At 44.8% G+C, this 69471-nt stretch overlaps 1 protein-coding gene across 2 annotated transcripts; it reads right to left on the bottom strand.

Moving 5' to 3' along the window:
- Positions 1–16579: 16579 nt before the first annotated feature.
- Positions 16580–63560, bottom strand: KLHDC4 (kelch domain containing 4). Of its 2 annotated transcripts, none has more exons than XM_003418140.4 (12): positions 63394–63560; positions 60495–60586; positions 57023–57101; positions 56021–56119; positions 48290–48426; positions 39274–39366; positions 35697–35856; positions 32871–32946; positions 31826–32034; positions 30496–30898; positions 29472–29588; positions 16580–21666 (listed from the first exon to the last, which is right to left on the bottom strand). In XM_003418140.4, the coding sequence occupies exons 1-12, from the start codon at positions 63490–63492 to the stop codon at positions 21464–21466; spliced, it is 1767 nt and encodes a 588-aa protein (XP_003418188.1). In that variant the 5' UTR covers positions 63493–63560; the 3' UTR covers positions 16580–21463. The 2 variants fall into 2 exon arrangements, with proteins under 2 accessions (XP_003418188.1, XP_023413855.1); XM_023558087.2 differs by having other exon boundaries at positions 60495–60582; positions 63394–63502.
- Positions 63561–69471: the final 5911 nt, after the last annotated feature.

Below are 69471 nucleotides of genomic sequence, written 5' to 3'. Positions count from 1 at the left end.
GTACTGAGGTCTAGCCCTTGTCATGTCTGAGACGGTCCACGACGATTCTATTTCCATCAGTACTGAGTGCTAGTCCTTGATGTGCCCAAGACAGTCCATGAGACCTTCTATTCCCATCAGTACCGATTCTCCAGTCCTTGACATGACCAAGATGATCCATGAGAATTCTAGTTTCATCAATAAGAAGGTCCAGCCTTGACGTACCCCAAGACAGTCTACAAGAACTTCTATTTCCATCATTACTGAGCTTCAGTCCTTGAGGTGCCCAAGATAGTCCATGAGGATTCTATTTCTACCAGTACCGAGGTCTAGCACTTGCCATGACCCGAAAGGGTCCATGAGAACTTCTATTCCCATAAGTATTGAGGTCCAATCCTTGATGTGCCTGAGATGGTTCATGTTGTTGTTGTTGTTAGGTGCTGTTGAGTCGTTTCCGACTCATAGCAACCCTATGCACAACAGAACGAAACACTGCCCGGTCCTGAGCCATCCTTACAATCGTTGCTATGCTTGAGCTCATTGTTGCAGCCATTGTGTCAATCCACCTCGTTGAGGGTCTTCCTCTTTTCTGCTGACCCTGTACTCTGCCAAGCCTGGTGTCCTTCTCCAGGGACTGATCCATCCTAACAACACGTCCAAAGTATGTAAGACGCAGTCTTGCCATTCTTGCCTCTAAGGAGCATTCTGGCTGTACTTCTAAGACAGATTTGTTCGTTCTTTTGGCAGTCCATGGTATATTCAGTATTCTTCGCCAGCACCACAATTCAAAGACATCAATTCTTCTTCGGCCTTCCTTATTCATTGTCCAGCTTTCACACGCATATGATGCGATTGAAAATACCATGGCTTGGGTCAGGCGCACCTTAGTCTTCAAGGTGACATCTTTGCTCTTCAACACCTTAAAGTGGTCCTTTGCAGCAGATTTGCCCAATGCAATGTGTCTTTTGATTTCTTAACTGCTGCTTCCATGGCCATTGATTGTAGATCCAAGTAAAATGAAATCCTTGACAACTTCAATCTTTTCTCCGTTTATCATGATGTTGCTCATTGGTCCAGTTGTGAGGATTTTTGTTTTCTTTATGTTGAGGTGCAATCCATACTGAAGGCTGTGGTCTTTGATCTTCATTAGTAAGTGCTTGAAGTCCTCTTCATTTTCAGCAAGCAAGGTTGTGTCGTCTGCATAGTGCAGGTTGTTAATAAGTCTTCCTCCAATCCTGATGTCCCGTTTTTCTTCATACAGTCCAGCTTCTCATATTATCTGCTCAGCATACAGATTAAATAGGCCTGGTGAAAGAATACAACCCTGATGCATGCCTTTCCTGACTTTAAACCAATCAATATCCCCGTGTTCTGTCCGAACAACTGCCTCTTGATCTATGTAAAGGTTCCTCATGAGCACAATTAAGTGTTCTGGAATTCCCATTCTTCGCAATGTTATCTATAATTTGTTATGATCCATACACTCGAAGGCCTTTGCATAGTCAATAAAACACAGGTAGACATCCTTCTGGTATTCTCTGCTTTCAGCCAGGACCCATCTGACATCAGCAGTGATATCCCTAGTTCCACATTCTCTTCTGAAAGCGGCCGGAATTTCTGGCAGTTCCTGTCGATATGCTGCTGCAGCCATTTCTGAATGATCTTCAGCAAAATTTTGCTTGTGTATGATATTAATGATATTGTTCTATAATTTCCACATTCAGCTGGATCACCCTCTTGGGAATAGGCATAAATATTCAAATTTACACACCAACCAGTAGGGCCAAAGATGAAGAAATAGACGATTTTTATCAACTGCTGCAGTCTGAAATTGATCGAACATGCAATGAAGATGCATTGATAATTACTGGCAATTGGAATGCAAAAGTTGGAAACAAAGGAGAAGGATCGGTAGTTGGAAAATATGGCCTTGGTGACAGAAACAATGCCGGAAACTGAATGATAGAATTTTGCAAGACCAACAACTTCTTCATTGCAAATACCTTCTTTCACCAACATAAATGGTGACTATACACATGGACCTCACCAGATGGAACACACAGAAATCAAATTGACTACATCTGTGGAAAGAGACGATGGAAAAGCTCAGTATCATCAGTCAGAACAAGGACAGGGGCCGACTGTGGAACAGACCATCAATTGCTCATATGCAAGTTCAAGCTGAAACTGAAGAAAATCAGAGCAAGTCCACGAGAGCCAAAACATGACTTTGAATACATCCCACCTGAATTTAGAGACCATCTGAAGAACAGATTTGATGCATTGAACACTAGTGACTGAAGACCAGACGAGTTGTGGAATGACATCAAGGACATCATCCATGAAGAAAGCAAGAGGTCCATGAAAAAACAGGAAAGAAAGAAAAGACCAAGATGGATGTCAGAGGAGACTCTGAAACTTGCTGTTGAACGTAGAGCAGCTAAAGCAAAAGGAAGAATTGATGAAGTAAAAGAACTGAACAAGATTTCAAAGGGCTGCTCGAGAAGACAAAGTAAAGTATTATAATGACATGTGTGCAAAGAACTGGAGATGGAAAACCTAAAGGGAAGAACACGCTCAGCATTTCTCAAACTGAAAGAACTGAAGAAAAAATTCAACGTCGAGTTTCAATAGTGAAGGATTCTCTGGGAAAAATATTAAATGACGTAGGAAGCATCAAAAGAAGATGGAAGGAATACACAGAGTCATTATACCAAAAAGAATTAGTCGATGTTCAACCATTTCAAGAGGTCGCATATGATCAGGAACCGATGGTACTGAAGGAAGAAGTCCAAGCTTCTCTGAAGGCACTGGCGAAAAACAAGGCTCCGGGAATTGGTGGAATATCAATTGAGATGTCTCAACAAACAGATACAGCGCTGGAGGTGCTCACTCATCTATGCCAAGAAATATGGAAGACCGCTTCCTGGCCAGCTGACTGGAAGAGATCCATGAGATGGTTCATAAGACCTTCTATTCCCATTAGTAGCGAGGTCTAGCCCTTGTCATGTCTGAGATGGTCCATGAGGATTCTATTTCCATCAGTACCAAGCATTAGTCCTTGACGTGCCCAAGACAGTCCATGAGACCTTCTATTCCCATCAGTACTGATCTCCAGTCCTCGATGTGCCTAAAACAGTCCATGAGTATTCTAGTTTCATCAATAAGAAGGTCCAGCCCTTGCCGTGCCTGAGACAGTACACAAGAACTTCTATTCCATCAGTACTGAGCTCCAGTCCTTGATGTGCCTGAGATGGTCCATGAGAATTCTATTCCCTCCAGTACTGAGGTCTAGTTCTTGTCATGCCTGAGATGGTCCACGAGGATTCTATTCCCATCAGTACTGAGGCCCAGCCCTTGACATGACCAAGCATCTATTCCCATCATATCATGGGATCATACAGCTTTCATATTGTTTTTCCAGCTTGAGGACACATGGAGTAAACGGAACGTTTTTACATTGGATACTGTGTTCAACCTTGACCAATAATGGAACTGATACAAGCTAAAGGTCCTCACCCCCCAAAATAAGTCCATTAAAAACTATGGCAGGTGTGTTATCCAGCTAGTTAGTCTTCAATAAATGACTCTCCTATACCACAGTGATTTTCACCAGCTAATTTTTTCAGAAGACCACCAAATCCTTCTTCCTAGTCTGGAAGCTCAACTAAAACACTGTCTGATATACTGCCAGAAGATGAGCCCCTCAGGTTGGAAGGCACTCAAAATGCAACTGGGAAAGAGCCACCTCCTGAAAGTACAGTTAACTTTCATGACATGGATGGAGTCAAGCTTTGAGGACCTTCATTTCCTGATGTGGCACAAATCAAATGAGGAGAAACAGCTGCAAACAATCATGAATAACAGGAACGTGGAATGCACAAAGTATGAGTCCAGAAAAATTGGAAAATGTCAAAAAATGAAATGGAACACAAAAACATCAATATCCTAGGTATTAGTAAGCTGAAATGGACTGGTACTGGCCATTTTGAATCAGACGATCATATGGTCTACTATGCTGGGAATGATAAATTGAAAAGGAATGGCATCACATTCATTGTCCAAAAGAACATTTCAAGATCTATGCTGAAGTACAACACTGTCAGTGACAGGATTAATACCCATACACCTATAAGAAGGACCAATTAATATGACTATTATTCAAATTCACACGCCAATTACTACAGCCAAAGATGAAGAAATTGATTTTTACCAACTTCTGCAGTTTGAAATTGATCAAACGTTCAATCAAGATGCATTGATAACTACTGGCAATTGGAATGCAAAAGTTGGAAACAAAGAAGGATCGGTAGTTGGAAAATATGGCCCTGGTGATAGAAACGATACTAGAGATCACATGACAGAATTTTCCAAGACCAATGACTTCTTCTTTGCAAATACCTTTTTCAGCAACAGAAACAGCAACTATACATGTAGACCTCGCCAGATAGAATACACAGTGATCAAACTGACTATATCTGTGGAAACAGAAGACGGACAAGCTCAATATCATCAGTCAGAACAAGGCCAGGGGCCGACTACGGAACACACCATCAAGTCCTCATATGCAAGTTTAAATCGGAAGTTGAAGAAAATTAGAACAAGTCCACGAGAGCTAAAATATGACCTTGAGTATACGCCATCTGAACTTAAAGACCATCTCAAGAATAGATTTGACACATTTAACACTAATGACCGAAGACCAGATGAGTTGTGTGGAATGACATCATGAAGAAACCAAGAGGTCATTAAAAAGACAGGGAAGAAAGAAAAGACCTAAATGGATGTCAGAAGTGACTCTGAAACTTGCTTTTCAACGCAGAATAGCTAAAGTGAAAGAAAGACATAAAGTAAAAGAGCTGAACAGAAGGTTTCAAAGGGTGGCTTGAGAAGACAAAGTAAAACATAATGAAACGTGCAAAGAACTGGAGATAGAAAACCAAAAAGGCAGAACACGCTTGGCATTTTTCAAGCTGAAAGAACTGAAAGAAAAATTCAAGTCTTGAGTTGTAATACTGAAGGATTCTGCAGGCAAAATATGAAACAATGCAGGAAGCATCAAAAGAAGACGGAAGGAATACACAGTTACTGTACCAAAAAGAATTGATAGACATTCAACCATTTCAAGAGGTAGCGTATGATAAAGAACTGATGGTACTGAAGGAAGAGGTCCAAGCTACACTGAAGGCACTGGCGAAAAACAAGGCTCCAGGAATTGACGGGATGCCAACTGAGATGTTTCGACAAACAGATGTGGCGCTAGAAATGCTCACTCATCTATGCCAAGACGTTTGGAAGACAGCTACCTGGCCAACTGACTGGAAGAGATCCATATTTGTAACTATTCTAAAGAAAGATGATCCAACAGAATGTGGTAATTACCAATTTCATTAATATCACACACAAGTAAAATTTTGCTGAAGATCATTCAAAAGTGGTTGCAGCAGTACACTGACAGGAAATTGACAGAAATTCAAGCTGGATTCAGAAAAGGATGTGGAAGAAGGGATATCATTGCTGATGTCAGATGGATATTGGCTGAAAGCAGAAAATACCAGAAAGATATTTACCTGTGTTTTACTGACTATACAAAAGCATTGGACTGTGTGAATCATAAAAATTATGGATAACACTGTAAAGAAGTGAAACTCCAGAACACTTAATTGTGCTCCTGAGGAACTTGTACTTAGACTAAGAGGTAGTTGTTTGAACAGAACAAGGGGATACTGCATGGGTTAAAGTCAGGAAAGGTATGTGTCAGGGTTGTATCCTTTCACCATACTTCTTCACTCTGTATACTGAGCAGATAATCTGAGAAGCTGGACTATATGAAGAAGAACTCTGCATCAGGATTGGTTGAAGACGCAGTAACAACCTGCGACATGCAGATGACACAACCTTGCTAGCTGAAAGTGAAGACTTGAAGTACTTACTGATGAAGATCATAGACTACAGCCTGCGGTATGGATTACACCTCAACATAAAGACAACAAAAACTCTCACAACTGGACCAATAAGCCACGTCATGATAAATGGAGAAAATTTCAAAGTTGTAAAGGATTTCATTATATTTGGATCCACAATCAAAGGCCATGGAAGCAGCAGTCAAGAAACCAAATGACGTATTGCATTGGGCAAATCCGCTGCAAAAGATCTCTTTAAAGTGTTAAAAAAGCAAAGCTGTCACTTTAAGGACTAAGGTGCGCCTGACCCAAGCCATGGTGTTTTCAATAGCCTCATATGCATGTGAAAGCTAGACAGTGAATAAGGGAGACTGAATCGATTGCCTCTGAATTACGGTGATGGTGAAGAACATTGAATATACTGTGGCCTGCCAGAAGAATGAACCAATCTGTCTTGGAAGAACAGCCAGAATGCTCCTTAGAAGTGAGGATGGCGAGTCTTTGTCTCACATACTTTGGACATGTTATCAGGAGGGACCAGTCCCTGGAGCAGGACGTCATCCTTGGTAGTGTAGAGGGTCAGTAAAAAGAGAAAGACCTTCACCGAGAAGGACTGACACAATGGCTACAACAATGGGCTCAAGCACAACAGTGATTGTGAGAACGGCGCAGGTCTGGCCAGCGTTTCGTTCTGTTGTATGTAGGGTCTCTATGAGTTGGAATCAACTCAATGGCACCTAACGACAACAACATACCATGCTGAGTGTAAAAAGGTAGAAAACTAGTTAGGAAGGATGTCAATTCTCCAAATACCCGGTATAGTTTTCCAAATACGTGACTAGGCTTAAGAAGACAGGTGTGAAGGCACAGGAGGAGACGTGTGGTGGGGCCATCTGCAGGCGGGGCCTGCTGCAGGCCTTCTCCAGGACCCCACCAGGGCACTCCCCCCCTCCACCCCCACGGGAGCACACCTGATGGCTGACCCTTCAAGTCCAGCTTGGGAACCTCAGCCTTTCTTCTCGGGGGCTCTGAAGGCAGACCAGTCACTGCCACAGTCAGCAGAGCTGGAACTTAGACTTTTACCCCCGGGCCCTGAGGGCGATCGGGCCCAAGGCTGCAGAATTGAGCAGACAGGCATCTCCTAGTTTACCCTGTGGCGCAGCTCCTCCCCCACGCATGCAGGCTGTCCTACCCCGTCAATGTTGCACCTGTGACACCTAACCTGCCGGCGCCCTCCCGCACACTGAGCTAGACTGAACTTCTAAGTTACCTAGACTTTACTTATTTGCACCATTCATCCATTTCCAAAGAAGCACCACCCAATGTAGCCTGACTGAAGTAAACAAAAACCCAACACAACCCCTCGCCATTTGGGTGAGCATCATGTGAAAACTTGCCCTCGCTCTAGACACGAAACCACTAGCCCTGATGCCTATGCGTTCTCGTGCATTCTAAGGTAAAATGGTCTCCATCTGCGTTTTCTTTTATCACTTTTTTTCTTGATGAATGTGAACTGTTTGCTGATATGGCACAATTATTTTGTGCATTGGCAAAAAAGGGAATGTTGACTATAATCTGGCTTTCCTTATTAATGAAGTGGCTAAAAAAGTGACATTGGCCTTTTTCCTTTAGCTTGGAAATAATTTTCTTTAGTGAATGTTAAAATCATACCATCACTATGTATTTCACTACTGAAAGTAAGAGATTCAAGAAAAATCTTGCTCACCTTAGTAATAAACAACCTTATTTAAAACTTTGGAAAACTTGTGTCACCTCATTACAAATCTGTTTGTTTACCAGAAGTTCCTTACATCGCCAAAATCGTGAGATGGAGAAAGACAAAATCCTTTTTAAGGAACTGAATTGATGTCACCTAACAGTGACTCTGTAGTGTCTGGAGGGTCTTACTGACTTTTGAGGACACGCACCAAGAACACAATTCAGAAATACGCCCACCACCTCCCCATGCCAGTGTTTCCCATAATTAGCTTTTTCTCTCGCCAGGTGGTGACTATAACTCCTTCTTGGGGCCTCTGGTTCCTCACCTATAAGCAGACGATGGTGGGTGAGGGTGGACAAGGCCTAGCGTGTCCTCTCCAGCACTGACATGCAGCATAGCCACAGTTTTCACGGTCCGCAGTGAGCTGACAGAGGACACAAAGGATGAACCTCACTTACAGGCTCTGCCCTCAAGTGCCTCATTATACAGTGTTTTTTTTTTAAACCTCTTTTCACTTTTGGAGGAACGCTGGTGGCACAGTGGGTTAGTGCTTGGGTGCTAACTGAAAGGTTGGTGGTTCGAACCCACCAGCTGCTCCAGGGAGAAAGATGTGGCAGTCTGCTTCTGCTACTCTGCCCTACAGGGTCACTCTGAGTCGGGAATCGACTAGACGGCGGTGGGTTTGATTTTTTTTTCTGGTTTTTACTTTTGTAAGCTTCTGTATTTGTTTTTCAGGGGGTGATCATTCAACATCTTTCTTCCCGATACATCTTTTTAAATGTGTTCCTCCTGCCTGAGCAGCTCTCCCTGACACAGACCCTGCTCTCTCCAAGTCCCACCTCCACAGAAGAGCTTCCAAACACCCGTCCCTAACCCCTCTGCGCCAAGCCCTTACCCAAGATGCTGGCCCTGGCGCTACTCGGGAAAGACCACAGCCCCCAGTCTGCTCCCACCCTGGGTGCCAGACCCACCAGCTGCCACCTCGCAGTGGCCTCTTGAGCACCTGGTGGCTTGCACCCAGACAGCTATTGCAATTCAGACACGGAAACATCGGCTTGAACCCTTGGGGCCAGCATCTGTGGCCACTGCCATGCAGGTTGGTCCTGGTGGTAGCCTGTGGGCCTTGGGGACAGCTGGTGCAGATCTGAGTGACCAGGCTCAGTCTGGGCCAGAATGGCACTGCCGAGATGCTTCGTAAAACAGAAATGAAAACGACTGCCATCTATAAGCAGGGCTACCAGGGCCAACACAGCTTTGCTGCCTGATTTTACATCCGTAATAATTAGAGCACTCTGGCAGTGCGCACAGAACCAGGAGATGGGGCCAGGTCAACGTCAGCAAGTCAGGCTGCAGCCTGGCCACTTCTTTCCCACTGGAAGCAATGGTCACCCCCTAGATATCCTCCTCTGATTAGAGCTGCCAGCCTAACACTGTGTTCCTCGTCCTCCTCTCAACACCCCTAAGCAGTGCTGTCCAAGCCTGACTCTCCTGTCATGTTCACAGACTCCTGGTCACAAGTGGGAAGGCTCAGGAAGACCCTCTCCAGCCCCAGATGGGAATACGTTAATGAGGAGATCATCCCTCATGGCCAGGAGTTCTCTGGCCCCTTCTTCTTAGTATTTGGTCCCTAAACCTATTCCTAGTCGTCACCTAGTCACTGACCTCCTGCTTATACCAATTCAATCAAAAAATCTGAAGATGTCCAACTGCAATAAACACCATCATCACCTATAAAAAGTAACAAAAACAAAAGAGCCAATCATGCTGAATGATGGTGATTCCCAAGCTTAACTGGTACCGGTGGCTCCCTTGATTTTTACTTACTTCAACCCAGCCCCCAAAACATCAGTGCTTACAGACAACCCCTTAGCGTGCACCTTAATACCACGTGGCTGACCTACTGGGCTCAGCTGCTCTCGAGAGGTGGGGGTAACGAACTACATCAGTCATAAGGTCTCATGTCACCCTCCAAGGGGCTGTGGGTCTGTGGACAAATGAGCAGCTGTGTCTGTCTCTACTCGCCCAGCCCTGGTGGAGTTTCCTCAGGGTGTGATGTGGCCAATTTATAAGTGCCACGAAGAGAAAGGGCAGAACCTGTTGAATGGGCTGGAGATAGGGGCGGGCTTAACATGTACAACTCAACAAACCCAGGACCTAGGCAGGACCATGACATCCAAGAGCATGCGTCCCGATGCTAGACATAGCCACTTCCCAGCTGGCCTCCAGCTTCTTGCTGTCCCTCATTCCCATGGTGACCACCTGGGTGTCAAGCGCACTCACCAGCACCCAGTCCCAGAAGAGAAGCAGCAGCGTGCTCTGCCGCTTCCCAGCAGGGCACCGCCACAGCTATTCTTAAGACTCCCAGTCCTACATCATATATTTTTTCTTTTATTTATTGTGCTTTAGGTAAAGTTTACAGCTCAATTTCTCATACAAAAATTTATACACATATTGTTATGTGACTTTTGCTGCAATCCCTATAATGCGACAGCACACTCCCCCCTTCCACCCTGTGTTTCCCATGTTCATTCAACCAGCTCCTGTCCCTTCCTGCCTTCTCATCCTGCCTCCAGGTACGAGCTGCCATTTAGTCTGTGTATCTGCTTGAACTAAGAAGCACAGTCTTCAAGAGTATTATTTTGTGTTTTATAGTCCACTCTAATCTTTGAAGAGTTGGCTTCAGGAACGGTTTTAGTTCTGGGTTGACTGAGATTACAGGGACCACGCACGTCTTCTGAGGTTCCTCCAGTCTCAGACCATTAAGTATGGTCTTTTTACGTGAATTTGAGTTCTGCACCACGCTTTTCTCCTGCTCCATCAGGGTCTCTCTACTGTGTTTCCCCGTGAGGTCCGTTATTGGTGGTTGCCAGGCACAATCTAGTTCTTTTGGTCTCAGGCTGATGGAGTCTCCGGTTTATGTGGCCCTTTTGCCTCTTCAGTTAATATTTTTCTTGTGTCTTTGGGTGGTCTTCATTCTCCTTTGTTCCAGGTGGGTTGGGACCAATTGATGCGTCTTAAATGGCCACTTGCAAGCTTTTAAGATCCCAGATGCCACTCACCAAAGTGGGATGCAGAACATTTTCTTAATGGACTGTTATGCCAATTGATCCAGATGCCCCCTGAAACCATGGTCCCCAGACCACAGCCCCTGCTATGCTGATCGTCAAAGTGTTTGGTAGTGTTCAGGAAACTTCTTTTGGTTTAGTTCAGATGTGCTGACTTCCCCTGTATTGTGTGCTGTCCTTCTTTTCACCTAAGATATTGTCTACTATCTAGTTATCAAACGCCCCACTCCCTTCCTCCCCACCCTTGTAACCATGAAAGAATATTTTCTTCTGTGTTTAAACCTTTTCTTGAGTTCTTATAATAGTGGTCTCAGACAATATTTGTTCTTTTCCAACTAATTTCACTCAGCATAATGCCTTCCAGATTCACCCATGTTGTGAGATGTTTCACGGATTCATCATTGTTCTTTACGGTTGAGTAGTATTACATTGTATATATATACATATATATATACCACAATTTGTTTATCCATTGGTCTGTTGATGAACACCTAGGTTGTTTCCATCTTTTTGACATTGTGAACAGTGATGCAATGAACACTGGTGTTCATCTATCTATTCGTGTGACAGCTCTTATTTCTCTAGGATATATTCCAAGGAGTGAGACTGCTGGATCGTATGGCACTTCTATTTCTAGCTTTTTAAGGAAGCGCCCAAATTGATTTCTAAAGTGGTTGCACCATTTTACATACCCACCAGTGGTGTATAAGTGTTCCAGTCTCTCCACAACCTCTCCAACATTTATTATTTTGCGTTTTTGCATTAGTGCTAATCTTGTTGGGGTGAGATGATATCTCATTGTAGTTTTAAATTGCATTTCTCTAATGGCTAGTGATCGTGAGCATTCCCTCATATATGTTAGTCACCTGAATGTCTTCTTTGGTGAAGTGCCTGTTCATATTCTTTGCCCATTTTTTAAATTGCGTTTTATCTTTTTGTTGTTGAGGTTTTGCACTATCTTGTAGAATTTAGAGATCAGACCCTGATTGGATATGTCATAACCAATAATTTTTTCCCGGTACGCAGGTTGTCTTTTTACTCCTTTGTTGAAGTCTTTAGATGAGCGTAATTGTTTGATTTTTAGGAGCTCCCAGTTATCTAGTTTCTCTTCTGGTGTTTGTGCATTGTTAGTTATGTTTCGTATTGTGTTTATGGTCTGTATTAGGGCTCCTAGCATTGTTCCTATTTTTTCTTCCATGATCTTTTATTGTTTTAGATTTTATATTTAGGTCTTTGATCCATTTTGAGTTAGATTTTGTGCATGGTGTGAGGTATGGGTCTTGTTTCATTTTTTTGCAGATGGATTTCCAGTTATGCCAGCACCATTTGTTAAAAAGACTGTCTTTTCCCCATTTAACTGACTTTGGGCCTTTGTCAAGTTATCAGCTGCTCATTCATGAATGAATTTGCATGTAGATTCTCAATTCTGTTCTACTGGTTTATGTATCTATTGTTGTACCAATATCAGGCTGTTTTGACTACTGTGGCAGTACAATAGTTTCTAAAATCAGGTAGTGTGAGGTCTCCCACTTTGTTCTTCTTCAGTAATGCTTTACTTATCTGGGTCCTCTTCCCTTTTTATATGAAGTTGATTTGTTTCTCCATCTCATTAAAAAACGTCATTGGAATTTGGATCAGGATTGCATTGTATCTGTAGATCGCTTTGGGTAGAACAGACATTTTCACAATGTTGAGTCTTCCTGTCCATGAGCAAGGTATGTTTTTCCACTTATGTAGGTCTCTTCCGGTTTCTTGCAGTAATGTCTTGTAGTTTTCATTATATAGTTCTTTTACATCTCTGGTTAGATATATTCCTAAGTATTTTATGTCCTTGAGGGCTACTGTAAATGGTACTGATTTGATTTCCTCTTCAATGTTCTCTGTTGGTATAGAGGAATCCAACTGATTTTTGTATGATTATCTTGTACCTGATACTTCACTGGAAACTTCTATTAGTTCCAGTAGTTTTCTTGCAGATTCTTCAAGGTTTTCTGTGTATAAGATCATATCATCTGCAAATAGGGATACTTTTACTTCTTCCTTACCAACTTGGATGCCCTTTCTTTTTCTTGCCTTATTGCTCTGGCTAGGACCTCCAACACAATGTTCAATAAAAGTGGTAATAAAGGGCCTCCTTGTCTGGTTCCCATTCTCAAGAGGAATGCTTTTGGGTTCTCTTCAATTAGGATGATGTTGGCTGTTGGCTGTTGGCTTTGTGTAAATGCCCTTTATTATGTTTAGGAATTTCCCTTTTATTCCCATTTTGCTGAGAGTTTTTATTATGAATGGGTGTTGGACTTTGTCAAATGCCTTTTTTGCATCAATTGATAACATCATGTGGTTCTTGTCTTTTTTTTTTTTTTTTTTACTGTTTTTCTAATGTTGAACCATCCCTGCATACTTGGTACGAATCTCACTTGGTCATGGTGAATTATTTTTTTGATGTGTTGTCGAATTCTATTGGCTAGAATTTTGTTGAGGATTTTTGTGTCTATGTTCATGAGGGATATTGGTCTAAAATTCTCCTTGTGGTGTCTTTACCAGGTTTTGGTATCAAGGTTATGCTGGCTTCACAGAATTCGGGAGTATTCTATCCTTTTCTATGCTCTGAAATACCTTTAGTAGTACTGGTGTTAACTCATCTCTGAAAGTTTGGTAGAATTCTCCAGTGAAGCCGTCAGAGGCAGTTTTTTTTTTGTTTGTTTGTTTCTTTGCTTGGGAGTTTTTTTTTTTTTTTTTTAATTACCTCTTCAATCTCTTCTTTTGTTACAGGTTTACTTAGTTTTTCTACCTCAGTTTGTGTTAATTTAGGTAGGTAGTGTTTCTAGAAATTTGTTTCCCATAGGTTTTGAAATTTGTTGGAGTACAATTTTTCACGGTATTCTGTTATGATTCTTTTAATTTCAGTTGGGTCTGTTGTGCTATCACCCATTTCATTTCTTAGGTGGGTTACTTGCTTCCTCTCCTATTTTTGTCAGTTTGGCCAGTGGTTTATTGATGTTGTTGATCTTTTCAAAGAACCACTTTTAGTATTGTTAACTCTCTTGTTTTTCTAGTCTCTATTTCATTTGCTTTCTTCATGTATGATGTGCTTCCACAACTTGTCTGGTCTTCTGTCATTAGCATTCAACACATCAAATCTGTTCTTGAGATGGTCTCTAAATTCAGATGGAATATACTCAAGGTCGTATTTTGGCTCTCGTGGACTTGCTCTGATTTTCTTCAGTTTCAGAACTTGCGTATGAGCAATTGATGGTCTGTTCCATGGTTGGCTGCTGGCCTTGTTCTGACTGAGGATACTGAGCTTTTCCATTGTCTCTTTCCACAGATGTAGTCAATTTGATTCCTGTGTATTACATCTGGCAAGGTCCATGTGTACAGTCACCATTTATGTTGGTGAAAAAAGATTTAGAATGAAGAAATCGTTGGTTTTGCAAAATTCTATCATTCTATCTCCACCATTGTTTCTGTCACCAAGACCGTATTTTCCAACTACCGATCCTCCTTCTTTGTTTTCGACTTTTGCGTTCCAATCACCAGTAATTATCAATGCCTCCTGATTGCATGTTTGATCAATTTCAGGCTGCAGGAGCTGATAAAAATCTTCAGTTTCTTCATCTTTGGCCTTAGTGGTTAGTGTGTAAATTTGAGTGATACTCGTATTAACTGGTCTTCCTTGTAGGCATATAAAAAAAAAAAAAAAAAGGTATTATCATATCACTGACAACACTGCACTGCAGGATAGATCTTGAGATGTTCTTTTTGAGGATGAATGCAACACTATTCCTCTTCAAGCTGTCATTTCTGGCATAGCAGACTATATGATTGTATGACTCAAAATGACCAATACCAGTCCATTTGAGCCCACTAATGCCTAGGATATCAATGTTTGTGTCCCATTTCATTTTTGCTGATTTCCAATTTTCATAGATTCATACTTCATACATTCCAGGTTCCAATTATTAACGGATGTTTGCAACTATTTCTTCTCATTTTGAGTCATGTCACATCAGCAAATGAAGGTCCTGGAAGCTTTACTCCATCCACGTCATTAGGGTCGACTCTACTTTGAGAAGGAAGCTCTTCTCCAGTTCTCTGGAGTACCTTCCAACCTGGGGGACTCATCTTCTGGCACTGTATCAGACATGTTCCGCTGCTATTCATAAGGTTTTCACTGGCTAATTCTTTTCAGAAGTAGACTGTGAGGTCCTTCTTCCTAGTCTGTCTTAGTCTGGAAGCTCAGCTGAAACCTGTCCTCCATGGGTGACCCTGCCGGTATCTGAATACCGGTGGCATAGCTTCCAGCATCACAGCAACATGCAAGCCCCCACAGTATGACAAACTGTCACCTTGAAGACTAAGGTGCGTCTGACTCAAACCATAGTATTTTCAATCACTTCATATGCTGGACAATGAATAAGGAAGACCAAAGAATTGATGGCTTTGAATTGTGGTGTTGGCGAAGAATGTTGACTATAGTGTGGACTGCCAGAAGAACAAACAAATCTGTCTTGGAAGAAGTACAACCAGAATGCTCTTCAGAGGCAAGGATGGTGAGACTGTGTCTTACATACTTTGGATGTGTTGTCAGGAGGAATCAGTTCCTGGAGAAAAACATCATGCTTGGTAGAGTACAGGGTCAGTGGAAAAGAGGAAGACCCTCAAGGAGATGGACTAATACAGTGGCTGCAACAATGGGCTCAAGCATAATGATTGCAAGGATGGTGCAGTACCAGCCAGTGTTTCATTTTGTTGTGCATAAGGTCACTATGAGTCAGAACCAACTCAACAGCACCTAACATTGCATTTAATTCTGCTCTAATTTTTAGTATTTCCTTTCTTCTCGTGCCCTTGGGCTCCTTTTGCTGCTCTCTATTTGTTTGAGTTGTAGTGTTAATGTTTTGATTTTGGCTCTTTTTTGTTTTTGGATGTGTGCATTTATTGCTATAAATTGACTTCTAAGCACTGCTTTTGCTGTGTCCCAAAGGTTCTGGTAGGATGTGTTTTCATTCTCACTTGATTCTGTGAATTTCTTTATTCCATCCTTGATTTCTTCAATAATCCAGTAGTTTTTAAGCAAGGTGTTGTTCAGTTTCCATGTATTTGAGTTTTTTTCCTTGATTTTTCTGTTATTGTTTTCTACTTTTATGGCTTTATGGTCAGAAAAGACGCTTTGTAATATTTTGATGTTTTGGATTCTGTTAAGGCTTGCTTTGTGACCTAATATGTGGTCTATTCTAGAGAATGTTCCATGTGCACTGGAAAAGAAAGTATACTTGGCTGCTGTTGGGTGGAATACTCTGTATATGAGATCAAGTTGGCTGATTGTGACATTTACATCTTCCAGGCCTCTATGGAGCTTCGTTTTGGATGTTCTGTCCTTCACTGAAAGTGGTGTGTTGAAGTCTCCCACTATTATTGTGGAGCTATTTCTCTTTTCAAAGGTTTTAGAGTTCGTTTTATGTATCTTGCAGCTGTGTTGCTGGGTGCATAAATATTTATTATGGTTATGTCCTCCTAGTGTATTGACCCTTTAATCATTATATACAGTCCCTCCTTATCCTTTGTGGTGGATTTTGCTCTAAAGTCTATTTTGTCAAGGATTAATATTGTCACTCCTGCTCTTTTTTGATTGTTAGTTGATTGATATATTTTTTTTCCAGACTTTGAGTTTTAGTTTGTTTCTTTGAGTCCAAGGTGTATCTCTCATAGGTGGCATATAGACTGATTTTTTTTAATCCATTCTGCCACTCTCGTCTCTTTATTGGTGCATTTAGTCCATTTACATTCAGCATAATTATTGATAGATATGAGTTTTTTTATGAGTTTAGTGCTGTTATTTTGATGTATTTTTTCTGTGTGTGTTGTTGACAGTTTCTTCGGTCCACTTAATTTTCTGTGCCGAGTACGTATTTATGTATTTTTCTTTATGTATTTTCTTTACTTTTTTTTTCATTGTTGTTGATTTCATAATTGCTGAGTCTTTGTTTTTCTTGCTTTTTATTTTGATGTGCAGGATTATTAGTTTCCTTTGTGGTTACATTAGTAATTACCTGTTTTTCTAAATTTATGCCAATCTTTTATTTCTTGATATTGCCTTGACTTCCTCTCCATACGAAAGTTCTATGACTACATTATTTAGTCCTTTTTTTGTTTTAATGTTGTCATCTTTTACAAATTGATGTCTGTTTCCCTATTTTCAGTGTTTAGCTTTGATTTATTTCTGTGACTTTCCTATCTGGGTTGATACCTGGTTGTTCTGTCCTGTGTTTTAGTCTTGGGTTGTTGTCTGATGTTATTCTCTAACCGGAGAACTCCCTTTAGTATTTCTTGTAATTTTGCTTTTGTTTTTACAAATTCCCTAAACTTGTGTTTGCCTGTAAATGCCCTAATTTCATCATCATTTGAGAGACAGTTTTGCTGGATATATAATTCCTGGGTGGCAATTTTGTTTTCCTTCAATGCTTTATACATGTCATCCCATTGCCTTCTTGCCTACATGATTTCTGCCAAGTAGTCAAAGCTTAGTCTTACTGACTCTCCTTTGTAGATGGCTTGTTTATTCTTAGCTGCTCTCAAAATTCTGTCATTATCTTTGGTTTTGGCAAGTTTGTCTTTGTGACTTTCTTTTGAGATGTACCCTGTGTGGGGTTCGATGAGCATCTTGGATAGGTATCTTCTCATCTTTCACAATTATCACAGAAGTTTTCTGCCAACAAATCTTCAACAACTCTCTCTGTATTTTCTGTTATTCCCCGCCCTGCCCCGCCATCCTGGTACTCCAGTCACTTGTAGATTATTTCTCTTGATAGAGTCCCACATAATTCTTAGAGTTTCTTCACTTTTTAAAATTCTTTCATCTGATTTTTCCTCAAATAAATTGTTGTCAAGCGCTTTATCTTCAATCTCACTGATTGACTTCCATTGCCTCAATTCTGCTTCTATAAGTTTCTACTAATTCTGAAATTTTATTTTCTTTTAGATTTCTATTTGCTGTCTCTCTATGGATTTTTGCAGCCTGTTAAATCTGTCATACTCTCGTATAGTCTTCCTAAGTTCCCCTGTTGCTTTGTCTGTGTGTTCCTTGGCCTGGTCTGCATTTTGCCTGATCGCCTTCCTGATCTCTTGAAGAGCTCTGTATATTAATCTTCTGAATTCTACCTCCAGTAACTCCAAGATCTTATCTTCCTCTGGGAGGTTTCTCAGTTGTTTTAGTCACTTGCTGGAGGCATCCTGGTTGGCCTCTTGATGTGATTTGATACTGACTATTGTCTCCAAGCCATCAGTAAGTTATATTTATTTATGTTTGCTTACTGAGTCTTGGAAACCCTGGTGGTGTAGTGGTTAAGTTCTACAGCTGCTAACCAAAGGGTTGGCAGTTCAAACCCGCCAGGCGCTCCTTGGAAACCCTACGGGGCAGTTCTACTCTGTCCTATAGGGTCGCTATGAGTCAGAATCAACTCGACAGCACTGGGTTTGGTTTGGGTTTTTGGGTACTCTTAGCTTTTTGTTTTGTTCTGATATGCCCAAATAGACTGGTCATGTGAGCTACTCTGATTATTGGTGTCTTTGAAGTTCTTACATCCTGTCACCAGGTGGTTAAAGCTGCTACTAGGTATGAGTACAGGAGTCCATTTAATTTTCTTGTGTGGATTCACCTCAGGTGTTCAGGTCATGAGTCACTGAATGTGTGGTGTAGGCTCTCACCTACAGTCCTAGATGGGCAGGGCTATGTAGGGGTGATTGAAGCAGGCAAAGGTATCTGGCTGCAGTAGTGGGTTATGTGCTAAGGTAGGGGGCTGATAGCTGCCCCTGAGTGCTTAGGTAGAAGGTGTGTCCCTGTTCCCTAAAGCACACAGGTGACTGGGTTTTGCAGTGAAACTTTGAGCACCCCATGCTGTTGGTTATAAGGACTGGGAAGCACCACCTATTCTCAGATCCCTGCCTTGGGTGGCTCGGTGAAGTGGGTAGAGACCCTAGTCCTTAGGCCTCTGATGTGGGAGGGTGAGGACCCTGCTTAATGTGTAGGGCGATGTCAAATGTCACGAATCTGCCAATCTCCCTTAGCTGCTGCAGCTGAAAATAGGCTTCAGGTATGTACCCTGTTGTACTGTGGTAATGAGGGCCTACCCTGTTGAAACGGGCCCACACAGGTCTACGCAATTATGAAAGGCATTCAAAGTCTGCTGACCCGTTATGATTGTGCCTAGGCAAAGGGGCTGTGCCTGCTCTTAGCTCTTGGTTTAGGGGAGCCAGCAAATCATTTTTTTCTGTTTGCTATTTCTATGTTGTTCCCTCTCCAAAGCTGGGAGAATGGCTTGGGGCACATGACAGATTCCACTTCTGGCCCAGGGGGCGTGGCGATCACCGAAGCCCGACCAGGACTGCAGCAGAGCAGGTAGGGGGTGGCTCAATGGGAGAAAGGTACTTCTCAGAGAGGGAAGGGTTTTTTTGATCCCATGTGGTAGGTTAGATGCTTGTACTTAATTTTCACAGATCTAGTGCTGCTGTACCCTGGTTCTGAAAGGCCTGTGTAGACTTTCCATCGCTCAGTTTCTCCTGGTGTGGAAAACGCATCCTGAGTGAAACTGCTTGTCTCAGTCCGTGAGCGCTGGCCAATCCAGCCTGCAGGGCGTTGGCCAGGTCAAGTCTGGCAAGTCCTCGCTGTTTCTGCACTGTTTCTCTCTCCCCCTACTGCTCAGTCCAACTCAACTTTGTCTTTGATGTTCAGGACTCCAAGATTGTCACATATATTCATTTTTTTTTTTTTTTTTGAGTCTTTGTTCTAAGAGGGACCACATGAAACATGTGACTACTCTGCCATCTTGGCCCTGCCTCCTTCCCTACATCATTATTTTTACTTCTCCTCTGCTGTTCTGCACTGAAGGTATGCCTTTACTGGTGGTGTCATCACAGAAATTAAATAGCAGAGGTGGCTCATGTTCCAGAAACCTGTTCATTTAATCTTCACTGGTTCTGATTGGCCTCCTTCGCGCAAATGGGATCTTTACCACCAGCCTGTGGTCATGGCAGTGAAGCTCAGAGGCTTGTCTGTTACTTGGGTTTTTTAAAAAAGTCTTTCAACTTGGTTGAGTCAAAACTATCTTCTCCCTCAAATCACATCCAGTTACAGACTGCTCTGAGACGACTGGTCTCCGATATCAGACAAATGTGTTGGTACGACAGACTTTCTGGTTCCTTCCTCCGAAAGCAGCAGCTACCCAGCCTAAGCACTGAGGTCAGAAGTAGGCAGGGTGAATGGGGGTGACAGGGGTCTCAGTGGAATGCTTTAAGTTCTGGAAGGGCTTCAGTGGCCAGACACGTGGGCCAACTGTTGCATTCACCCCAACTTTTCAGCCCCACCTCATGATGTTTCAGCTGGACTCAGTTCAGAACATTTACAGAAAAAGATGGTGACTACCCAACACTGCAGGGAAGGGATCACAGATAAAGATGTTAAACCTGACGCACACCCATATGCGTTCACCAAGCACAAACTGCACACCATTGTTTAAGTCCCAGGAGGGTAGCTGATGTTGCCACTCTGAGTGACACCTGACTTGCCTCTCCCACAATGACCAGAGCCCCAGCCTTGGTGGGGGACACACTGCCCTAACGCGCGATGCCTGAGCCACACACAGGAGGGCTCAGGACTTGCTGCTGCAGACAGGCAGGACTGGCTGTTCCTGAGACTATCCTCAGAAGAGCTGGCACTTTTGCAGCCTCTGGCCCTTCGGGCCACCCAGCCATGGGTTTCAGGTAAGTGGGGTGGCTCCAGGTGACACCAACTCTGGGCCGTTCCAGCACCATGAGAAGACAGGGGTTTGGTGGAGCAAATCAGTCCCTCATCCTTCCCCCATTAAAGCTTCCACAGGCCCAAGCCCTCTCTGTCAGGAAGTGGGCATGCCCACTATTCTCTTGCTTTGGCCGAAGGATGCTTTTTTAAAGTAAATATCACAGTAATCAATGGAATGACTGAGATTATATCCACCCCATTATTGAAAACTAAGAATATCTACACTAATATGAAAACTAAGATGAAATGGAAAAAAACTGCACCAGGTGTGATTTCAAGGCCTGACTTTTGACCCCCAATTAAGCAAATGGAAGCAGCCTTTGGTCATCAGCCTTGGGCAGGTTCCTTTGGCAAGCTAACACATCACAGCTCCCTCCCGAAGAGCCTGGTTTCGCTGTGCAGTACCGCGTGCGGATGGCCTTCAGCCCAAGGGGAAGGACTAGAAAGATACTACCCCACTTCCCTCCAACAAGGGTAAGCTGGGAGGAGTCTCAAAGAGCCTGGTAACCCAACACCCAAGAACACTTTATGTGATACCCAGAGAGCAAAACCAAGTGGAACGGAAGGAGCAGGCTGGCCCAGCCAAAAGGTGCTTTATTTAAAGGTTACGAGGAAAGTGTTTTGCTAATTTTTAGAAACCAAAGAGATTCTCCAGGGTGATGATATGTGGCTGAGCAGAACACTCTTCTGTAAAAACTTCTTGTTCTCAAAAGGACCCCTCCCCATACACACGAAGCACAGCACAGTGAGGCGTTAGCATAGAAGACCCTTCCTGTGGGCCGTTCCCGGGCAAGGCGTTGCCCTCCATCCAGCCAGTGAAGACTGGTGCTGCCACATGCTTCCGCACTGCACAGACCCCCCTACAGGAGGAAAGGCTCCAAGTGCCAGGACTGCTGGCGGAACTGGCACTGTACAAAACCATCTTTGTGGCCACCTCGTGACCAGTCCAGTTTATTTTTTGAAACACCCAGTGATGCTAAGGGAATTCCATTCACTCCACTCAGTCTGACTTCTGCCTCAGGGTAGGGTCTGGAACCGAGTCATTGAAAAACGTTTTTGCCATTGCGTGAGCAGTTCTCAGCACTTTCTTCTCCTTGGCATCAGGGCCCAAGCTCTTGCGGGCCCGTACCACCCAGTGCCGCTCTGTCCTGGGCAGGTAATCTGCGTAGCTCTCAGCGTGCTCCACCGGTGGGGGCCCTTCATCTGCTCACAGGGAAGGGGGTGAAGAAGACATGCTCAGCCAAGGCAAGGCTGCACAGGCGTGTGGAAAGGGCTAGTGTGTGGACCCGATACACACTCACACACACCACCCAGAATCTGGCTATGCCAGGACGACTCCCCAGCAAGTGGTCCCCTGAGCACTGGACACAAACATGAGAAAACTTCGGCCTGCCTGAGGAGCACATCTATAATGCCAACTCAGGCTTTCATGAAAATTTAATCAAGTTCTAAAACCTCTCTTAACCAGCACAAGGGCTTAGAGAACGACCCAATGCTCACGGAGTCTAGAGCACTCTGATCGGGCTAGGTTTGGCCACATGGGCGGACAGGCTCACCACCACGGAAGGTGTGTCACTGTGGTCTCCAGGAGTCCCAGGGCGCCTTCTAATTCTGTCGGACCCTGCACCATTTGGTGGTCCCCGAAGAAGATGATGACTGGATGGTATGCCACCCCAGGGTTAAGGCGGTCAGTCTGTGCACTATCCCTCCTCACTGTGAGAGTTACCTGCACCCTCCTCACTGGGAGTTACCTGTGTTCTCATTGTGAGTTAGTTACCTGTGTCCTCTTACTGTGAGTTATTTGTGTCTTCTTCAACGTGAGAGTTACTTGTATCTTCCTCACTGTGAGTTACTGTATCCTACTCACTGTGAGTTACCTGTGCCCTGCTCACTGTGCGTTACCTGCGTCCTCGCCACTGAGTTACCTGTGTTCTCACTCTGACATTACCTGCTCTGACATGTATCTGCATTCTCCTTGCTAAGTTACCTGCGTCCTCCGACTTTGAAGATTACCTGCGTCCTCCTCACCGTGTTAGTTACCTGCATCCTCATCAAGAGTTACCTGTGACCTCCTCACTATGAAAATTACCTGTGTCTCCTCACTGCATGAGTTACCTGTGCCCTCCTCACTGTGAAGTATCTGCATCCTCCTCACTGTGTGAGTTCCCTGCGCCTTCCTCACTGAGTTACCTGCGCTCTCCTATGTGAATTACCTGTGCTCACTTAACTGGAGAGTTACCTGTACCCTCCTTGGGGTGAGTTACCTGTGCCCTCCTCGCTGTGAGTTACCTGCGTCCTGCTCACTGTGTTACATGCATCCTCCCCACTTGAGTTACCTGCGTCCTCCTCACTGAGTTACCCGCACTCTCCTCACTATGTGAGTTACCTGAGCTCACTTAACTGTGAGAGTTACCTGCACCCTCCTCAATGCACTCAACTGGAAGAGTTACCTGCGCCCTCCTTGATGTGAGTTACCTGCATACTCCTCGCTGTGAGTTACCTGCGTACTTCTCGCTGTGAGTTACCTGCATCCTTCTCACTGTGAGTTACCTGCGCCCTCCTCGCTGTGAATTATCTGCGCTCTCCTCACTGTGGATTACCTGCATCCCGCTCACTGTAAGTTACTTGTGTCCTCCTTATTAGGAGTGATCTGCATCCTCCTCACAGTGAGTTACCTGTGTCCTCCTCCCTGGGAGTTACCTGCATCCTCTTCATTAGGAGTTACCTACGTTCTCACTGTGACAATTAACTATGTCCTCCTCACTGTGAGTTATTTGTGACCTCCCCACTGTGAGGGTTACCTGAGCCCTCCTCGTTCTGACAGCTACCTGTATCCTCCTCTGTGAGGCACGTGCACCCTCCTAGCTGTGAGTTACCTGCATCCTTCTCACTCTGAGTAACCTGAGTCCTCCTCACTGTGAGAGCTACCTGCTCCCTCCTCACCGTGAGCTACCTGCACCCTCCTCGCTGTGAGTTAGCTGCTCCCTCCTCACTGTGAGAGTTACCTGCATCCTCCTCGCTGTGAATTAGTTGCGCCCTCCTCGCTGTGAGGTACCCGCGTTCTTCTCACTGAGTTACCACATCCTCCTCACTGGGAATTATCGGCATTCTCCTCACTGTGAAGAGTTACCTGGACCCTCCTCACTGTGAAGAGTTACCTGGACCCTCCTCGCTGGGAGTTACCTACGCCTTCCTCACTGTGTTACCCACGCCTTTCTCAATGAGTAAGTTACCCGCATCCTCCTCACTGAGAGTTACCAGCGCCTTCCTCATTTGGAGTTACCTGCGTCCTACTCACCGTGTGAGTTATCTGCGTCCTCCTCACTGTGAGAATTACCCGCATCTTCCTCACTGAGAGTTACCAGCGCCTTCCTCACTTGGAGTTACCTGCGTCCTACTCACCGTGTGAGTTATCTGCGTCCACCTCACTGTGAGAATTACCCGCATCCTCCTCACTGAGAGTTACCAGCGCCTTCCTCACTTGGAGTTACCTGCGTCCTACTCACCGTGTGAGTTATCTGCGTCCTCCTCACTGTGAGAGTTACCTCTGTTCTCCTCACTGTGAGAATTACCTGTGCCCTCCTCACTGTGAGTTACCTGTGTTCTCCTCGCTGTTACATGTGCCTTCCTCACCGTGAATTACCTATGTTCTCCTCACGGTGTAAGTTACATACATCCTCACTGAATTACCTGCACCTTCCTCACTGAGTTACCTGTGTCCTCCTCACTGTGAGTTACCTGCATCCCCTCACTGTGAGTTACGCTTGCCTTCCTCACCATGAGTTACCTATGTTCTCCTCACGTGAGTTACCTGCGTCCTCCTGTGTGAGTTACCTCCATCGTTCTCACTGTGTGTTACCAGTGTTCTCCTCACTGTGAGAATTATCTGTATCCTCCTTACTGTGTGAGTTACGTGTGGCCTCCTCACTGGGAGTTACCTACAGCCTCCTCACTAGGAGTTAAACGAGCCTTCCTCACTGTGAGTTACCCATGTTCTCCTTACTGTGTGAGTTACCTGCATCGTTCTCATTGTGTGTTACCTGTGTCCTCCTCATTGTGCGAATTACCTGTGTTCTCCTCACTGTGTGAGTTACCTGCGTCCTCCTCACTGAGTTACCTGCATTCTCCTCACTGTGAGTTACCTGTGTCCTACTCACTGTGTTACCTGCATACTCTTCACCGTGAGTTGAACACACCTTCCTCACCATGAGTTACCTATGTTCTCCTCACTGTGTCAATTACCTGCGTCCTCCTTATCGTTGAGTTACCTGCATCACCCTCACTGTGTGAATTACCTGCGTCATCCTCACTGCGTGAGTTACCTGCATCCTCCTCACTGTGAGTGACCTGTGTCCTCCTCACTGTGAGTTACCTGCGTCCTCCTCACTGAGAGTTACCTGCCTCCTCCTCAGTGAGGGTTACCTGCGTCCTCACTGTGTGAGTTACATGCACCCTCCTCACTGTCTAAGTTACCTGTGTCCTCCTCCCTGTGAGAGTTATCTGCGTCCTCCTGTGAGATACCTACGTTTTCCTCACTATGTGAATTACCTGCATCCTTCTCACTGTGAGTTACCTGTACCCTACTCACTGTGTGAGTTACCTGCAGTCCTCCTCATTGTATTACCTGCATACTCTTCACTGAGTTGAACGCACCTTCCTCACCATGAGTTACCTATGTTCTCCTCACTGTGTGAATTACCTGCGTCGTCCTCACCGCGTGAGTTACCTGCATCCTCCTTACTGTGAGTTACCTGCATCACCCTCACTGTGAGTTACCTGCGTCCTCCTTGCTGTGTGAGTTACCTGCATCCTCCTGTGAGTTACCTGCGTCCTCCTGTGAGTTACCTGTGTCCTCACTGTGAGTTACCTGCGTCCTCTGCATAGTGAGGGCTACCTACGTCCTCCTCACTGTGTGAGTTACTTTCATCCTCCTGTGAGTTACCTGCATCCTCCTCACAGAGAGTTACCTGCGTTCTTCTCACTGTGAGAGTTACCTGCGTCCTCCTTGCTGAGAGTTACCTGTGTCCTCCTCACTGTGAGAGTTACCTGCGTCCTCCTCACTGTGAGTTACCTGTGTCCTCCTCAATGTGACAGTTACCTGCTTCCTCCTCACTGTGAGTTACCTGTGTCCTCCTCAATGTGACAGTTACCTACATTCTCTTCAGTTACGTGCACCTTCCTCACCATGAGTTACCTATGTTCTCCTCACTGTGTAAGTTACATACATCCTCACTGAGTTACCTGCAGCCTCCTCACTGTGAGTTACCTGTGCCTTCCTCACCGTTACTTACACCTTCCTCGCTGAGAGTTACCTGCGTCCTCCTCACCACGTGAGTTACCTGTGTCCTCCTCACTATGAGTTGCTTGCATCGTTCTGTGTTACCCGTGTCCTCACTGTGAGAATCACCTGCGTCCTCCTTACTCTGTGAGTTACGTGTGTCCTCCTCACTGTGAATTACCTGCGTCCTCCTGTGAGTTGCTTGCATCGTTCTGTGTTACCCGTGTCCTCACTGTGAGAATTACCTGCGTCCTCCTCATTGTGACTTACGTGTGCCTTCCTCACTGTGAGTTACCTATGTTCTCCTCACTGTGTGAGTTACCTGCATCGTTCTGTTACCTGTGTCCTCCTCACTGTGAGAATTACCTCCGTCCACCTCACTATGAGTTAACTGCACGTTCCTCACCGTGTGTGTTACCTGTGCCTTCTTCACTTAAAAGTTACCTACATCTTACTCACTGTGTGAGTTAACTACGTCATCCTCACGGTGTGAGTTACCTGCGCCTTCCTCACTGTGACTTACCTGCATCCTCCTCACTGTGACTTACCTGCACCCTCCTCACTGTGAGTTATGTGCGCCTTCCTCATTGTGAGTTACCTACGATCTCCTCACTGTGTGAGTTACCTGCACCTTCCTCACTGGGAGTTGCCTGCATCCTCCTCACTGTGTGAGTTACCTGCATCCTCCTCACTGTGAGAGTTACCTGTGTCCTCCTCACTGTGATAGTTACCTGCGTCCTCCTCAGTGCGTGAGTTACCTGCGTCGTCCTCATTGTGAGTTACCTATGTCCTCCTCGCTGTGAGCATTACCTGCGTCCTGTGAGTTACCTGCATCCTCCTCACTGAGTTACCTGCGTCCTCCTCACTGAGTTACCTACGTCCTTCTCACTGAGTTACCCGCGTCCTCCTTGCTGTGTGAGGTACCTGTGTCGTCCTCATTGTGTGAGTTGCCTGCATCCTCCTGTGAGCTACCTGCGTCCTCCTCACTGTGACTTACCTGCATCCTCCTGTGAGAGTTGTGTCCTCCCCACTGTGTGAGTTACTTGTGTCCTCCTCACCATGTGAGTTACCTGCATCCTCCTCACTGTGAGTTGCCTGCGCTTTCCTTGCTCTGACAGTTACCTGTGTCCTCGTTGCTGTGAGTTAACCTATGTCCTCCTCACTCTGAGTTACCTGTGTCCTCCTCGCTAAGAGTTACCTGTATTCTCCTTACTGTGGGTTACCTGCGTCCTCCTTATTGTGAGTTACCTGCATCTTCCTCGCTGTGCGTCACCTGCGTCCTCCTGAGTTATCTGCGTCCTCCTCACTGAGTTACCTGCGTCCTCCTCATACTGAGGGTTACCTGCATCCTCCTCACTGTGAGTTATCTGCATCCTCCTCACCATGCGAGTTACCTGCGTCCTCCTGTGAGTTACCTGCATCCTCCTGTGAGTTACCTGCGTCCTCCTCACTGTGAGTTACCTGCATCCTCCTCACTGTGAGCTACCTGCGTCCTCCTCACTGTGTTACCTACGTCTTCCTCATAGTGAGGGTTACCTGCGTCCTCCTCACTGTGTGAGTTACCTGTGTCCTCCTGTGAGTTACTGGCGTCCTCCTTGCTGTGTGAGTTACCTGCGTCCTCACTGTGAGTTATCTGCGTCTTCCTCATAGTGAGGGTTACCTGCGTCCTCCTCACTGTGTGAGTTCCTTGCATCCTCCTGTGAGTTCCTTGCATCCTCCTGTGAGTTACATGCATCCTCCTGTGAGTTACCTGCGTTCTCCTCACTGTGAGAATTACCTGCGTCCTCCTCACTGTGAGTTACCTACGTCCTCCTCACTGTGAGTTACATGCACCTTCCTCACTGTGAGTTACCTTAGTTCTCCTCACTGTGTAAGTTACGTATGTCCTCATTGAGTTACCTGCATCCTCCTCACTGAGTTACCTGTGCCCTCCTCACCCTGTTACCTACACCTTCCTCAACTGAGAGTTACCTGTGTCCTAATCGCTATGTGAATTACCTGCGTCCTCCTCACTTTGAGTTACCTGCATCCTCCTCACCATGAGTTACCTATGTTCTCCTCACCATGTGAGTTACCTGCATCCTCCTCGTGTGAGATGCTTGCATCGTTCTGTGTGTTACCCGCGTCCTCACTGTGAGAATTACCTGCATCCTCCTCACTATGTGAGTTACTTGCATCATTCTGTGTTACCCGTGTCCTCACTGTGAGAATTACCTGTGTCCTCCTCACTGTGAGTTACCTGTGTCCTCCTCACTGTGACTTACGTGTGCCTTCCTCACTGTGAGTTACCTATGTTCTCCTCACTGTGTGAGTTACCTGCATCTTTTTCACTGTGTTACCTGTGTCCTCCTCACTGTGAGAATTACCTGCGTCTGCCTCACTGTGAGTTAACTGCACGTTCCTCACCGTGTGTGTTACCTGTGCCTTCTTCACTTAAGAGTTACCTCCATCCTACTCACTGTGTGAGTTAACTACGTCATCCTCATGGTGTGAGTTACCTGCATTTTCCTCACTGTGACTTACCTGCATCCTCCTCACTGTGAGTTATGTGCGCCTTCCTCATTGTGAGCTACCTACCATTTCCTCACTGTGTGAGTTACCTGCGTCCTCCTCACTGTGAGTTACCTGCACCTTCCTCACTGTGTAAGTTACCTATGTCCTCCTTGCTGTGAGCGTTACCTGTGTCCTGTGAGTTACCTGCATCCTCCTCACTGTGAGAGTTACCTGTGTCCTCCTCACTGTGAGAGTTACCTGTGTCCTCCTCACTGTGAGAGTTACCTGCGTTCTCCTCACTGTGACTTACCTGCGTCCTCACTAAGCTACCTGCATCCTCCTCACTGTGAGAGCTAACTGCGTCCTCCTGTGAGCTGCCTGTGCATTCCTTGCTCTGACAGTTACCTGTGACCTCCTTGCTGTGAGTTAACCTGTGTCCTCCTCGCTAAGAGTTACCTGTATTCTCCTTACTGTGGGTTACCTGCGTCCTCCTTACTGTTACCTACGTCGTCCTCACTGTGCGTCACCTGCACCCTCCTCGCTGTGAGTCACCTGCATCCTCCTGAGTTACCTGCGTCCTCCTCACTGTGAGTTACCTGCGTCCTCCTCACTGTGAGTTACCTGCGTCCTCCTCGCCATGTGAGTTACCTGCGTCCTCCTCACCGTGTGAGTTACTTGCATCCTCCTCACTTTGAATTGCCTGTGCTCTCTCTCCTTGCTCTGATGGTTACCTGCGTCCTCCTCGCTACGAGTACCTGCATCCTCCTCACCATGAGTTACCCGCTCCTCCTCACCGTGTGAGTTAGCTGCGTCCTCCTCACTGTGAGTTGCCTGTGCTCTCCTTGCTCGGACAGTTACCTGTGTCCTCCTTGCTGTGAGTTAACCTGTGTCCTCCTCACTCTGAGTTACCTGCATTCTCCTCACTGTGAGTTACCTGAGTCCTCCTCACTGTGAGTTACCTGTGAACTCCTTACTGTGTTACCTGTGCTCTCCTCACTGTGAGTTACCTGTGTCCTCCTTACTGTGAGTTACCTGCATTGTCCTCTCTGACAGTTATCTGCATTTGCTTTACTGTAAGTTACCTGCACCCTCTTCACTGTTAGTCACCTGTGTCGTCCTCTGTGAGTTACCTGCGTCCTCCTCACTGTGGATTACCTGCACCCCCTTTCCTCTGAGTTACCGGTGCCTTCCTCCTTCTGAAAGTTACCTGTGCCTCCTTCCTCACTGCCACAGTTACCTGTGCCCTCCTCACTGCTCTCCTCTCCCGTGTCGTCCTCTTGCTCCTCGTTATCTCCGTCGTCCACCTCGTCATCTTCCTCCTCTGTGTCAGTCTCCTCCAACCACTCCTGAGTGCCTTCAGAAGCAAAAGCACACACAGCTGGTCAGCGAGGGCTGGAAGTCAGGGAAGACTCAAGTGTCCCCTGGCCATCTCCTCTGAGGATGCTGTTTTCTCACTAAGGAAACGTCCCGGGAGAAGGCCCTCGCCCTGGCAACGTTTGGATCCTCAGAGAAAACAGCTTGCTCCTCTGGATGGGAAGAATGAGGCAAACACTGAGATGACACAAACCCAAGAGGAAACTCCCCTATCTGCAGGGAAAGATAACCAGACTTTTACCGTTCCTGCCAGGATGCCCAGCCGCCCCACCTGTCGCAGATGTTCTAAATCAGGGATATTCTTGCACCAGCAGTTTAGTGCCTTTCCCTACACATGTGGGTTCTACTTTATTTTAAACCTCAGATCTTAGAAAAGGAGTAGCCACTTGGGTGCAGCAGCAGTCTGGTTCTATTACAAAATGGGAACATGAGAATTAAAGAATAAATACAGCTTTGGATCAGATAATAAACAGGCTCATACGCTCAAAACCGGGGGCCCGAGAGATTGCTGGAGCGAGGGACCTCCTGCTCAGGGCAGCTCTCAGGCACATACAAGAGCAGGCTCAGAGTTTCTACAGAATAACGCTCCAGGAAGCCTGTTTGCAATGATTCACCTGTGCGCAGCACCCCAGACACACCCGAGAGGCTCATACAGGTTACGTCAAGGGCTAACAAGTGCCCTGTGAGAGGACCCACCAGCACTGTCTCTAATGCCACGGACAGAGGACTGTGTGGACTGCCAAGATCCTACAAGAGCATAGCAGCACAGGCGATAGCCAGACTGGCCCACATGCAGTGAGTTGGCAGCATGTGGGTAGATGTGGCTGTGGGCACCTGAGTCAACCGCTCACGCAGCTCTCTAACTCAGGTGCCAGTCACCCACTTACCTGGGTCCATCTCCACCAGGGCCTTCCACCCCTCCATCTTCTGCAAGTCAAGGCAATAGAGGTCGCTGAGAGTGACCTGGCGGTCACCCGCCTCGAACATGCCCCCATAGACATAGAGCAGCCCATGTTTCACAGCCAGCATGGCGTTGGAGCGGGGACTTGGTGCAACCACGGGCGGCCCGGCCTCCTCCACACCATCCTCGTCATCAGATGGTGGCCCTCCTGCTATGCCTGGCGCAGGGAGCACCTGCTTGATGGTGATCACAGTCCCGTCCTCAGTAGTCACCTCTCGGACCACCTCCAGGGGCTCCTGAGGGCTGGGTTCCTCTCCTGCCTGCTCGTCACCACCTCGGGGCTCCCCTTTCCTGCCACGCCGCCGCCTCTTCTTCTCAGACTTGGGTTCCTGTTGACGAAGGACAGCACATCAGAGCTATCATAGTGTGGCACCTGGTGGGAGGCTTGAGGGCCAGCCACCGTCCCACTACCAACAAAGAGGAATGACCAAGCAAACATGGCAGGCATGCAACGGAGGGCAGCCCTCGGTGGCAGACACCTAGGACCAAGGGGCTGGGAGAAACAAGCCTGATTCAGAGACTTGAGAAGTCCCTGGGTGGTGTAAAGTTAATGCACTAGAAAGGCTGGAGTTCCAAGTCTACCCAGAAGTGCTTTGGAGAAAAGGCCTGGCAATCTACTTCTGAAAAATCAGCCACTAACATCCCTCCAGAGCACAGATCTACTGACACACATAGGGTGGTCGTGAGTTGGAGTTGATTCCACAGAAACTGGTTATTAGTTCACGGACTTGATATAGCACCAAGCACTGGACACGGGACCCTTATGGTGACCCCCAGACCCTCAACGAGAGGCTGGAGGGGCATGCCCACACCCTAGATGAAGCCTTCTGCCCCTAGGGACACTTGCCCTGGGAAAATCAAATTAGCCAACAAGTGCTAACAGCAACAGACTGGGGAGTCCACGCTGGTGCTCACAGATGCCTACCATTTGCCCACGGCCAGGTGAGAAAGTCAAGCAATGCCTCACAGGATTACAATAAATCACTGGCCACCAAAGTGTGAAACAGGACAGCTCCCTTCAAGGCCAGGCACAGCCTGTCACTCTGGACTGGGAACGTCCAGAGAGACAAGACGACCCTCTTCCCTGAGTGCTTACAGGGTTTAAAGGCCCAGACCACCTCTCTGGGAGGAAAGAAGCCCCGATATGTGACAGGGGTGGACGCTGTGTGGCCCACACAACCCTGAGGGTCCTGCATGTCATATGTCTGACAGTCACAGTGCTGACCAAACAGACCCTCCTTGGTGGCTGATGCTACCTTGAGTTGTCCCGCAAACCAGCGGTTCCTGACAGTGTCGTAGAAATACAGGTCATTGAAGAAATCGCCCTCCAGGGTCTCTTCCTCTTCCTCATCACACACACCCCCGAAGAGCACTGTCTGATGATTTGGGGCCATGGCCACTGAAAAGCCAGACCTCGGGGTGGGCTTGGCTCCCGAGGGGTGCATTCGTGTCCAGGCCCACTTGCCTGTCAGAAGAACACAGGACTGGGGTGAGAAAGTGGGAGATGTGGCAAGGAGCAGGAAGGAGTGTCCACTAAGTGCATGGCTGTGTTCAGAGCCACTGCCTCTGTTCTCCAGGCCTGCCTCTGTCCCTCAGGGTGGTGAGCCTGGCACCAAGAACGCCCTGACCACACCTTCCAGAGTTGCTACCATGTCAGGAACATACTTCTGAGAGAGCTGCAGACACCACTGTCCTAAAAGAAGCCATGCCACCAGCCCTTGCTGCCTCTCAGTGCTGCTCAGGAAGCCAATCGGTCCCTGCAGCTGAGCCCACCCTAGGAATGGGCTGCCCTGCAAGTGCAGCCCGTGACTGGATGCAGGCTCCCGGAGACCACCAGAGACCCTCCACAGCACCCAGGAGCCCCGAATGTTCAGCCTTCGCCTGTGAGCAGACCCCACCTCTGTAGTGAATGCCTTGGGGATAACCAGCTCCCCACCCTTGCAGCACTCTACAAAAGAGAACGCTGAGCGCTATTGCCGCCTAATGCCATTGGCGTCTTTGGGTCAATCCGTCTAAGCACCCCCAGACAGGGTGAGCATGCCTCCCACCATTTCCACGGATGAAGATGAGGCAGACATGACTTGTCGGGATCCTGGTCAGCCAGCACCAAGGCACCTCGGTGTCTGGATGGGCCTGTAGCTCCGGGGCGAACAGAGCGTGCCCATACACTATTGGTGGCCTGGGGCACTTACCGCCAACCACTCTGTGAGGAGGGACAGAGGGCTTTTATGACTCAGCCCATGGGACAGAGGCCCCACCAGCAACACGCAGACACCCCAAGTTGTGGCACAGTGGAGTTACCTTCTTTTCCATCTTCGGACTTCAGCAGAAACATGTCTGAATGCAGGGTGCCCTTGTCCACATCCTTCTTGACTCTCTGCAAAGGAAGAAAAGTATGTCAGTAATGTCACTACATCTGCCTAGGGGAACTGCTCTATTGTTTTGCTAACAGCAGTTACTTCCTTCTTAGAACCAACACGCTACAGGAGAATCTTTTATGCTGCAGTATTTAACAATTAAATACTTCCCTCAAGACCACCCAAGACAAGAAGGGTGCTCTGCTGACAGGTGCTATGGGTTCCAAGAAGGTGGCTGCTGCCAGCACAGAAAGAAGGCACCACCTTGGCTGGTGGCACCACCTTGGCTCGCAGCACCACCTTGGCTGGCTAAGATGGGAGTGCTGCACCCTTGCTAATGAGAGCTAAGTAACTAAGAGGCCTGCACACCCCAACAACTTTCTACTTTTTCTTTTACAGCAGTTTCCTTTCTTGAAGTACTGACTTTCACAGAAATTCAATCTACTCGTCTTCAAAGGAAGCACAAACATGCCCTTGTGTCTGTCTTTTCATTCTGGACTGCCTCATGGGGTCAGTCTTTTCCCAAGGATGGATTCAGCGGTGCCAGAAGAGGACACAGAACCTGTATGACTTTTTGGAGACTATCAAACCTCCTTTAGGGAGCACAAAGCTCCGAACGTGGCCACTGCTCTTCCTGAAGGACACCCCTCCTTGAAGCAGCTCAGGAAGAGCTGGCGTTAATGCCTCCAGTCAGTCATTCAGGCACTCATTTCACAGACAAAAAGTCATTCCTTTAGTCATCAATTTCAGACTGATACAGTATTAACTGAATTCAAAGACACTGGAAACAGATACACATCAAGTGTTGTAACACCAATTTTAAAAACACAGCTGTCTCCAAAATTATTCAGTCTGACCAAGACATAGGGTGGTTAAGGACATCTGATTTGGGGGCGAGAAGAGAGCTGGGGACTAAGTTCGTGGCAGTGTGGGGAATAAGTGAGCACAGGGAGGGGAAACCATTCAACTCAGGGTGCTTGGGGAAGCCCTCTCCATGAAGGACCTTTGAGCAGAGAGCAAAAGAAAGTGAGGGCCGGGGTCCTACAGCTATGGCATTCTAGGAGCACAGCCAGAGTGTTCGGAGAGCCAGGGGCAGTGAGGCAGGGGTGGGTGGGCCAGGGGAGTAAGCAAGACAAGGAAGTGAGAGACAGAGAGAGAGGGGTGGATCACAAAGGGCCACACTGAGGCCATCAGGAGAGCTCAGAGCTGTCCTGGATAAGATGACAAACTATTGGAAGGCTCTGAGCAGAGTGACATGAGCTATGAGCTGACTTCTATTTTACAAAGACCACTCTGGCTGCAGTGCCTGAAGAGGTCATAAGAGTCAAAGACGGAGCAGAGGGCCCAGATGAGAGAGAATGGCCAAGCCCAGGGCGGGGGCAATGGTGGCACGGGCCAGGCCATGGCTGTGGAAGTGGAGGCAGGAGAGGTTGGGTCTGACAGAGCCAGGAAGCTGCGGACAAACACACAGTGAGAGAAAGAAGGGTCCAGGAGGACGGCACTGCACAAGATGGTGGAGAAGTGTGGTGGGGCGCAGGTATGGACCTCTTGCTGAGTCACAAGGAAAGGACAGCACAGCCCCGCGTGGTGTCACATGGCAGCAAAGTATGCTTCCTTTTGGAGATTTAAAAGAATAATGAAAACTAAAACCCTGATACTGGAGTTAACATCTTTATTATAAACATTTTAAGGAACTGCAGAAACTGTTTAATGCTGTCCCAAGGGAATGTACCTGGTGAAGAAAACCATTTAGGAGAAATGATGTTGACAGATGAGGCAGGAGGGGCTCAGTACTGTCAACGCCCCTTTACCTCCGCTGAGCACTCACCTGCTTGGGGCCTATGACTTCCATCGATCAGGCTTTCTCAGGAAGGCGATATGAGAATTACAGAATACACAGTCGGAAAACGCAAGCTTGCCGGGACTGGGGCTTGGAACTCCCTCAGTGAGGACTGGATCCTATAGCAGGGGCATCCTCCCTGCTCAGCCACATAGGACTAGCACCAGGTCTGACCACCCCAAAAGGCCCACCACATCGGCAGGCGTCTTGTCTGGCCCCACCACCCCTCTTGGCCTCTACTCAACAGCGGCTTGTTGTGGCCTGCTGCACTCAAGCTTTCAGTCTCTTACCTGCTCTTCCCTTCCAGCCCTGCTCTGTCAGCTGAGCCCATCGTCCCCTACACCTGCCAGTACGCCTGCTCACACCACTCCAGTGGCCACGTTCCCTTCACTGCACACATTCTGCCCTTCCTGGCCCTGTACTCTCCCAATCCTCCCGGCCTCCAAGCACCAGCCAAGCCTGTCTCCTGGAGTGCCTTCAAATGCACACCGCCCGTCTCCCACCCTGTTCCTACGGAGTCACGCACGCACACCCGCTGCAGCACAAGCACGTTCCTCTCAGCACTTGCCGAGTCAGAAAGAAAACAGTCCCTCAGCCACAGCAGGAGAAACAATCGTGGTCTGTCACACGACGGAATAAATGCTACATGGTAGGTACCGTCTGTGGCTCAGGAAAAAATCCTCCGAGCACAGACTTGCTCACACTGCAGGGTTTCAGCTAGACCTGGGTGAGAACATAACACGGCCTCTGAACATCTTAGTCTGTTATGGAGCAGCACACTAACTTCAGCCCAGTTCTAAAGTTCTCATTTAGTCCCAGAAGTCAACAGAGTGAACTGTTTGTGTCAGAGTAACGTATGCTCTTGGATAGAAGTTTTCACTACTGGCCAAATGAAAAGACGACAGACTGAAAGACAAACTCCACGCCCACCTGTTTGGAGTAGCCTCCGTACATGATGATGCCACCCTGGGCAGTGACGGACATCTGGCAGCCAGACCTTGGGGTGGGCCCCATCCCCGAGGGAGATAGCCTGGTCCACGTGAAGGTGTCCAGATTAAAGGTGTACACATCGTTGTAATAGATGTAGTCTCTGGTGAGGACAAAGTGACACAAGGCGTTATGATAACTATGCTCAGCAGAAGGGAGTACTGTGAAAATGTGAACTTTGCAAAGATTAACCTCATTTAAACCTAAGGTAAATTTCCCACTGTTTTCACTAAGTTACCCATTTAATTGAAGTTTAGGTTCATAGAAAAGGACTATAAGCATTTACGAGTCTGTATTTGAAAATGAGAAATGCTAGCCCACAGGCACAGTCATCTACCTGCACTTGAAATCCTTTCAGTCTGAAAGCAACAATACGTTCCTATACAGTTTACAAAAACAGGCTTGTAAATAATTACATCCAGACCCTTCATTCATTGTGGAATTATGGCTGAATTATGGAAATAAGAGAATGATCAGAAAGAAGGCATCCACAGCTTGGCAGAAAGTGTGAGGAGACGCTGGACGGAGTTACACAGGAGAGAAGAGGGGTCGGCCACGGGAGCTTGGAAGCATGGTGGCAGCACGTTCCGGTCATACAGAGACATCTGGGAAGAATCCTGTGAACCCAAAGACACCAGTGATAGTACAGAGGGCATGGCTGGAGGTGCTCCGGGACCCAGGTGATACGGAGCTCAGATGGAGGGGGCCTGAGAAGGGGAGCAACAGATCACCCAAAAGGCCATGTCCTCATGTGGAGCCTACAGACAGCTGTGAGCAGAACCCAGGGGCGTCAGGGTCAGAATCACGCCCAACCGTTAGAGAGACTGTTCTCCAGCTACCCAAAAAGGAGGGCAAGACTGAGTTTTAAAAGAAAGCACAGAAGAGTGAAGAACTCTACCAGAAGTCTAAAGGCATGTTTGTTTCTCCTATGGCAATCAAATTGCTCAAGCTTGGGCTCTGCAGTAAACGTGCAAGACCATCTCTGCCACAATCGAACTGGCACAAAGCTAACCTTCGCTTTGCTGCGCCTTCACGATCTAGACTTTCTGGCTGCCACCCACCGTCGGGGCACCTTCCGAGGGGGGCAGCTCCAAACAGGGAAACTGAGGACTTGGAGGTTTGTGGAGGTTTTAACCACTATGTTTCGCCGTTACCTCGGTGTCACGTTTCTGGATTTCAATAAAGAAATTCTATTCTACATGTAAAATAAAAGGACCTGCTTCAAAGAAAATGCAGAGTCAGTTTCTAAAAGTCACTGATTTCTTATGGACGTACTACACAAGCATCTGTTCTAGGATTTTCACGTATGTGTGAAACACTTCAAAAATAATATTTAAAAAAAGACAAAAATAGCTCTGAAAAAAAAGTCCTGATTTTGAAATGGTTGCAAGCTCAAACTACGGTAAAACTTGACCGAACTTATAACCCGTAAATTCACAGACAGAAGGGCTGTTTTGCTCTCACTCACTGTCCGGTACACAGTAGGTGCTAAATTAACGCACTGACAAAACCACCAGTCCCCATGTCTGTATTCTGACAATTATTTGTTAACTTTCAAAGAATGAGTATAAATGACAATCTCTTAGGTATAAATTTTTAAAGATGGCCTAGGGTCTCTTATCCAAAGTGGCAACAACCAACCAAACGCTACACACTGGAAGTCAGAACCACACATGGCGGCGTGCTTGGCACTCAGGGCATAGACTGCGATAAACTGACACCAGAAACCTTGTGTTCGAGGACAAGTTCTACTACTTATTGATCACCTTGTTTTCTTCTTCTTTAACTTGAGACTATAACCTGTCCTTCCAATAGGCTGGCATTTAAGACAATGGGAAACTCTGGCGGCATAGCAGCTGCTAAACCAAAAGGTCGGCAGTTCAAATCCACCGGGTGCTCCTTGGAAACCCTATGAGGCAGTTCTACCCTGTCCTCTAAGGTCGCTATGAGTCGACGGCAGCGGGTTAAGACAATGTGTGTAAAAACCACTTTGCAAACTAGGTGAATAAGACAAGTTAATGCATCAACATCATTACATTCAAGTTACACCTAATCTGAATTTGTACTGTCATTGTGTACCCTGAGTTGGTTCCAACTCACAGCGACCCTACAGGGCAGAGCAGAGCTGCCCCACAGGGTTTTCTAGGCTGTTAAAATGGTTGCTATGAGTCAGAATTGACTTGACAGCAATGGGTTTGGTTTGGTTTTTTAAATCTTTATGGGAGCAGATTGCCAAGTCTTTCTCCTGTGAAGCCACTGATGGATTTGAACCACTGACCTTTTGGTTAGCAGCTGAGCACTTAACCATCAAGCTACCAGGACTCCTTTTAATTTGAACAACACTTTTAAAAAAATTTCCCCCTTGAAAAACATTTAGGAATTTATAGTCCCTATGAGTCGGAACCAACTTGAAGACGACAGGTTTGCTTTTTTGTTTTGTTGCAACTGAACAAAGTATTTTGTATTCATAAAGAGAAACAAAAACCTTAATTGAGCCAAATCTCTACTTTACTTCCTCAGCTAAGATGGGGGACCAGGAGAGCCTCCGCCAGCCTTGACCCTCCCAACACTTCCTTCTTCCCATAGGTGCAAGGATGTGTTTCCACAAACTGGAAATTACCAGAGAACACTTGTACAAACGGATTCATAATGTGACAAGAACGTGTGTGGAGTCACCACAATTAATAAACCAACCACAAAGTTGTTTTTAAAGATGAGGAGAAAAGGAGAGCGAAGACGAGGCACACAGCAAGTACGCTGTTTCCTCTGCTACTGTCTACGCCCAGAGAAAAGCATGCTAAGTGTGGCTGTCACCAGGTAAAGACAGTCTGAGACTTTTTACAGAACGTTACCGTACTGTGATGTTGATGGCAGTAAACCTGCTCACCTTATGTCTTGTTGTTCTGGGTAGAACTCCGGGCACAGAATAAGGCATTTGTACAGAGAGATGACAGGACTGAAACAATCAGAGAACCTGCTAACTGGCCCCAGGAGCCCACTCCAGCCCATCTGAACATAAACATGAAATAAAGACAGAACCAGCGGCCTCCCCTTATGGTACCTGGATTGGTGCTGCTCCCACTATGGGGGCTGGGGATTGTTAATTCTTTTAGGCCAGTGGCTCTGAAAGCAGAGTCCCCAACCAGCAATACTGGCATCACCAGGAACTTGTTAGAAATGCACATTCCCAGACCCCACCCCAAGCCCACGGGGCCAGAACTGAACAGGTCCTCCTGGGGATTGTGAGCCAGGCCCAAATTTGGGAATCCAGTTTGAGGAAGAACCAGCTACATAATCTGCAGGGCCCAGTGCAAAATCAAAGTGTGGGGCCCATGTTCAACGAGGACTGAGAACTATCACAGCAACAGCGAAGCATCAAACCAACGACAGGTCCCCAGAGCACAGAGCCCTGACTTCATAGCATGGGCATCGTCGTCTGCGTGTACTCTGAAGGGCTCTTCCCACCAAACATCCACCCCAATATCTAGGAAAGATAGGCTTGTCTGCTGCTGGCACCCACCTTGTACTCTCATGGAAACCGCCAAAGAGAATCAACTGTCTCTTCCAGGCTACCATCCGGTGTCCACTCCGCCCTGAAGGGCCCCCTGCAGATCTAAAATGCAAATAAAATCAGCAAAAAAAAGCTATGAACTCCCTTAACTTGAGGTTGCTTTGAAAAAAAAAAAAAAGACCACCACTTTTTACACCAATTTTTGTTTTGTAAGTACTTACTGAGTACCACTTGATCCACGAACTACCAAAACCATTCTGACAGTCTAGCTCACTACAACGTTCACACTTACACTATGGTTTCCCCTTAAGCTCAAGAGTCCAGGCTGAGTTAAAACGAGTAGGCTCCAACCAACTTTAAAAATTAATAATCCATGTTTTCCAATACGAAAGTTCGAACTGTAGAAAAGATACCACTTTATAGTAGAAAAGTCCATGCAAGTAATGCTGATAACCTATGCAGCTACAACAGGATGCTGCCACTGTCAAAATAAGGGGGGGGAAAAAAACCAGTTGCTGTTGAGTCAGTTCCAACTTAAGGGGTCCTTGGCTGGTGCAAACCGTTAATGCCTCAGCTGCTAACTGAAAGGTCGGGGGTTCAAATCCACCCAGAGGCACCCTCGATGAAACACTTGATCTACTCCTGAGGTATCTGCCATTGAAAACCCTACCCTACGGGGCACTTCTACTCTGACACACAGGAGGGTGCCACTGTCAAAATTAGATCTGTACAAATGTAACGTTCTCTTTACATACTAGTTTTCCCCAAAGTCCCAACCTACCAAACATTTTCTAATGTTCTATTAATTCCTATAAAGCAGAGAGCATCCTTAACTCTTCGCAGTTTAATTGATGGTCACAAATCACATACAAAGTTAAACCTCACATGGGCATTCTCTCTGAAGGGACACAATCAGGAACTGCTTCAGGCACAGGTTAAGGTGCCACTTTATCCCTCGCTCTCATCTGGTGTAACGCTGACTAGATGTGCAATCCAACGGAGGTGGTGCTGGTGAACACTCTGTTCACACCCAGAGCTGTTCCATGCTCGCTCGCCCTCACAGGCACACGCGTGCGCGCACACACACAGACACACACATACGAGGCCAGGTCCTTTCTCTACCAAGTCCACCTGCTCCCCTGGCCCCATCTCCAATCTTGTAGGCGCCTGCTATTTGCACAGGTGATATAAAGCTGTGTGCTTATGAGAAACCGTACATATGAGAGTGTGAAGTCACAAAGCTTTCTCAGACAAAAGCTTCATACGGAACCCTAATAAAAACTACTCTGTATTTTCACATTATGCTCTGGATTCAGACACACTCTGTTCCCACATCTCACCTACCTTCCTTCTGGAAAAGAGCAAACTGCCTGTTTCTACAGTGCCTTGTGGCCTCGCACTCCCACCGCAGCGTCCCAAGGTCAGCCCTCCCAAACTCCACATGGGGTGTTCCTGGTGCTCCTGGCTATAAAGCACAAACAGCAGGGAGCGTGCAGGTTCCTCCCTCTCAGGTGATAACAGATACGCAGGATCTCAGCATCACTGACATGGGCTAGAGTGTCCTCCACTGAGGGAGCCATGGAGTCCACAGCATTGTCTGTGAGACAGTCTGGCCAGCAGTATCTGGCCTGAATCCACCAGGCCTTTGAATCTAGCTTCTGGCTTCCGGGAAACAGGGAACAGACTAAAGGGCTCCCCAGGGAAGAAACCAGGCAGACCAGCAGGAAGCTCCAGGACTGGCCTGCCTTTTTCAGCAAGCCAGTGTCACAGAAAGAAGCTACACGGAATTAAAAGAAAATCAAGGAATAAAGGAGTGGATGCAACATGTCGCCCTAGATGAGGCACTAGTTTGGATAAATCAACTGTAAATAACATTTTGGGGTCAAACAGGCTAATATGAATCTGGTTCGGGTGTTATGAGAAAAACATTCACTGAAATGAAAAGCAAAGATTATGACTGAAAAAGTTTTTCAAAAACAAACACAAAAAGATTGGGAAAGACACAAGTGAACTGTCAGCAGTGGTTTGGGGGTGGGGATGGAAACATGGTTCTTATTTTTGTCTCGAGTTTCTAATTTTCTATAATGTACAAGTACTGCTTCTGTAACAATTTTTAAAATGCAAATAAACCAAGGCAGGAAATCGAAAGGCTAATGACTGCACGTAACAGTTACACTAAACTCCTACCTACCTTAAACAAGTCTTGCAGGCAGACACATACCAATACACTCCAAGTAGTAGCAGACTAACACAAGACTAACACAAGTTGGGCCTGAAATGATTTTCTCTCTTGTTCCCACTGATGGTTAAGGTTGTGTGTCAACTTGGCTGGGCCATGATTCTCAGTGGTTTGGCAGTTGCATAATGATGTAATTATTTCCATGATGAGATATATGGGATCACCTCACGACCATGATGGGACCCGCTTGTGAGTAGCCAACAGCTGGAATGTTCCTTGCGAGTGTGCCCTGCATCCAATATAGGTGGACTTTCTAGAAAGGCTCATGGGCTTTTGCTTGCTCTGGATCCTGCAGCTGTCTCCTGTTCATCTGACCTCCAGTTCTTGGGACTTGAGCTAGCAGCTTACCTGCCATTTTGCCTGCTGATCTTGGGATTCGCTGGCTTCTGCAGCCTGTGAGCCAGGAGAAGCCTCCAGTCTGAGCGACAGTCTTGGAACTTTCCAGCCTCTATAGCCTCATGAGCCATTTCCTTGACATAAATCTCTCTCTATATATATATTTATACACTTCACCGGTTTTGCTTCTCTAGAGAATCCAGCCTAAAACATTCCCCAATTATTAACTCCAGTTTTCCAAAGATGTCTTAATAACTTGTCATGGTTCAATATCCCCTACTTCTCATCTCAAAGTGTATGGATCACATCACCACAATAAAGAGTCAATACAGCCGATAAGAAATGAGCTATGACCAAACTCAAGTCTCTAAACAAACCTCAACCCCACTCATCAGAAGAGTACCGCTGGCGTCCACAGAATCCCGCTGCTGTACCTGCCTCAGACTGCTAAAGGACGCCCTCTGGTTATGATAAATCACCTGTGCTTAACAAAGCCAAGTGCCTTTCGAGACTCTGGAAGAGAAAATTGCCACAGGAGAAATTTGTGTATCCAGGAAAACATTAGTTCCAAAGATATATTTCAAATATAAATGCTGGCTTTGACAAATATTTTAAAATCATATTGTAAAGACCAAAATAGCTTCTTCTTCACTGGATCCCTTTCCCTTTATATGGAAATGGAAAAACTCCAACCCACTAATTATGTTATTTGCTAGCCTACTGACCCTATAGATCAAATGCAAAACTCAGTTTCCCCATAAACATGAGTGCAAGCAATCAAAAGGAACCATCCACTGATACACGCAATGATATGGCTGAATCTCAAAAACACGCTGAACGGAAGCTGGCAGACGTGAACGAGCACATGCTGTATGCATCTTCCCAAGACTCTTTACAGGACAAAGTTAATCTACAGTGACAAAGTTGCCTGGGGACAGGGGTTCAGAGGGGACAGTGTGTGGTGATGGAAATGTATATCTTGATTATGGTGGTGGTTACACAGGGGTGTATATTTGTCAAAACTCATCTGACTGTACCCACAAAAGGTATACGTTTTATAGCTATAAGTACACCTCAATAAAACTGATACAAAAACACATGGTAAAAGAAAAAAAAAAGGGCAAAGTTAAAACCTCAGGAATACAGACCAATAAAGTAAAACAAAAATACAATCAACTTCACTAGTAATCCAAGAATTGCAAAAAAAAAAACAGAGATACCATTTTTTTTCTATCAACCTGACAACAGTGGAAAGAAAAAAAAAAGGTTCTTTAACAATAAATCATGACAGAGAACAAAGTTCATAAAATAGTGAAACAGGTAGGTTACAAAGCAAACTATTATATGATTCTAACTGGGGTTCTGAGTGGTTGGTTGTATTATAGTCTCTCTTGCATTTTTCCAATTTTCTCCAATGATTATACATTACATTTATGACTGGAAAAAGGAACAAACCTGAGAGGGGCTGAGGACAGAACCGTTATCCTGGGGTCCAGGCAAGGCTCTCGGGCACAGTCACCTCTCCTCCAGTTAAGGCTCTCAGGCAGGGTTACCTTTGCTCCAGGTGGGTGCCCACAGGGAAGGCTGGCAGACAGGATGCCTCAGGCTGCAGCGTGGGCCTGGCCAGCAAGGCTGTTCTGAGACAAACTGACTGGGACACTTCCTAGAAACCCTGACCACTGGGACACTCTGGGTACCCTCTCCAGATTCTCACAGATTACAAACCTAAAGTCCTCCTTAGGGAGCTCTCCCAGGGGAGCTCTGCTCACAGGCTTTTGTGTGTGTTGCTCTCTCTACCTGGCCCTACCACCTACAGAAATCCGACACAGAATCCAAGTTCCATCTCCTCCAGAAAGACCTCAACGCCTCCAAGTTGCATAGGATGGTTACAATCTAAGTCACAATTCAGGACTGATTTATATATAATGCTATTTCTCCATTTATCTCATGCATGGTACACTGCTTCTCCCAAAGCCCAGGTATCCTAGAAATATATTTACACAGAATCTCAAAACAGAAACAAGAGTGAGTTATCCAATCCAAATGCCTACTGTCTACCAAGGTTCAAATGACTAATCCCTCCATATCACTACAATGGCTTCTTGTCTTCCCTTATTCCAGTCTAGAACTCGCTCATTTCTTTTCGCCAGTCTCCACATGCTGGATCACACTGGTCTCTCTCCTCTCCTATCTTCCCATTCATTAACCTCCCTTTTAATATGTCACTCAAAATGGCCACCACACAAATCCATGAAAAGAGAACCAAAAGTGAACACATTCTATTAATTCAATGTTTTCAGCACCAGCCGTTATGACAGCCTCCTCACACACTGACACCACCGGGGGTGACAATGGACCAGACCCATGTCTTTTGCTAGCAAGGGCGGCTTTCTAGTTATAGCTGCTTCATCCTGCATCTAGATGCAACCTTCAAGGGAAACCTATCCTCCGTAATTTTATCTGGTTACATTTGGTTCGCAAAGGTAACTGTGAATGCTGAATCTATCTACCCACTTATTTGCCTCCCCCAGCCTTGCATTCACCCACAAATTTAATAAGCATATGTTCTTATCCAAATTCATGACAAGAATATTGAACGGACAAGGGTAGGGAAAAAGTCTGTAGCATGTCATTAAAACACCACCCCCAGGTCCGTGAGGGCCCTGGGAGTTGTAGGTCCACTGGCTCAACCAGCTGAGGATCCAGCCATACCACTGACTGTCCACCCGGCACAGCAAAAAGCAAGCCTCTCATCTATGCTGGCCTCACCTCAAAGTCTCAGGTGAATGGGATACCATAAAAGACACTCTCCACTGGTGCCTAGGGAACAGAGACAGACACTGGACAAGCCGTGCCTTAAAGAAATTGGAATGAGAAAGAAAACAACCGCAAGGCCAGGAAAGAAGCAAACTCCACTTTGGAGAAATTTTCTGATAAATTTATAATTTGGGGAACAGATTTTCATTCAACTACTAGCCTAGTATTCTTGCTTCCATTCTACTTCAAAAAACAAACAACCAACAAAAAAAACACAGGGGAGCCCAAATGTTACCATGTTAGTCTACCAGCTATGAATAGAAAGGTCCAGTGATGTAGGGAAATGGAGTCAGCAAGTGGTGTCATCTTTTAAATTATGCCCCATCCCTAAAATCCCTAGGTTAAGGCCCTGTTTACTCCCCTACACAGGAAACCTACTAGGTGTCTTGTCCCTGGCTAAGCAGGGCACAAAGCACTCAACTCACTGTTTGGGGCAGTAGCCAAGCCCCAACGTGTTTTGTAACTAAAACGGGAAAATTCTTCCATAAAAAGATTCCACATTTCTCTTTAGAAAAACAAATCCACCAAAAAAGCCAGTTTATATCTGGATCTCCAACAGGCTTTTCGACTGATGTAACTCCTAATTGTGGAGTCATTAATATGTCCTGCTCAGCCAGAAGTCTTTATACACAGCACGGAAATACATGTACAACATTGTGGGAGTTAGTGCTTTTAGACACATTCAAGTTAAGTGCACAGTGGCATTCCAACAAGGCAAGCTGCCACTCAGAAATAGCTCCCCATGGCAACTCAGCAACACCCAGTTCCCCCTTCCAATGGGCGTCTGCAGTGACATTTACAAAAATGTCTATGCATCAAATCACTTCATAGGCTTAAGGTGCAAACAGTGTTAAGCACTAAGTATGCAAATGCGTCCCTGAGTTATTTTCAAGTTTACACCTTATAAAATTATATGATACCGTATCATTGCTGTATCAGGTAGCTATGAGCATTTATTTAGCAGAAGCACGGTTTCTATCACAATCTTTGAGAGTCAGGGTCACAGGAAACGCAGTCTAGTGGCTCATCCTCAGAGCAGAAAGCTCTCTTTGCCAGGAATGATTACCATGAGGCCCACGTAAGAACGTGTATAAGATATAAATAGTATGCCTCTGAAATTCCACCCTACTTTTCCAAGTATCAAACCAATCAATGAACAAATTTTGGGCTTAGTGAGTGTAGGGTAGTTAATCACATTATGCGGAATAATAAGTAGCAGTCTCCAGAACCTGGTCAGCCCATAAAACTATGTCCTTCTTGTATTCTTAACTAATACTAGTATCAATAATAAAACTACCCTTTGTGCAATGTTCACTCTAGGCTACACACTATCCTTTTATGTGCTCTTATTCCTCATGACGACTTCATGATGCAGATGAGATCTTTATTCCCAGTTCACAGAAAAGCAACACTCAGAAGTGAAGACGCGATCTAAGTCAGTCTGTAGCAGAGCCAGGATCTAGAACTTGTCTTCCCAGCATTTCGGTTTCCAGTTTGCTTTTGCTGATAACCACCCATTTGTTTAAATGGGAAGTGTGTTAGTTTCCTAGGGCTGACAAAACAAAGTACCACAAGCTGGTGGTTGCAGACGCTCTCATAGTTCTGGAGGCCAGAAGTCTGACGTTAAGTTGTCAGCAGGGATGGTTTCTTCTGGAAGCTCTGAGGGCAAATCTGCTCCATGCCTCTCTCCTAGCGTCTGGTGGCTGCCGGCGATCTTGGTGCCCCTTGGCATGTTGACACATCACTCCAATCTCTGCCACCGTCTTCACACGGCCTCCTCTCTGTGTCTCTAATTTTATAAGGACGCTAGTCAACGGATACAGGCTCACCCCAACCCAGCATGATCTCATCTTAACTCGGTCACGTCTGCAAAGGCTCTATTTCCAAATAAGGTCACACTTGCAGATGCTGGGTGGACAGGAATTCTGGGGAGAGACCATGCAACCCACTACATGAGGGAAGGGTACTCCCTTTCTCTTCCCGGCCCCTCCCAAGTCCCCCACTACTACATGCTGTAAACACTCCTGTCCTGAGTGTGACAGAGCAGAGGGGCAGGTGCTGGGTGCTCCCTCTGGTGTATAACTTCCTCCAAACTTACACAAGTGCACGCACACTGAAAACAAACAAGCCGCAAATAATAAAAAACCTTGTTTTTAGATGGAATCTATGTTTGCAGGATCTGGGCAATTTTGTAAGCACTTCCCAGTTAAGGTAAAGACTCCTTTGCTGTTACCAGGGGTCACCCATGTCTAGAGTGTGAAATGAGGTGGCAGATGCTAACATTTCATGTAAGTTTTGGCCTTCTGCACACGTTAGTAATGTTCTGGGTTGTCCTCTCGTTTTCAGACTGCTAGGATGTCCAGTAAATGTCTCTGTTGCTAGAGATGAGAATGTCATAAACGAAGACAGTGAAAAAGGTTATGAATGAGCATCAATAAAAGATTTCAGGCTCTGAGCAAAAGTGCTTTCCAACTTACAAATAAAGACACCAATTTGTAATAAGAACGTTATTTCTTCAGTGTGTGTCTGCTAGGGTAAGAAGCTTTCTCAAAGCAAGGAGACAGGAACAAACACACGGACTGTACGGCAGTCCACGCCAGTGCCCCTTCAGGTTCCAGCCTGAAGAAGATGTGCCTGGGTCCTTCTCAGGAGTGACCGGGCCTGGTGGGCCTGCTTGCACCTCCATACGCACAGTGGTTAACTGCCCAGATCTAAGCTAGTCAGAGCGGGGCAAGCAGCCTGGGCAGCAGCATTCACCCAGAGGCTCCTCACTGGATCGTGGAGCACAGTCCATGGAGGTGCTTCCCCTCGGGTTAAAGGGCTTAGATTTGACAAAGACCCTGCCCTGCCTCCCCATTAAATTCTTCAATACGACTGCCTGTTTCACTGAAGCAAAGGCACTCCTGACTTGTTAACCCAACAGCAGAGAAGATGCCAGGTGACTGTGACACACAGCCCCAGGCAAGTACTCCATGCCACACCCTACAAGCAGCAAAGCCGACTCACTCTACTTTAATCTGTGATTCGGCTGTGCTTCTTCTCTTACATGCTGTACGTACAACTATACAATCTGTACCTCCATGAAGAGAGTCAGATGCATAACTTCTGACCATTCTGACACCCTGCAGTAAGTGTGCAGCAGGCACCACAGTATCGACAGACACAAAATGAGGCACCAACAGAGGGCAAAGCCCGCTTATCTCAGGGAGATGTGATGGTTTCTTGTTCTCCCTCATGCCAGTGCCTTAGTGTCTCAATGGCGACACAGATGGGCGTGTCCTTCTAGAAGTACGGCACCTCTATGGGACAGCTCCACCTCCAGCCCCTCGGCCCGCAGTGCCCCTGGGGGTAAAAAGCTGGCCCATCAGAGGAGAGCTGCCCTAGTTAGGGTAAACACAGACTCTGACAAAGGAGGGACAAGAAAAGAAGCCACAATGCAGTGTGGTGGCACAGTCCCTGAGATGAAAGGATCCAGAATCACCCATGTGGGAGGAAGCAGGCACTTCCCAATTCCTGTTGACCCAAGAAGTGTGTCTCTAGGGTCTCTGTTCTTTGTGCAGCCCCCAAAACCAGAAAGCCAGGCACAGGAAAGCACAGCACAGTGGAAGGTAAGGCTCCTGACAAGCATCTTACCTGACTTGCTCCCAGGTCTTGGTGGCCAAGTGCAGCACCCAGAGATCCTTATAGTGGTAGAACTGCTCCCCATCAGGAGAGGCAAACTCCCCTCCAAAAACCCACAGCTGTCCACCGCCCTGAGGCACCACCACGGCCTGGAAGAGAAAGACAGCACAGTCAGGGCACAGACACACATTGGCACAGCAGTGCCAGCCATGCATGTGAACAACTCAGTGCGAGAGAGAGAGAGAGAGACAGGAGTCTGGGTAAAGCACCACCATTGTGAAGCATAAAGCCCGGACCCTGCCTGGGCTTACACAGGGCTTAGAGACAATGAGATTTCACTGGACTGAGGAAAAAGACATCAGTGACCACCCAGGGCATTCTGCCGAGACCCCAGAAAAGCCACTCTATAGGGCTAAACTAGCCCTAGAATAAAGTCATGCTTGACTTGCCTTAACAAAGTAAAAAGATGGTCTGCCAGTAACTGAACTGCCTGCCAAGACAAAACTCAGTATTAGTTCATTAAAAGATGAAAACAAAACCCAGACAATCAAAAGACAACACTCACAAAGTCCAGCATCTAACCACACATTACTAGTAGGGAAACGTGACCTATAACAAGGAGAAACTTAGCCAATACAGAGTCTTGGAAATGACAGAGATGACACAATTAGCAGGCAAGGACTATAAAATACTTACTATTAATATCTTCAAAGATTTAAAGGAAAACATGAACACAACAAATAAAAAAAGGACACTATAATCAAGAACCAAACAACTTTTGGAGCTGAAAAGTATCATACGTAAACTAAAAAATTCACTGTGAAAAACTCAAGTTCACAACAGATCCACTAAACTTAAAGGGGAGCAAGATCAACTATTCAAAATGATGCAGTGAGAGAAAAGAGGCTGAGGGGAAAAAGGACAGAGCCTCACTGACTCACTGGACAATATTAAACAATCTAACGTACATGTAATTGAACTCCCAGAAAATCACAAAAAGGTACATCAAAAACAAATTGCTGAAAAATCAATGATAAAGAGAAAATCTTTTAAGCAGCTGGGCAGGGGAGGGGGGCATATTACATATAGGAGAATAAAGATGAGAATGACCACTAACCTACTAACCTCTCATTGCAAACATTGTTGAGAAACTAGAACATCTTTCAAGGGCTAAAACAATTGTCAACCCAGAATTTCATTTCCAACAAAAAATCCTTCAAAAGGAAGGCAAAATGAAGATGTTTTCACCTAAACAAATGCTGAAGGACTGTGCTGCAAACACACCTGCACTTCAAGAAACAGTGAAGGAAGTCCTTGAGGCTGAAGGAAAACATCACCACATGGAAACTCAGACGTGCACGAGGAATGAAGTGCTCCGGCAACAGTAAATTTGTAACTAAATATAAAAGGCTTTTTCTCATTTTAAAATTTCTTTAAAGAAACAATTAGCTGTTCATAGCAAAATCAATAACACTGCATCGTGAGGCTGATAACACATATAGAAACAAATACGTAACAACAATAACACAAAGGATGTAAAAAGAAAATGTGCGTATTCTATTTCTAGATCTTATGCTCAGCCATAATATATCTCAATAAACTTAAGAGATTGAAATTATACAAACTGTTCTTTCAATACAACAAGATTAAATTATAAACAACTAACAAAAAGAGAGCTGAAAAATTCCCTAAATACATTTATACAAAGCCAACAGCCAACATCATCCTAAATGGAGAGAGTATGAAAGCATTCCCCTTGAGATCTGGAGTTCCTAGCCAGAGCAATTAGGCTAGATAAAGAAATAAAGGGCATCCAGATTTGTAAGGAAGAAGTAAAAGTATCTCTGTTTGCAGATGACATGACCTTATACACAGAAAACCCTAAACAGTCCTCAAGAAAACCACTGAAACTAATAGAAGAGTTCAGGGAGTGTCAGGATACAAGATAAACACACAAAAATCAGGTGGATTCCTCTACACGAACAAAAAGAACATCAAAGAGGAAATTACCAAATCCACACCATTTACAGCAGCCCCCAAGAAGATAAATACTTACAAAAAAATCTTACCAGAGACGTAAAAGACCTATACAAAGTAAACTACAAGACACTACTGCAAGAAACCAAAAGAGACCTACATAAGTGGAAAAACGCACCTTGCTCATGGATAGGATGACTCAACTTTCTAAAAATGTCTATTCTACCAAAAGCGATCTATAGACACAATGCAATTCAAATCCAAATTCCAACAACATTTTTTTTAATGAGATGGAGAAACAAATCACCAACTTCATATGGAAGGGAAAGAAGCCCCAGAGAAGTAAAGCATTACTGAAAAGGAAGAACAAAGTGGGAGGCCTTACTTTACCTGATTTTAGAACCTATTATACCGCCACAGTAGTCAAAACAGCCTGGTACTGGTACAACAACAGATACATATACCAATGGAACAGAATTGAAAATCCAGACATAAATCCATCCACATATGAGCAGCTGATATTTGACAAAGGCCCAAAGTAAGTTAAATGGGGAAAAGACAGCCTGTTTAACAAATGGTGCTGGCATAACTGAATATCCATCCGCAAAAAAATGAAACAAGACCCATACCTCAGACCATGAACAAAAACTAACTCAAAATGGATCAAAGACTTAAGTATAAAATCTAAAACAAGAAAGATCATGGAAGAAAAAATAGGAACAATGCTAGAAGCCCTCATACATGGCATAAACAGTATGTAAAACATTACTAACAATGCACCAACACCAGAAGAGAAACTAGATAACTGGGAGCTCCTAAAAATCAAACTCCTATGCTCATCCAAAGACTTCACCAAAAGAGTAAAAAGATTACCTACAGACTGGGAAAAAGTTTTTAGCTATGACATTTCCAATCAGCGTCTGATCTCTAAAATCTAAATGATACTGCAAAAACTCAACTACAAAAAGACAACCCAATTAAAAAATGGACAAAGGATATGAACAGGCACTTCACTAAAGAAGACATCCAGGTAGCTAACAGATACGTGAGGAAATGCTCACCATCATTAGCCATTAGAGAAATGCAAACCAAAACTACAATGAGATTCCATCTCACTCCAACAAACAAAAAACCAAACCCACTGCCGTCGAGTCAATTCCAACTCACAGCGACCCTATAGGACAGAACAGAATTGCCCCATAGAGTTTCTAAGGAGTGCCTGGCAGATTTGAACTGCCAACCTCTTGGTTAGCAGCCGTAGCACTTAACCACTACGCACCAGGGTTTCCTCACTCCAACAAGGCTGGCATATATCCTAGAGAAATAAGAGCCTTTACACGAACAGATATACGCACACCACGTTCACTGCAGCACTGTTTACGATAGCAAAAAGATGGAAGCAACCAAGGTGCCCATCAACAGATGAATGGATAAATAAATTATGGTATATTCACACAATGGGATACTATGCATCAATAAAGAACAATGATGAATCCGTGAAACATTTCATACCATGGAGCAATGTGGAAGGCATAATGCTGAGTGAAATTAGTCAGTGCAAAAGGACAAATATTGTATGAGACCACCATCGTAAGAATTCAAAAAATAGTTTAAACAGAGAAGAAAATATTCTTTGATGGTTATGAGAGGGGGAAGGGATGAAGGGAGAGGAGTATTCACTAATTAGATAGTAGATAAGAACTATTTTAAGTGAAGGGAAAGACAATACACAATACAGGGGAGGTCAGCACAACTGGACTAAATCAAAAGCAAAGAAGTTTCTTGAATAGACTGAATGCTTTGAAGGCCAGCATAGCAGGGGCAGGGCTTTGGGGACCATGGTTTCAGGGGATATCTAGGTCAACTGGCATAATAAAATCCATTAAGATAACGTTCTGCATCCCACATTAGACAGTGGCATCTGGGGTCTTAAATGCTACCAAGCGGCCATCTAAGATGCATCAATGGGTCTCAACCCACCTGGAGCAAAGGAATATGAAGAACACCAAAGACACTAGGTAATTGTGAGCCCAAGGGACAGAAAGGGATACATAAACCGGAGACTACATTAGCCTGAGACCAGAATTAGATGGTGCCCAGCTACAACCAATGACTGCCCTGACACGGAACACAACAGAGAACACCTGAGAGAGCAGGACAGCAGTGGGATGCAGGCCCCAAATTCTCATAAAAAGACCAGACTTAATGGTTTGACTGAGATTAGAAGGGCCCTGGAGGTCACGGTCCCCAGACCTTCTGTTAGCCCAAGACAGGAACCATTCCCAAAGCCAACTCTTCAGACAGGGATTGGACTGGACTATGGAACAGAAAATGATACTGGTGAAGAATGGCTTCTTGGATCAAGTAGACACATGAGACTATGTGGGCAAGGCAACTCCTGTCTGGAGGGGAGATGAGAGGGTAGAGGGGGTCAGAAGCTGGCCGAAATGGACACGAAAATAGAGAGAGAAGGAATGTGCTGTCTCATTAGGGGGAGAGCAACTAGGAGTCTATAGCAATGTGTATATAAATTTTTATACAAGAGACTGAGTTGATTTGTAAACTTTTACTTAAACCAAAACAACAACAACAAAAATTCCCTAAATATTTTTAACTTAAATTACCTACCTCTTAATATTCAGAAGATATCTAAAGACAAATCAGATATTCCAATCTAAATAACAGGGAAAATGCAACATACCAAAATCTGTAAGATGCAGCTACAGCAGCACCAAGAGGAAAATTTATTGCCTTAAGATAGTGGAAGATTTAAAATCAACGATCTGAGCTTCCACTTTAAAAAGCCAGAAAAAGCAAATTAAACCCAAAGAAAATGCAAGGAAACAATAATAACTAGATACTATTAAAAAAGAAAAATGGATAAAAAAGGGAGAAAAAAAATTAATGAACTCAATGGGAAGAAGAGAAAAAAACTACAGACATACTTGAACTAAACGCGACTTCTGTTTGGGATCAACGGTTGAGATCTTTAAATCAACAGAACTTTTTCTACTTTCTTTCAAGAATGTGTTCAGAATTGCTAGAGGAGTGATACTAGATAAATTATTTCCCAAAGAGTTTCAAACCAGAATCAGATTCACAGGTAGAAGGGACCTTCATCACCTAGCACAATACTAGTCATCCAATACAATCAAGAAGTCCAAGTCAAAGAAACCAAGCAAATGACTGGTCACGAGCTTATTGGTCAAGGAGTGAGGTTAGATTAGAACTTGAGTGTCCATACTTTCAGTTCACGCCAATAAAAAACAATTCCCCAGAGAAAAACCCATAAATCTTACCAGTTAAACCAAGATAAATATTGATAAACCTGCACTCCCTACTAAATTATTATTCTTAAAATTATTTTTTAATGAAATACATAATAAAGAATATCTACACTCACTGCCCCCAAAGAGCTGAAAGAACATGAATTTTAAGTAAATGAATTCCTCTGCTTTCTTCCCTTCCACAAAGAAAAAGCATGTCTATTGCATATCTGATTATCACTTTTTTTCCTAGAGCTAGCAACAATGTTTAAACTAAAACATCTTTCTCTGTGGAAAACTAGTTCACCAGCACATATTAAAACGCACACCAAAGAAGTCATCTTATTATCAGCATACAGTTCACTCGCCTTCAACAAGGTATGTTTTAAAATTCTAGTTATTTCAAATGATTTGTTCTACTCTCGTTCTTTTAACCAAATTATGAGTAAAAGTAATAATACAGCTCTGTGTCATAATAACAACAAAGAAAATAGAAAATCTTTTTGGATAAGAAAATAACTAATGAAAGGGCTAATGTGGAAGCTAACAATAGAAGAAAAAAGAAGATTTTTTTTTTCTAATTCAAACTCAAAGGTTTCACTCTATTCCAAGTTCAATGTTATTTCCAAATTATTTTTCTTTAGTAACTATCAAACAAATAGAAATGAATAGTCTACTTCAGCACCCAATTTCTCCAAGACCTTATTTTATCAGGTTTATTATCTCATAATATACATGCCAAAACCCACTGTTGTCAAGTGGATTCTGACTCACAGTGACCCTATAGGACAGGGTAGAACTGCTCCATCGGGCTTCCAGGGCTGTAATCTTTACGGGACTAATCGCCAGGCCTTTTCTCCCAGGGAGTGACTGGTGGGTTTGAACGACCAACCTTTTGGTTAGCAGCTGAGTGCTTAACCACTGTGCTACCAGGGCTCCAAAACGTTCTGTAGTATAAGAAAAAAAAATGATTTGCTAAATGATCCCTACAAAACTCATGTTTTAAGTGAATTTTAATTAGTTAGCACTTGGGAAAACAAACCATCAAGTGAGTAGAGATCTAGGAATTCAATGCCTTCACCTCCTCTTCTCTCGCACGTGCCCCAACTCCCAAAGACCCACTCATGCCAGCTACCTGACCCTCAGCAGTCTGAGGCACTGTCTGCAATGAATGTGTCTGTCCATTGTCCCAAGGAAGGGTACTGAGAACACTGAAGCCTACACAAGTCACTCTGTCTCACATTCAAAAGACAGCATGACCCTGGCTTTCTTTCACTGGGCTGTATCCACTTTAGAAAATGCTATGTAAACTCTCAAATTACACACAAAAATAAACTTCACCCTCCAAAAACCTAGGACTTAGGAAAAAAGAAAGAATACAGGTGTATGTGTAACCTTTCTCGTTCCCCTCCTTTTGCCTGCTAATTGATTATAAAGATAAAGAACACAACTTCTAACATCATACTCATTAAACTAGTCCATAATACAGGAACTTTTTCATGTCCCACTGAGTTTAATGTAGAAGAATTTGAACTATAACAATCTAAAGGCAGAAGATTTTACAACTGATGTTCGGTTTCCCATCTCTCTGATTCACCAGAAACTCAAGAGTGCAAACAGCCAAATCACCCCGAAGACAAGAATGTCATTAAGCCCCCAACTAATAAACCCTCTAGAAGGCACCCTGTGCGTTAAAGCCTGCTGAGATCCTGCCGAAATAACCAAATTAAAAAATCTCAAGACATTTACGACATAAATCCTTCAAGAATGCAGCTAATAACTGTGATTAAAATGGTTAAGACAATAAACACGAAAGCAGCCCGAGGTCTGCATTCCACAACACATAACAGAGGAGAGCGTTCTAAGAGCAGGGATGTAGCAGTGAACAAGGAAGAGAGAGTGCCTGTACCCACGGCCTTTGTAGAACATCTAAAACCAGGAACCCCCTTTCCTAGATATGACTACTTGGAGGAACCTCTCCTGTGTAAATAGGATGCTAACGCCATGCTACTTGGATGCTACTTCCTTGTTAGGCCCTGCTTATGATCCATTTATTCTAAAAGAATTATCTTCCTTAGACCATTCTTGCTTCTCTTTGAACAGTCCATTTTCTCGTTTCCATCTCTCTAGCCACCAGCTCTTGCGCTACGTAACCCTCTTTCCACTCAAATGGGGAGGGGGGTGTACATTTTGCCGTGTGGCTATGACACACCAGGCACTACACTAAACATTTTTTCCTGGATCATTGCACATCGTCTTCGCATAAGCTGGAGGTAGAGGTGTCCATCTCCCCAGTTTATAGACAAAGAAACCGATATGCAAAGACGCTTCATGACTAGCCCAAGTAGCAAGCAGCATAGCTGGGGTGACCTGCGAGTCCCAGCCTCTTTGTACCACACTCCTCTCTTTTACAAGCCCTACAGCTGACAGCAGAATTCTCACAAGCAAAGCCCCAGCAAGAAAAGATGAGAGAAATCTGAAGGTCCCTCCAGAAAATTACCTGGTGAGCACAGCGCCGGGGAGGTGGATTAGGGATTTCAACTTTAGTCCATGTACCCTTTCTGATATTGTAGGTATAAAGCTCGTTGTACAAAAACGTCTGCAGAAATGAAGAAGAATTTTAGTGTTCTGATGACATGCTTCCATTCAAGTGACAGTAAAGGGAAAGACTTCCCCCCACTGTTAGATTACCGTGGGCAACTTATTTCCTAAAGCAACGTAAATCACCCCAACACAGGGGGCTGTGCAATGGACTCCCCAGGACCCTTTGGGATGAGAATACACAAGATAAATACTATCTGTTTACCAATGCATGTTAATATCTAAGTTGCTGAGATCCTCTGCCACTCGGTCAGGTTCTTCCTCCTCCTAATTCAGGCCTAGTTTCTAAGTATGTGGAAGTTCACAGAGGAAGATGGACAAGCGAAGTCAAGCTCACAGTGTTCCTGGCAGGGTGGAGGGAATATGAGCACCTGGTTTTGTTAACTGTTTCATACAATTATGTTTTCTGTACATACACAGAAAACACAGATCTTTCTGGAGCTCAAAAATAACGCTTTGCTCTACAACTCACCAGCACTTTCCATATCTAAGACAATTCTGAAAATTGTGTGAATTTTAATTTTGGAAAACCCATCACGAGGAAGAACAGAGTGTATGTAGGATCAACTGTGAACGGGCAGTGGGCTAACCTCCAGCAAGCAGTAACGGGGGTGGGAGAGCTGAGCGGCAGAATAAAGATGGAGGATAGGCACAGTCAGGAGTCAAAGGAGTGATGAACCCCCTCAATGCTGATGCCATCACAGTCACTTCATTCCTAACAGAGTCTGGGTGACTTGTCAGGGACAATGTCTCCCATCAGTCCCGACCACTCAGGAGGTGAGACATGCAAGAAGGGAGTTACAGGACCAGTGTGTATCTGACATCAATGGATTTAAATGGATTTTACATCAAATAAGACCCATGAAAATTGGGGGAGGGGAAGAAAAAATATATACTTTACTTTTTTGCCATTGAAATATTCACCTCCGAAAAGAATCAACTCATCTTTCTCAGGATGAGCAGAGAATGATGCGTTTAACCTACAAGAGATGTAAGCAGCAGGTCAGCACAGAATTGAAGGTCGAGCAACTCGCTCCTGATGCCCACATGGAGAGCCTGCCTCCCTTCTGCCGGAATGCTTTATCACTGGGCTTCACCTTTCTAACGGTCCATGAAGGAAAAGACACAAAGGCACAGCCCTTAAAGCCAGCCTGTGACCAGTGGTTTCCGCTCCCAGGCGGCCTGGGTCTGGGTGACTTCTCACCCAGTAGTAAGAAGGGCAGGTCTAGATGCTCCTACTTCTAAGCCAGATTTTCTGGAACTGGCCTACTTTAAGGGTCTACCTTGTGAAATCACAATCAAAACTGCTCTAAAGAATCCAGTACTGAGGCATTTCAATACACTTCCCAGGTACCTTCCACCTGGAAAATGGAATGGCTTTTCTACTTATTTTACACATAAGGACAAAAGAATAGCTATATGGAAATCATAAATACATTCTGACCATTTCAGTAGAAAGTAATGAAACACATTACTGTGAGGGTACACCACCGGCAAATACCATCCTTTAAAAATCACTGACAGTGGTGGTCTCCAAGGTGTGTTCCATTTTACACTCATTCTAAAAGATGTTTCTCAAAGGAAAAAAAGTTTTAAGGTCAAATCTGAAAACTCTACTTCCCTCCTGGAAATTTTACTGAGCACAAAAACATTTTATAGACCGAGAAATTTTACAGTAAAGAAACAAGTGTTTCCCGAAGTTCTTTGACCCTGAATCTTTTTCTCACCTAACACCTACTAACATTTTCTGTAGAAAAGTACTGAACCAATTTGGGAAACGACAATCTATGTTGGGCACAAAGTACTGAAATGTTGCCGGTGTATACAACTAACCATACACACCACCTTTACTCAAGTACCACAGAACACAGAGATATCACAAAGCTCTGATGCAACTGGGTATCTTCTCCTTTTTCCCAGTTAAGTTACATCTGAGCCAATACTTACATTTACACACACTTAACACCACCAAAACCAAACCCACTGCCATCGAGTCAATCCCAACTCATAGTGACCCTACAGTACAGAGCAGAACTGCCCCAGAAGGCTTCCAAGGAATGGCTGGTGGGTTCAAACTGACAGCCTTTGGTTAGCAGCTGAGCTCTTGTCCACTGTGCCACCAGGACTCCCACGCTTAACAACAATTCGCAATTTTCATATTTTGTTTCTTTTTTTTCATAATATGATCGATGGGTATGAGGTAAGAAGTTCCGAGGGCTACCCAGTAAAAGGTCTTACTCCCATTACATCTCAGTTCCAACAAATGCTCCCTTATCTCAGGAAGTATTCCTAGCTGACTCAGTGAACTGCAAATATTTTAAATTATATCCTGGTATGAAATCTGACTTTTGGGACATTACTTTAGGAAAAGTTCTAAAACATAATCCAGGAAAAAAAAAAAAAATCCACATTCCAAGTGGATTCCCTCTGTAGTGCTGGTATACTTCCCCTCGGCCTGAAGGCAGGTTAGATGTACTTCTGCACTTCCAGAACACTTTTCCTCCCTCTTTATCTCCCAGCCTCATTTGCCATACACCTCCTCTCCAAGCCACCCTGGGTCCCTCAGTTCCTTTATGCCTTAAAGACTTAATGATCGCCAACACTTGTTTGCTTCAGCAATTGAAGTGAAAATGTATTTTTAAAACATCTTTATGAAGTATAGTCTAGAAGTATAATTCGCTTTGCTTCAACAATAACATGCTGGTCCTATAAACCAAAAAACCTGCTGAGTCAATTCCAACTCATAGCAACCCTATAGGACAGAGGAGAACTGCCCCATATGGTTTCCAAGGAGTGGCTGGTGGATTCAAATTCCCAACCTTTTGGTTAGCAGCCTTAGCTCTTAACCATTGCGCCATCAGGGCTCCATGAGAAAAATAAAACCAGATGACTAACGGAATTTACAAGACGAAGGGCCTCCAGCCTTGGGAGAGGATGAGGTGCTAAGCACACTCCTCTTTCTTCTTTCCAGGCGATGGTTAGATCCTCGGCGTCTGAGATTAGTGGGATCCCAGCACTGGAGCCACTATTCACACCTCACTACAGCAAAGCGATAGGAGCCCTGGTGGCGCAGTGGTCAAAGCGCTTGGCTACGAATCAAAAGGTCGAAGGTTCAAACCCTTGGGCCCTATTTGGGAACCCTATGGGTAGTTCTACTCTGTCCTATAGGGTGGCTGTGAGTTGGATTCAACTGGATGGCAATGGGTTTACAGCAAAGGGAGCACGGTAGTCAGTTCCCTCCTGAAGCTTGAGATCCTAGGCTTCCAGAGACTCCTGACATCGCTATTAAGGATGGGTCTTACAAATCTCAAGTGCCTGGGTGGCGCAAACAGTGAATGTGCTCAGCTGCTAACCGAAAGGTTGGAGGTTTAAGTCTACCTGGAGGTGCCCCAAAGAAAGACCTAGCGATCTACTTCCGAAAACACTGGAAACCCTATGCAACACAGTTCTACTCTAATACATGTGGGGTCACCATGAGTTAGATTCAACTCAATGAAAACTGGTTTTTTCCTTATAAATTAAAGCTCATCCTGAGGGAAACAAAATCAATCACTTCTCCACTAAATAAAACAGTCCCAGGTGTCTGTGACGTTAACACGTTTCCCTTTCCCTGAATGACAGTGTTCTTCTCTATGAAAGTAACTTGACCTTTCCTAAGTTTAAAACTCTGTGTAACCAGTGTCTGGTCTCTCCCTGGTTAACAGCAGGTACAAGAATCACAGAGCCCCAAACCAAATTATAAAAACAACCAGAATTCAAAAGCTAGACAGGACAAGAAGTAACACAGGAATGAGGAGTCAGGTTAAGACCAAAGTCTGTTCATTTCAGCACATTCTACAAATGTCTGAAACCCTGTAAGATTGGGTTTTTGTCACATAACTTACAAATTCATTTAAAAAGACTTATATGAAATTCAGGTTCAATAACAATCATACTTTTCCCACGAGAATTTAAAAAGTAGCAAAAAGCTATCATGATTTTAAGTTTTCCACCTGTCATTTACACATTTAAAGTACTTTTAAAACACACTTGTAAAAGCCCACTGGGACAACACTTTGGTTTGCAATGTTGTGCCCAGCTGGAGCTTTAAAACCTGGGCACGATTTCCCCCTGCTGAGGAAAGGGCTGGAGACTTAATCCCCATACTTCTATGTGATAATAAGCCACATAGTCTCGCTCCAGTTCTCCAGAAGATATGAAAAACAAAAAAAAAAGTTACGTGGGACCGATTTTGCACAGAACTTAATGACTGAAATGCCCCACAAACTGGTCATTTATGAAAACAGGGTTTGAGTGTGATTTTACAGCACTGTTCCAAGTTACAACAAGCAAACTGTCAGAAACCAAAACGAAAAGAACTCTCACTTCCTTACCTGGGAGAAGGTGGGGGACACAGTGTTTCTACAATCTGAGTCTTTTTAGCATCTAGTGTCTGGAAATGGGCTATCAGAGCTTCAAGGTCTTCCTAAAGGAAAATAAGCAGTCAGCATGAAATGTTTCCTTTTTTAACACTAAAACCCGTGACATAGTCCAGAGCCTGGGTTGGTTTCCCCACTCTGTCAATCTGACCTAATAAAGGTTCAATCATGTTCATGAATTATAACATTTCCCCCCATTTGAAATACTTAGAATTCGACACATTCAAGAATACTCAGGGCTTGACCTTACAGGGAGTTTTTTAGAGGTCTAGACCCAGGCACATTTCACGTGCTATCGAATTCCAACTCCCCCACCTCCATTGCCTGCTGAAGGGCCTTCCACTAAGACAGGCCCACCTGAAGTCACTGCTAATTTTAGACAACCTCTCCTAAGCCCAGTCCCACCTACTTTGTGTTCCATATAGCAGGGTTTGATAATTCTCTTGCTTGTTTTCTTTTTCTACCCTTCATCCTCCAAATAATAAAAGTCTAAGAGCGCGTGGCTGTCTTGTTAGCGTGGTGACTGCACAGCGGGGCTCAGTAAATATCTGTGCAGTTAATTAGCACAAGTGGGCTCTCTGCTACACGACAGCAGACATAGATTTAGAAGTTCCGATGCTGGAATTAGGTCTCCCTACCCCCAGTCTGTGTCTGTCGCCCTGCATTTATTGGTGCCCCTCCGCCCCCCAGTGATTCATGATCTGTCATCAGGAAAGTCCCCCTCCATTCTTAATCTCTTCTCTTAACTTACTCGTTCACACTGAGACCTGGAAGCTCCTACCCCCAACTCCCCTACAGTCTCTTCTCCCCTGACCAGTTTCCCTTCAGCTTGGAGGTAGGGGAGGTGTATTTCTTGCACTTTCAGACCACTTTTCCTCCCTTGGTATCTCTCCACCCTCATTTCCCATCTACCCCCTGACCCTCCAAGCTCCCCTGGCTTCCTCAGCTCCTTTAATCAAACAATCCATTCCCTGGGGCTGAGCAACCTTATTTTTTCCGAATGCACCCTATTCCCAGAACTACCTCAGCCCACCCTTCAGCCCAATGTAAGCTCATTTGCCCGGAGCCACCCAAGGTTAGGTGCACTTAGAGCTGACTCACAGGCATGCTGCCTTTGTTATTTTTTAAACATATTATGCAATACTTAAGACCTCCAAAAAGGTACCAAAAATGAACTCAAGGCACTACTGTGTACCCAATCCCCAACTTAGGAAATAAAGCATTACTGATACAGTTGATGCACCCATTGCCCCCAGAGGTAACCACTATCTGGAATCTGATGCTCAAACATTTCTTTATACCCTTATGACATAGATATACATCCCTAAAGAGTCTATATTGCTTCAGACTTAAATTTCACATTAATGGTTCCATATTGTATATTCTTTTAAAACTTGGGTTTTTTTTTTTTTTTTGCTCAACATTGTTGAATAGTTTGATACACAACACAAAGTCTATTCATTTTCACTGTGGCACAGTTACAACTCAATCACATCCATTCTTCTGCCAATGAACAATATTATGTTGTTATAGACAGTACTACTGTTTAAAAAAAAAAAAAAACTGTAGCCAGGTCATGAAGGGTCTTTTAGGACAGTATTCAGACTTCAAGAGAGGAACATGTCTGTGAGACAGCTAAACGAAGCTGTCAGTTAAGTGATGCGATACATGAATCCTGTGGAAAGCAGGATTCTAAGATGTCCCCAAGACTCTCAGCCCATATAATGCCCAGGACAGTGAATACTGTGAGATATTAAATGACACAGTTGACTTTAAGAAATGGAGATGATCCACAATGGGCCTGACCTAATCAGGTGCTTCTTTAAAAGGAACTAGGTGCTTCCTGAAGAAAGAGATTCTAAGTGTGCGGGATTCCATGTGAGGGAGAGTTTCCATTGCTGGCTTTGAAAACTGAGGTGATCAGGAGGCAAGGAATGCAGGCAGCCTCTAGAAGCTAAGAACAGCCCTGGGTGATAGCCAATAAAGAAACAGAACCTCAGACCTACAATCATAAGTAACCAAACTCTGACAACTGCCTGAATGAGCTGGGAAAAGGATCCTAAGCCTCGGATGACAGCCCACCTGTATTAAATGAAAATGGTCGACACAGCGATTTAGGTCTGTGAGACCATGAGCAGAGAACTCAGTCATACCATCCATGCCAGACCTCTGCAGATCCCACTCTCAAAAAGGGAAAAGATGATAGTGGTGGTTACCATCAACTGTCATGGAAAGCCCTTCAGTTCCAGGGTTTTTGGGTTTTTTTTTTTTTTTTTCACTTAGTCCCACTCCGGACTCACCCTTTGCGTGGCTGTGAGGATTATTTGTCCTTTTTTAGGATGAGAGAAGTGAGACTCAGGAAAATTAAAGCCCTTACTCCCAGATTACATATCTTGTAAGAGGCGGGCCCAGCTCCCCTGACACAAAACCCAGGCCTCATCCACCACCCTGCTTCAACCTAGTGGAAGAGGACATTACCAAAAAGCACAGAAATGTGCGCGACATCATATGAAGCAGTGCAAGCACTTAGAAAGAGGGCTGCTTCTTTGCTTTTAGGGAGTATGAGGGCACGAGAAGGTCGAGTAAACATCGGAGAGGACGGGGGCACACGTGGACTGCTTGGGAGGGAGGCGGAATTCGTTACACAACCTGCACAGCTGTCGCGCTGGGGCTGCACCCAATGTTTCCATTTCATTCCTAAGACTCTCCAGTGAAGCCGGCGTCGCCGCTCCTTCTGTCTTGCTGACGAGGAAACCAAGTCCCCCAAGGGTGAAATGAGTTGGCCACCACCACACAGCCGGCGCTGGTCGGGCCGCTCGGGAATCGGGTCTGGCTAGCCGCGGGCCCCACTCACCTCTTCCTTCCGCGAGCGCTTGGACACCTTCTTCTCCATCTTGGCGGCCGTCTTCTCGGCCCCACGGCCCTTCTTTTCTTTCTTGCCCTTCTTGCCCATCGCGCCGGGTCTAAGGAAACGCAAGCTCAACACCCGCCGGAAGCAGGTCCTGGCGGGGGAAGGGCCCGGCACCTGGTTAATGCGTCACTTCCGGTCCCGCCCCCAGCCCGCTTCCGGGCGAAGGCTGGGAGAGAAGGGGCTATAGGCTGCCCTCTACTGGGCTACGACAGTAGGGCCTCTCTTCCAAATGGCATCTGATGACGAGCTTGGGGCCCTTGGGCTTTGGATTAGGTGTATCGAGGAGAAAACGGCCGGCCCGGACGTGAAAACAGCCGAGCACTTACCCCCTTTAGTGTGTGCGCCGTATTCACACCGCCCTGCCCCTCCCGACCTGGCGTATGCGACAGATGGTTCTTAAACTGTCCTAGACGACAGGGCGTCTGTAGCGTGTAAGGGCACCCGCCATGGAGGGAGGTGGCTGCGTTCGAATGCCAGCTCTTTATTTACCGGCGCCATAAATTGAGGCAAATTGCTTAACCCCTAAAGAGTTCCAGCGGTTTTTTCACTTAGTCCCACATAAGACACATCCCTCAGGGTGGCTGTGAGGATTATTTATTCTCTTTTAAAAATGAGGAAAGTGTGACTTAGGAAAATTAAGGCCCTTATTTCCAGATCACACGTCTTGCAAGAGATGGGCCCAGCTCCCCCTTAGACAGAACCCCCATAGTGCTATATTCTTTACCTGGCTTCCTCTCCTGCAGTGTTGTATTGCAAAATTGTTTCCTTTGCTGGGCTCCCAGCCACCTCTCAGCTTTGTATTTGAACCCTGGAGGTTTTATGTGTTGTAGGAGAAAAAACATCACAAAGTTTAGTAAAGCAAAAAGAAAGTTTCGTTGGGCATATATTCAAAAAGGCGAAAGTGGGAAGTGGACAAGCATGCTGCCACAGCCATGTATGCTCGAGTCCAGAGAACATTACAGAGTCATTGGTATATATTAACATTACAAATGGGTAAACCCACTGACAGCTGCACGTTTTCAAAGGTTGGCTAGAAACTGTGGTCCTACATTTTGAATTGTCCCTCTCAACAATCACTGATACACCTTTCAGTAAAGACAGGAAGGTCTTCATTGGTCCAACACATTTTCTATTCACTATGTTGACAGAAAAAAGATAAGAATGGAAAGAAAGTCTTTTGTGTTCTGGCATATGTGAAAGTTTCCCCCAAAGATATTTTCCAGGATTTATCCTATCTATTGTCTTTTTTTATTGTCTTTATCTCAGGGCCCAGTTGATGTGTCCTTGTGAGTCCTTGTGAGCCCAGCTCCAGCTGGGTCACATTCTCCACGCTCAAGGACAGGGAATAAATGACCCCAACATTATTTCCTAAATCATATGTAAACCCCATTGCGCCGGCGTAGTATGATTAAGAATGTTGCTGGCATAACTCGTATGAACTCCTACTTGTAAATCCCTTTAAAAGTAACTTACCTGCCCACGCTTGGTGAGCAGTCTCGGCAGCCGTAAACTCCGATGGACTCCAATTCCTTGTACAATGAAATAAAGGTGGCTTTTTTGTTCTCCCACCTCAGTCTCTGGTTTATTAGCCAGTACGAGTCATGCTGAGTAAGAACCTGGGGTTTCTACCCGGTAACAATGAGACAAAGTCTTGCCATCCTTGCTTCTAAGGAGCATTCTGTCTGTAATTCTTCCAAGACAGATTTGTTTGTTTTTCTGGCAGTCCATGATATATTCAGTATTCTTCGCCAACACCATACCTCAAATGCATCAATTCTTCTTCAGTCTTCCTTATTCATTGTCCAGCTTTCACATGCATATGGGGTGGTTGAAATACGCCCTGGCTTAGGTCAGGCACACCTTAGTCCTCAAAGTGACATCTTTGCTTTTTAACACTTTGAAAAGATCTTCTACAGCAGATTTGCCCAATGCAATATGTCGTTAGATTTCTTGACTGCTGCTTCCAGGGACGTTGTTGTGGATCCAAGTAAAATGAAACCCTTGACAACTTCAAAATTTTCTGCATTTATTATGATGTTGCTTATTGGTCCAGTTGTGATGATTTTCGTTTTATGTTGAGGTATAATCCATTCTGAAGGCTGTAGTCTTTGATCTTCATCAGTAAGTGCTTCAAGTCCTCTTCCCTTTCAGCAAGTGGTTGTGTCATCTGCATATCGCGGTTTGTTAATGAGTCCTCCTCCAGTCCTGATGCAGAGTTCTTCATACAGTCCAGCTTCTCCGGTTATTTGCTTAGCATACAGATTAAATAAATAAGGTGAAAGGATACGACCTTGATGTGCTTTTCCTGATTTTAAACCACAAAGTATCCCTTAGTTCTGTTCAAACAGCTGTCTCTTGGTCTATGTACAGGGTCAGCATGAGCACAATTAAGCGTCCTGGAATTCCCATTCTTTGCAAAATTATCCATTGTTTGTTAGGATCACACAGCTGAATGCCTTTGCAAAGTCAATAAAATACAGATAAACTTCTTTCTGGTATTCTCTGCTTTCAGCCAATATCCATGTAACATCAGTAATGAGATCCCTTGTCCCATGTCCTCTTCTTAATTCAGCTTGAATTTCTGGCAATTCCCTGTCTATGTACTGCTGCAACCATTATTGAATTATCTGCAGCACAATTTTACTTACATGTTGTCTCAGCCTCTAGTGCTGCTCCAACAGAAATACCACGAGTGGATAGCTTTAGCAGAGCGAAATTTGTTTCTTCACAGTAAAGTAGGCTAAAAGTCCAAATTCAGGGCTTCAGCTCCAGGGGAAGGCTTTCCCTCTGTCAGCCTTCACTGCGCAGGGACACCGGGTCCAAAAGATGCGCTCTGCTCCCGGCACTGCTTTGTTGGTGGTCTGAGTCTCCCCCTCCCCCCACTTCCCTTTCCTTTTATCTCTTATAAAAAGTGGTTCAGGCCACACCCCTGGGAAACTCCCTTTATTTTGGATCAGGGATGTGGCCTTAGTAAGGGTGTTACATCCTCTTTAACATAAAATTACAATCACAAAATGGAGGACGACTACACAATACTGGGAATCATGGCCTCACCAAGTTGACACATATTTTGGGGGAACACAATTCAATCCATGACACATGTGATATTAATGGTATTGTTCAATAATTTTCACATTTCTTTGCATCACTTTTCTTTGGAACGGGCGCATATGTGGATCTCTTCCAGTCGGCTGACCAAGTAGCCATCTTCCAAATTTCTTGGCATAGACTAGTGAGATCTTCCAACATTGCATGCGTTTGTTGAGACATCTCAATTGGTATCCATCAATTCCTGGAGCCTTGTTTTTCGCCAATGCCCTCAGCGCAACTTGAACTTCTTCCTTCAGTACCATTTGTTCTTGATCATATGCTGCCTCTCAAAATAGTTGAACATCGACCAGTTCATTTTGTTACAGTTACTCTGTATTCCTTCCATCTTCTTTTGATGCTTCCCGCATTATTCAGTATTTTCCCCATAGAATTCTTCAATATTGCAACTCAAAGACAGAATTTTTTCTTTAACTCTTTAGCTTGAGAAATGCTGAGTGTGTTCTTCCCTTTTGGTTTTCTATCTCCAGGTCTTTGCACATTTTATTACAATACTTTAGGTTGTCTTCTCGAGCTGCTCTTTGAAATTTTCTGTTCAGCTGTTCATCATTTTTTCCTTTCGCCTTAGCTACTCTACGTTCAAGAACAAGTTTCAGTCTCTCCTGACATCCTTTTTTTTTTGTTTTCTGTCTTTTTAATGACCTTTTGCTTTCTTCATGTATGATGTCTTTCATGTCATCCCACAACTTGTCCTGTCTTTGATCATTAGTGTTCAATGTGTCAAACCTATTCTTGAGATGGTCTCTAAATTCATATGGGATATACTCAAGGTCATAGTTTGGCTTTTGTGGGCTTGTTTTAATTACCTTCAGTTTCATCTTGAACTTGCATATGAGCGATTGATGGTCTGTTGCGCAGCCAGCCCCTGGCCTTGTTCTGAATGATGATATTGAGCTTCTCCATTATCTCTTTTCACAAATGCAGTTGATTTGATTCCTGTGTATTCCATCCAGCGAGGTCAACGTGTATGGTTGCTATTTATGTTGTTGAAAAAAGATATTTCCAATGAATAACTTGTTGGCCATGCAAAATTCTATCATGTGATCTCCCATGTTGTTTCTCTCACCAAGGCCATATTTTCCAACTACGAATCCTTCTTTGTTTCCACCTTTCGAATTCCAATCACCAGTAATTATCATTGCATCTTGATTGCATGTTTGATCAGTTTCAGACTGCAGAAGTTGGTAAAAAAACGTCAGTTTCCTCATCTTTGGCATTAGTGGTTGGGCATAAATTTGGTTAATAGTCATAATAACTGGTCTTTCTTATAGGCGTACAGATATTACCCTACCACTGACAGAGTTATATTTCAGGATGGATCTTGAAATGTCCTTTTTGATGATGAATGTCATACCATTCAACTTGTCATTCCCAGCATAGTAGACCATATGATTATCTAATTCAGAATGGCCAATACCAGTTCATTTCAGCTCACTAATGCCTAGGGTATCGGTCTTCAAGCATTTAATTTCAATTTTGACAACTTCCAATCTCCCTTCATTCATACCTCGTACATTCCACATTCCAATAATTAATAGATTTTTGCAGCTGTTTCTTCTCATTTCGAGTCGTGCCACATCAGCAAATAAAGGTCCCAAAAGCTTTATTCTATCCACATCATTAAGATTGACTCTACTTTGAGGAGGCAGCTCTTCCCCAGTCATATTTTGAGTGCCTTCCAACCTGAGGGGCTCAACTTCCGGCACTATATCAGACAATGTTCTGCTGCTATCCATAATGTTTTCAGTAATTTTTTTTAGAACTAGATCTCCAGGTTCTTCTTCCCAGTCTGTCTTAGTCTGGAAGCTCTGCTGAAACCTGTCCACCATGGGTGACCCTGCTGGTATTTGAAATACCGGTGGCATAGCTTCAAGACTCACAGCAACACACAAGCCACCACAGTACAACAAACTGACAGACAAGTGGTGGATCAGGAGAATAGAGTTAACGATACCACCTGCTGAAAGTAGTCAATGTATCAATCCTGAGAAACAATAATGAGTAAGATCTGACTGCCTGTTAGGATTATACTCAACGTTTTGACCCAAATAATATAATAAATAGGAGAACTATTTGTAAAGTATGAAGTGCTATGGTTTGGTTGGAGCTGAGTGAAAATGCTTATCATTACTTAGAAGATGTCAGCTTTGAACTCGTAATCAAGGAAACAGGATAGTTTAAGGACAAGAATGAGCAAAAATTTGGCAAAGGGAAAGCATAAATCGTGAAATGAACTAGCTTCTTAGTAGGTGAACTGCCAAAAGGCTCAGCCTTACACAAATTCGCTTATATCCAATCAATTACTAATAATTGAGCAACCAGAGAGAAATACGTTTCCAAGCAACTTCAAGGTTTGTCCGTGAAACCTAGTTCTTTAAGAAGAAAAATGAAATTTGGAAAAACGGTAGAAGAAAATGTAGACCAGAATTAAGGCTACCATTACTAATAGCAGAATAGGAGAATGTGTGTGCTGTTAGGTAAAAGAAAGACAACTGATTAAAAAGGATCTAGATCAATTTCACTGAACAATTTGTGTAGAAGTTGTTAAATGGGAACCTAAATTTCTGTGTAAACTTTCACTGAAAAAAAACTAAAATAATATTTCAAAAAATTAAAATTCACCTGTTCAGTAGCACTAGCCACATCTCAATCGTTCAATAGCCACATATGGCTACCATGCTGGACAGCCCAGATAAGTGATTTCTTCGTCACAGAAAGTCCCACTGCATAGCACTGCTCTTGATACTTGGTGTACTTCAAGTAGAGTGCGTTAAACCCATTTGTAAAGAAAAAACAGAAGCTGGAACTTTTCAAAACTGAGTCCTCAGTCTCCAAGCATATACCATCTTCTACAAAAAGCTATAAAAGGTCAAATTCTCGTAGGTAACTATCACCCTGGAGGAGGAGTTACTT

Source organism: Loxodonta africana, chromosome 21 (genome assembly GCF_030014295.1).
Source record: "Loxodonta africana isolate mLoxAfr1 chromosome 21, mLoxAfr1.hap2, whole genome shotgun sequence".
Lineage (NCBI taxonomy): Eukaryota > Metazoa > Chordata > Mammalia > Proboscidea > Elephantidae > Loxodonta > Loxodonta africana.
The sequence above is the reverse complement of the archived record's forward strand: the minus strand, read 5'-3'. Positions and strand labels throughout refer to the sequence as shown.

Coding starts and splice junctions, on each gene's coding strand:
- KLHDC4 (XM_003418140.4), bottom strand. CDS start 63,492: ATGGGCAAGAAGGGCAAGAAAGAAAAGAAGGGCCGTGGGGCCGAGAAG. Junction 32,035..32,870: donor GTCCGAAGATGGAAAAGAAG/GTAACTCCACTG, acceptor TTCTTCTGACAG/GCAAGTGGGCCTGGACACGA. Junction 29,589..30,495: donor CCTGGTGGAGATGGACCCAG/GTAAGTGGGTGA, acceptor TTGCTTCTGAAG/GCACTCAGGAGTGGTTGGAG.